Here is a 72,089-nt window from a genome sequence, read left to right as displayed (position 1 = left end):
TATTTTGTTGTAACTTTGATGTTGAAAAAAATTTGCTATACAAAGTGCAATAACAAGTTTGGGCCACACAGAAGTTGCAAGGCAGGAACTCCATCCTGATATCTCATGTGGATTCAGGAGCACAAGCACTTGGGCCATTATCTGCTGCCTTCCAATCTAAATTAACAGGAAGCTTGATGAAAACCAGAGCACCTCAGGCTCAAACTCACTCTGATAGGGATGCAGACATGATAAGTGGTGGTTGAATCCATTGCATCACAACAACAGTCCCTAAACACTTACAAAAAATAATATGTTTATTTATTTAACTATTAGAAAGCACACACAAAATTTAACAATAGTAATCCTTGATTTATGAGATTACAAAATGATTTTTATTGTTTCCTGTATATTCTTTATACACTGATATATCTATAATGCATCTTTACTTAATTGCATTTATAAATATATATTTTAAAATAATTATATCTCTTTGGTAAATAACTACTAAACATGGATTAACTTTTTTAAAATCATGGTATTTATATTTAATTCTTTTAAACATACAAACGTTGATAATCCTCTCTAATTCTTACATCCATGAATATTGAGCAGTCATCAGTAGGGACTTTGTAACTTGAATATCCTCATGCCTGTTCATTTCCTATATTTCATTACATTCTCCTCTTCCAGTTCTAAAGATGTATTATATATGAATAAAAAGTAGTTGCAACAGATTTTTTGACTAAAAGTTTGTTCTCATGACAGATCACATTTACGTTATTTCCAGTAAAAAAAAAGTACAGTTTCTCTTCCACACCATGTGTGAAGTTTCATTACTTCTTTTATTATGTGAATATTTTTATGACAGGACCAACATGTGTTTGAATATCTATTATTTTCTGTTATTGTAATTTTATGATCACTGGGCTGCTGAAAAGGAATTAGTTCAAGTATAGGTCAAATATGTTTCTTTATTATATAAATCCATTCTATCATCAGCTAGTTTTTGATCACCTACTATGTAACAAACATTGTCTCCAATCCCTAATGTCTTAAACTCACACTATATTATAATTTGCTTCATATGCAGATTATGAAAATTCTAGTATTTCTTTTGATATTACTGTTTTGCCTGAAATTTTGCTACCACCTTTTTATTTGTGCTTTCCTCTTCACATCCTGAATACTTTATTATTTATCCTCATTATACTTTGATCTCTAAAACATTCTTCATTTTTATGATGTGGTATACCTGGCCTCATATTTTAATTATTTTTGAGACCTATGACATCTCTATCACCTTGAATTTTAGGGGAACATGATTCGTTCTGTTATTCATTGGGTTCCATGACTTGCTTTACTTTGTTTTCTTTGTATATAATTTTCTTGAAATAACTCCTGGGGCTGGCGCTGTGGCGCAGAGGGTTAAAGCTCTGGCCTGAAGCACCGGCATCCCATATGGGCACCAGTTCTAGTCCCGGCTGCTCCTCTGCTGATCCAGCTCTCTGCTGTGGCCTGGAAAAGCAGTAGAAGGTGGCCCAAGTCCTTGGGCCCCTGCACCTGCATTGGAGAACAGAAGAAGCTCCTGGCTCCTGGCTTTGGATCAGTACAGCTTTGGCCATGGCAGCCATCTGGGGAGTGAACCAGCGGATGGAAGACCTTTCTCTCTTTGTCTCTACCTCTCTCTGTAACTCTTTCAAATTAATAAAATTAAATCTTAAAAAAAAAAAGAGAGAAAAAACTCTGGTAAAACTTTTTTTTTAAAAAAAAGGTATGGGAAAGCTGTTAAACAGCAATTAAAATACTTCTTGGGACACCTGCATTCCATATTTGAGTGCCTAGTTCAAATCCCAGGTCCTCTACCTCAGATTCAGCTTCGAGCTAGTGCATCCTCTGGGAGGGAGGCAGCACTGGATGGCTCAACGAGCTGGTTCCTTTCTACTTATGTGGAAAACAGAGTTTCTGGCTCCAGATTAGCCTGGCACAGTTCAGGCAATAGTGGGTATTTGAAGAGTGAACCAACAGATTTCTCTCTCTCTTTCAAATATAAAGAAAATAGATACAGTTTAAAATTATTAAAAAGGTACATAAGAGGGCTATTTATTTCCCTGAAAGTGTTAATAATTATATTCTTGAGCACAGAATTCAATAATACAATCCAGTCTTAAATGCTACTTTTCCTTAATTGCACCCACTGATTTTAATAATAATGTTAATGGATTGAAATACTTCATATCTCCATGTTTGAATCAAATTTCAGCCCTAATACCTACACATCTTTTTCTATCTTCAAGCTCCCATTATTCCATTCCATGACAAACTCAGATCTTCAGTGCTCTTTGAATGTATTTTCTTTGTTTATTTGAAGATTTATTTGGTTATTTTTTAAAGATTTATTTATTTATTTGAAAGTCAGAGTTACACAGAGAGAGGAAGAGAGAGAGAGAGAGAGAGAGAGTCTTCCATCCGATGGTTCACTGCCCAGGAGCTGCGCCAATCCGAAGCTTCCTGGAGCCAGGAGCTTCTTCCAGGTCTCTACTGCTTTCCCAGGCCACAGCAGAGAGCTAGAACAGAAGAGGAGCAGCTAGAACTAGCGCCCATATGGGATGCCAGCGCTTCAGCCAAGGCGTTACCCAGCTGTACCACAGTGCCTGGCCCCTTATCTGGTTATTTACTTGAAACAAAGAGTATCAGAGGGGCTGGGAGCTGTGGTGCAGTGGGTTAACACCCTGGCATCCCATATGGACACCGGTTCAAGACCCAGCTACTCCACTTCCAGTCCAGCTCTTTGCTGTGGCCTGAGAAAGCAGTAGTAGATGGCTGCACCTGCAGGGGAGACCCGGAAGAAGCTCCTGGCTCCTGGCTTCGGATCTGTGCAGCTCCGGCCATTGCAGCCAGCAGATGCAAGACCTCTCTCTCTGTGTGCCTCTCTTTCTCTCTCTGTGTAACTCTGACTTTCAAATAAATAAATTAATCTAAAAAAAAAAAAGTATTCAAGAGAGGGTGGACAGAGAAAGAGAACAAGATCTTTCTTCCACTGGTTCACTCCCAAAATGTCAACAGCAACCAGGACTAGTCCAAGCTGAAGCCATATGCCAGGAACCCAATCAGAGTCTCCCACATGGGTGGCAGGAACCCAAGCACTTGAGCCATCTGCTGCCTCCCCAGACACATTAGCAGGGAGCTGAAAATTACACAGCCAGGACTTGAACCAGCAATCTGATATGGGATGTGGTTATCCCAAGTGGCATGTTACACTGTGAGCCACAACACCGGCCACTGGATGTATTTTCTGAGAAACAAAAGCACCTTAATCCACTCCACTCCTTCTCAATGCAAACCGGAATTCTTATGTATACTCTCTGGTCATAGTTTAACCTGAGAATACAATGTAAATGGAGGGATATCTTATGGGAACATCAATAGAACTGGTATTCAAGTAACTGCTGAAGGTATACAGTCAAGCTAATGTAGATTTGATGACAATGTAGTACCTAAGAAAGAAAATATTTTATATGAGATTCTAACAGCAAATATATTTTCCTGCATAAAAAAAATAGATATTAAACAGAAAATAGATATATGGCTATCTGCTTTGCAATTAGAAAGATTAAATACTTTTTCAAGGTCACAAGGCCAATTGCCATTAAAATTGGGACTTAAATCCAAAGTTCTCTGCCTTCAAATTTTATTTAGTTTCCAGTATTTTTTTTTTTTTTTTTTGGACAGACAGAGCTAGACAGAGAGAGAGAGAGAGAGAGAGGTCTTCCTTTTCCGTTGGTTCACCCCCCAAATGGCCACTATGGCTGGCGCACTGCACAGATCTGAAGCCAGGAGCCAGGTGCTTCCTCCTGGTCTCCCATGCGGGTGCAGGGCCCAAGCACTTGGGCCATCCTCCACTGCACTCTCAGGCCATAGCAGAGAGCTGGCCTGGAAGAGGGGCAACCGGGACAGAAACCACACCCTAACCGGGACTAGAATCCAGGGTGCTGGCGCTGCAGGCGGAAGATTAGCCAAGTGAGCTGCGGCGCCGGCCTCCAATATTTTATAATTTCCTATGAAACTATGGAAATCCTTAAAGATAACTACCTTTAGAGCCAGCATGTTGGCATAATGGTTTAAGCCACTGGCATCCCAAATCAGAGTGTCAGTTCAAGTCCCGGCTCTGTGCTTCTGAACTACATTGCAATATACCTGGAAATGCAGGGAATGGTGGCTCAAGTACTTGGGCCCCTGCCACCCATGTGGGAGACTAGGATGGTATTCCTGGCTCCTGGCTTTGGCCTGACCCAGCCCAGAGTGTTTGGGGCCATTTGAGAAGTGAACCAGCAGACTGAAGATAACTCTCTCTTTCTCTCCTTTCCCTTCCCTTTCCCTCATAACTCTGCCTTTCAAATAAATAAATAAATCTTAAAAAATAATCACTCTCTAAGAGGCTAAAGTAGGTATATAACTTCCACTGCATCATTCTTTAAAATTTCCTATTAATAACTTGTTTGGGCATTTAAGAGCCATCTGCTACTCTTTAATTTCAATAAATTGGAATTCTCTATACTTAGGTAACTTTTGACTTATAGAGAAACTGTATTCCCTGGTGATTTATTCTTAGCTAATACTTAATGCTACTTAACCATGTAACTATTTTCATATCTTACACTGTATGTACTCCACGTTTTTATCTTTCCAGGTATACAGAATCTATCACAACTAGACATTATTGTAGGAAACTTGTTTCATTTCTTAAATGCTAACAGAAATCCCAATTTCCATGAAATATAAAGGAATAAAATTTTATGTAATGTTCTGAATATCACATATAAATTCATAAGTTCTTAGCATAATTCAACATAGGGACAGGCATTGTACTCAAGATAGCAATCAAAGGAAAGGAAAGGATATGAGAATCAGAAAAATGCCAAAAAGATGTCTAAAAGGAAATTCATTTGCATTTGAGAGAAAGGAAAACACTGAATCAAAGAGAACACACATATTGCACATAGGAAATTTTATTTGGGTGATATATGTGCTAAGCTGTTTACACAGATAAAATTAAAGAGATAGTTTGGGAGCTGCAAGCTCCATTTTGTGCCAGGTATACACTGATGCTTTCAAAGGCTTGTTGTAAAAATAAATGAGAAGGCATAGAAACCATTGCCTGGCTCATAGTAAGCAGTCAATAAATGCTGCTCTTGTGACTTTTTATTGTGATCATTATTTTAGATGTCCTGAATGAACAATTTGGAGGTATATTCATTAATGAATTAATGAAACAGATACATAAATGTTTATATCCTCAAAAATTTTATTGAATCTACATGGTAGTTATCTAGGAAATTCTCTTGAAAATGCTCAGTGGGGACGAGGATTATTTGGTTTCGCTGTCATATACTAAGATAATTAGTTGGATAATTGACAAATTTTCCTATTCTTTCCTAACAGCCAGCAGCTTGGAATAGATCTATAACCGTAGAAGCAGTGCACTTCTTTTAAATGATACTACTGGTTGAAAAAGAAGTTACATATTTTTTCCTAAAAAAAAAACAATTAGAGACTCATAATGTTTTTTAATTACATAGTAAAGAAATAGAAATAGGGGTCAACTCTATTGCATAGAAGATTAAGCCTCCACATAAAGTGCCAGCATCCCTTATGGATCCCAATTCAAGTCCCAGCTGCCCCACTTCTGATCCAGCTCTCTGCTAATGAGCCCTGGGAAAAAATGGAAGATGGGCCAAGCACTTGTTCCCCTGCACCCATGTGGGAGACCTGGAAGAAGGTCCTGACTCCTGGTTTCGGCCTGGCCCAGCCACTGCTGTTGCAGCCATTTGGGGATTGCATAGTGGATAGAAAATCTCAATCTCAATCAATCTCTCTCTCTCTCTCTTTCCTTCTCTTCTCTCTCTCCCTCTCTCTCTCCCTCTCTCTTTTTCTCTCTGTATGTTCTCTGCCTTTCAAATAAATAAATATATCTTCAAAAAAGGAGGGGGAGAACTCTATACATCTTCAGAGGATCCTCCTGAAGTTTTAAAGAAACAGAAATAGTGTAAATTTGGCCACGCATTAAAATTTCAGTTCTATATAACAATATCTTGGAATATCAGGAATACATTGATTTTGTCAGTACACGGAGGGGATTCAGACTTCTAACTGTGTAGATCCTGAACATGCAAGGATATGATGAAAAGCTTACCAATTTTTCCAATGGCTTTTTGAATGTGTTGCTGAGAACAGTATGGCAGCATGGTAATTTTCATCACATAGTTATTTTTCTTAGCTAAAATTATACAATTGTCATTAAAGCTTATAAATTAGCATCATGTGAAATAAATTTGATTATCAGTTCCCCAGGACCTGGTTTTCACTAGGAGTTTGAAAATGTCTCTCTCCTGTGGTTGAGAAGCCGAGATATGGGTTCTGAGTCAGAGGCCTAGTTACAGCCTACCCCCTACCTCCCTCTTGTAAAATGGTGGAAAATAATCCTCTTATTACTGGATATACGTGGCTCCCTTTATGAAAGCTCTATGCTTGCCAATCACCATGAAATTAGAACTGAGTAGGACCATCCGAGGTCAGCAGTAGGTTTGGAATGTTTTCTTTTTGCAGTTATTATGGAGAGAAGAAGTTGGGCAATTGACCAGCTCCCTGCAGAAAAGATGACTCTCCCCCCATGGAGAAAACCAGGAGGGCAGAAGGGCCTGAAGCCAGGTAAATTGCCTGCAAAGTGGCTCCCGTCATTTGAGGATTGAGTGTAATATTCCTGGGGAATAAAACAAGGGCTTTTGGCCCAGTAAGCTACTAAATGTTACAGAAAACAGAAACCTGTTTTCTCCAAGCCTGTGTGGTTTTTTAATGCCCTGTGTGCATTATTCATTCATCTTTGTTCCCCTTATATATTTAGGACAATTCATTTTGAAAATGCTAGCTTATCTCTGATTTGCCAGAGAGACTATGAAAAACAAAGATTGTTCACAGATAGACTGATATTTTGGTATTTTTAAGGAAGATTAATATAGTCCAGGGGGTCACAGAGGATGTTGAGAGAAGCATTCCATTGAGTAAACTTCAAGAGGGTATTATTCAAGGGGATGAGTTAGGAGTGGTGATTATCGTTTTAGCAAACCCACCTCAACCAATGAATAATTTATGGGATCTGATTATAGGAACTGATTTGGATCATATTCAGAGAGACTTGTACAATTGCAAGCTCGTCTGTCTCTTTACCGTAGTTTAACTCCTGTGGTGTGTTGTGTGTATGCACATGTATGTGGGGATGTGTATCATGTTTATGTCAATAGTTTTCAGAAATTGTAAATATGCTCTAATGTGTTATAATTTCAGAATTAAAGCACTGGATTCAAATGCATTTCTACTTCTATTAACCACAGTTTTCATTAGCAGACTGAGAATACTAGCAGTAAAATTATTAAGTCAGGTAATCATCTCAAAGAATGTATTTCTTTGTAAGGAACTTATAATAGTGTATGGGACAATCAAGTACACAGGAAACACTATCTATTGTTATTGCCATTATTTCCCATGAAGCTGTTGAAATATTTTTACTTAATAAGTGTCTGCAATTTTTCATTAATATAGGCCCAGAAAATATCAAGATATCATACAAAATCATGTCTACAAAGTGAACATTGACAGTATTTTAAGTAAATATGAAATGTTCAGTAATGTCAGCTATTGCAGAAAAGAAATTGCAACAAACCCTCAAATCAACAACAATTTAGCATGAGGGTTGGTACACTTCTAGGTATTAGAGAACTAACTAATCAGTGAAAAATTGTTGTCTAAGAACTGAAAAGAAAAATAACCAAAAACACGAGCCTCATATCTGAGGCAGCTTAGCTTTCCTCCCCAGGGGCTTCTGCCAAGTAGAAGAAGTAAGCGGATTTATTGCTACGATGCCAGTTTAGAAAAAAAGAAAAAATAACTTGCATCTCCCCACTTGTGGAGTGGCAGAGGAGTGGGATGGGATGCTCAGAAATCCTTCCTCAGTTTGAAACAGGATTCTAATGGTAGTATCACAGCGTAAGTGTGAGCAACCAGTAGACCAGCTTTTCTAGGGAAAGAATTCCAACTTCAAATCATCTCAGAAGTTAAATTGAATTGGATTTTCAAAAAACTTCTTCCCCATCAAGAATATAGGACTGAAATTTCCTCTGAAGCATATAGCATTTTCGTAGCCATCACATTATCATTCCATGTAACTTCAAATATTATTTTCAACATTCATTTTTTAAAAAGGATAAGAAATGCAATAAGCTATGCAAAACCTAAAACACAAAAGATAGATTTACAAAAAGAGTCAAGAATTGGAGTTATCAGAAATTGATTTTTACCAATATATGCTTAATATCCTCAAGAAAATAGAATATATACTTACAAATTTCAGTGGAAAACAAGTAGAGATGATTGAATTATGTACTTGATGGTTAGATTTCAAATAGATTATATAATGTAAAGAGAGAATTCCTGAACAGAAATATAGATCAAAAAAAAAATCCACAATGTGTCATGAAGTAGAAAAAAAAAAAAAAAAGAAAATCAGAAGAGAGACAACGAAACCTAAAAGCTGGAGTGAGAAGTTCCAGCATGTTTGATACTAGGAATCTTATTTTTTAAAGAGTTATTTATGTTTTTTTTTTTTTTTGAAGGATGAGATATAAAGAGAAGTAGAAACACAGCAGGGGCAGAGATCTGCTTGGTTCAATACCCAAATAGACACAACAGCCAAGTCTGGGCCAGGCTAAAGCCAGGAACCAGGAACTCCGACTGGTCTCTCATGTGGGTAGCAGGGCTCAAGTGCTTGGGCTCTCTTCCACTGCCTGCCTTGGTGCGTTAGCAGGAAACTGCACTGGAAGTGAAGCAGCAGGGACTCACACTGACATCCAGTATTGGATGCTGGCTTCAGACCATACATACACACACACACATACACACACACACACACACACTGAAACACACACACAATTTTTCAGAAATTATCAGCTCTAAAATCAGAGTGAGGGGCCAGTGCGTTAGCGTAGTACGTAAAGTCTCTACTTGCAGCACCAGCATCTCATACAGGTACAGGGTCATGTCCTAGTTGCTCGACTTCCTATCTAGCTCCCTGCAAATGGCCTGGGAAAGCAGCCTAAAATGGCCCAACTTAATAGACCTCCACCACCCAAGTGGGAGACCCAGGAGAGGGTGTCTTCAGCCTGGCCCAGCTGTGGCCATTGTGGTCATCTGGGAAGTGAACCAATGGATGAAAATTCTCTCTCTCCCCCTCTCTCTCCATGTTCTTTTTTATAAAATTAATAAATCTTACAAAATCAGTAAAATAGTTTAACAAACTCTCTCAATTATATAAAAACAAAAATAATGAGAACATAGACCATTTGAAAAATACATTAATAAATTTCAACTAATTGCATCTCCCTCTCTATCCATACACACAAACATAGATACATAGGATGTGGTATTCCTTTAAAGTTCATAAGGAAAACAGAAGTATACCAAATACTAACCATTTCAAAAATAGTAAAAATTTTGAGTGTTTTCTCAGATAGTTTATAGTGCAACTCTACTAGAAATAAAGTATAATTATAGAATCTTCAATTTAGAAAGGGATGGTGATTTTAGTCATCTTTAAATAATATATGGAACACCAGAAAAAAATCAAAAAGCAGTATTTTCTAGAAATTAATCATTAGAATACAGCATATTAAATCTTGCAGAATATATCTTGACATATTAAAATGAAAATGTACTATTTAAATCCATATATTTAAATAGAAAATGCTAAAATATTTAATAATCTAAACTGGCTTCACAGAGAACAAGGAAAATAAAAAAGCAACTTAAGAGAAACCCAGAAAAAGTCCTAAATTATAAAAACAGAAAATAACATATCACAGATAATATAAACATAAAAATAGATTCTGTATAGAGTCTCATGTTAATATAATTAATATATAATGTTAATATAATTAATATATTCTTGGTATGATACATACCAAGAATAAATGGAGGAAGAGGGGTGTTGTGGCATAGCTGGTTAGGCCTCTGCCTGTGATGCCAGCATTCCATATTGGTGTCGGTTTGAGTCTTGGCTGCTCCACTTCCCATTCAGCTCCCTGCTAATAGCGTGAGAAAGAAGCAAAAGTATGGCCCAAGTGATTGGGCCATTGCCACCCTCGTGGGAGACTTGAATGAAGCTCCTGTCTCCTGCCTTCCTCCTGGCCCAGTCCTGGCTGTTGTCAGACATTTGGGAGTGAACCAGCAGATGGAAGATTCATATTCTCTCTCCTCTCCTCTCCTCTCCTCTCCTCTCCTCTCCTCTCCTCTCCTCTCCTCTCCTCTCCTCTCTGTCTCTCTCTCTCTTTCTCTCTCTCTCTCTCACCAGCTCCCCCTCCTCTTTCTCTGTAATTTTGCCCTCAAATACATAAGTAAATCTTTTAAAAAGATGAATGAATAAGTGAAAAATAACCAAATACAGAGATGAAAAGGGGGCTATCCCCACAGATCATCCAAAGAAAACAAAATATCATGACCAACTTCATGCCAATTAGTTAAAAAGAAAATTAGTGAAATTGAGAGCTTCCTAAAACCAAATTAATGTTAAAAGTGAATAACCCACCAGTGCCGTGGCTCACTAGGCTAATCCTCCGCCTGCCGCACTGGTACCCTAGGTTCTAATCCCGGTTGGGGCGTGGATTCTGTCCCAGTTGCTCCTCTTCCAGTCCAGCTCTCTGCTGTGGTCCAGGAAGGCAGTGGAGGATGGCCCAAGTGCTTGGGCCCTGTACCCACGTGGGAGACCAGGAAGAAGTGCCTGGCTCCTGGCTTCGGATTGGTGCACTGCTGACTGTAGAGGCCATTTGGGGGGTGAACCTGCAGAAGGAGGACCTTTCTCTCTGTCTCTCTCTCTCATTGTCCACTCTGCCTGTCAAAAAAAAAAAAATTGACTAACCCTATGAATATTAAATTTAATTCATATTGAAAAATCAATACAAATCTCCAGACTTTCATAGTAAATACTACTAAAAAAGAAGTCAGGATGAAACAAAAGCAATTTTACAGAACTGTTGATGAGAACAGAGTAAAAATTCCATCGGATTTTGTTTAATTTTTTTCTTGCTATGGGCTAGAATAATCTTGATACCAAAAAAAGGGCAAAATTAGAAAGATAAATTACAAAAATATCATACATGAATATAGATAAACATACTAAAACATTAGTAGCACACTAAATTAAAAATCTTTAAAAGAATGTCATTTAAACAAACATAGGTGAGGCAAACATTATGCACTCGGGCAACAGTGTTTAAATTCATCACTAGAGGAGCAATGGCTTTCCTGAAATCTCATCTTATCAATCAGGATACTACAGAAATGTCATACAGAAATGCCCTGTACTAGCCGCATCCTCTCAATAGAGTGTTTGCTTCATGGAAACAGCAAGTCTTCCATGGAATGATGTGTCAACATCTTGTGTTAGAGCTGTGTGATGTGGAAAAGCAGTGTCAGACTTCTTAAAAACATTCATGCTTTTGAAGCACCTGCCTTTGATCAGAGGTGGGATTCCTCACCATGTAAATGATTAAGATGGCATGAAGCACTGGATCACAGAGAGTACTAATGTAGTTCTGCAGGAAGTCAATTCCTGTTAATAAAATTTAAAATGCATTGATAGGAATGCTATTTAATAAATATTAAATTAATAATTATGTTACAAAACAAAATCCAAAGCTGGTGGGAGAAATTAGGAGTTTATATTGTGAAGGTCATAGCAAGGAGTTGGGCAGGTATCTTTATTCTGTGGTTTCCTGTAGGATTAAGGACAGTGACTCATAGATTAAAGCTGATCTTGACCACTATGTGATCAATACATGTGCAGATTTCTGGCTGGTCCGCAATGCTCTTGGTCTTACTCTGATTGTTTAGGGATAGGAGGTCAATGTGTTCGTCTGAGGATGCTTTGATGGTGGGTTCTGGCCTGTCTGAGGTCTACAGGCAGATTGGTTCATACTTTTTTGATGAGGACCACAAGGTCTTATGAAGCATATTAGAGTTTAATCTTAGAATACTAACATAAGGGTGATCATTAAATTCTGAATATTTCATGTGGGGTTGTGTAGTGCTAGCCTAACTCAAGTACCACTCTCAATTTAATGAGTTAATACTTAGTAAGTTGTAATCACCAAAGTGAAGACAGAGGCTCTCCAAGCTAAAGAAAGGAGACTAGGGCCTGATATAGTCTACATCAAAGGATTTAAGGATAGAGGATTAACTTCATGGTCTCAAAAAATATATTAACACCTGAGACAGTTTCAGAAGCAAAAACTCTTTGAGGAATCATTTCGTTTTACTAAAAATATAAAGGTTAAAGAGTGAATAAATAAGTGGATGAACACAATTCAGCCAAGAACCTGTCTTCAGCTAATATTTTTTTAATTTAAAATATAAAAGAAGAAAAAGAATTGGAAAATGGCAAATAGAAAGGTCTGTTAGTCCCAGCAGGAGTTCTTTCAATAGAACCCAACTGAAAGGTAACAAAATAGATGTGGTTTTCTTCAGTTCAATCCAATTTATTTCAATGGAACAGATATTTTTGAGTGACTCTATGTATAAGGCCCTCTGCTAGGTGATATTTTTCTAAGAAACAGTAATGGACTAAAATAATGGAGAAAAAAATGGAGATTTACAACAATTTTGTTTTAGATCTCTGGCCCAGTTTTTAATTTAAGCCCATAGTCTATTTTTTATAGACTACAGAGAAATTCTTATTTTCTTTTTATAGTTGCATTAGGAGTTTATATGAATTTAGAAGAAACAATTTGGCAATTCACAAAACAACCAGAAAATTTGAAGGGACTATATTTGGCACCAACATGAATACTCACGTAGTATTTCTTCTCTTTGTAGTTTTCTTCTCTTTGTAGTATTCTTTTGGGATCTGTGTATAAATTACATTATAGAAAAACATCAGCCAAGAAAAAAATATTCTTAAGTTCATCACATTTACCTGCATATTCACTTGATAAGCTGCCTGTGAATCTTTGTTATCTTCTCATTTCTTATTCTTTTTTTCCTTTTTCCTAAAAAACATCAGATGAAAAGTAGAGTTTTTCATCTTTTTTTGCAAAGATTACACACATAACCAATCACTGTCCATAATTATGAAATAATGAAAATATTTCTATAGATTATGGGTACACTTTTGGATATCAGTCAAACCAAGAATGGAGCAAGCATTTGGCACAGCAGTGAACACACTGCTTGAGACATTTGCATCCCATATCAGTGTCTGGGTTCAACTTCCAGCTGATGTCCACCCAAGGATGCAGCACATGATAGCTCAAGTAACTGCATCCCAGGCAGCCTCGGGAAGTCCTGGATTGAGTTACTGACTGCTGACTTCACCTGGCCCAACCCAAACAATTATGGGCATTTGGGGAGTGAACCAGGAGATAGGAGATCCCTGCCTCTCTGCCTTTCAAATAAATAAAATTAGTTTTGTAAAGTCATAAATTTAAGAAAATTGACCACACACCGTATTTAAAACTGATTCCATTATGGAAATACAATAACTAGTGAAATGTTTATTCATGTATTTCAAAGGAAAATAAGTTCAAAGTAACTTTATATTCACTGATTTGTTAATCTGTGAATTGCTGTTTTTAAGAGTCAATATTTAGGGAAAATTGATCTCTTGCCCTTGCTGACTTTTGTACTATATATCACTTGTTTTAAAGTTGGGCTTGAGGATAGATTTTTTAGTGTTAATAGACCTTGCTTTATCAATAAAGGGAGAAAATTATTTATATTATGTAGTCACTCATTCAAACTCCAGTCTATATACAAGTAGATATTTATCAATACATAAGTTTTATGTAAAGTTCACATTATGAACCTGGAATCTGATCATTATTGGATTTCTCTAATGTTTTCCCTTCTACTCAGGAGAATTCCCTGCTCCTGCTGAGCTTTGTCAGAATCACATCCTATCTTATTTAAAATGGCCTCTACATTTAGTCCAAGGTACAGGGAACAACATGTGCTTTTCTGAATCTCAGAACACTATCCCTATCTCAGATGGAGCCATATTCTGTATAAATTTCTTTGTCATATGAGACATAGTTCTGAACAGGTCCTCAATGCTGGAAATGAGTTATCACTTCTTCCTCATGTTTCCTTCCTTTGCTTTTTCTTTCTATTTTCAGTGAATATTTAGGTCTTTGCTTTTTATCTGTATGCCTACAACCTTATATATTATGCTGATTTCTATTTCTCTTTCACTCACTGAATCTAAGTTCTATCATCATTGATGGTAAATAGATTTATTGTTAGCTTGATATGCTGTAACTAAGTAGCTAGTTTAGGTCTGCATGAGCTTGAAGCTTCTGCAAACCCCCAAATATAATGCCATACCCCATGTGTCCATCAAAACTCCTGCTTTCCTGGGGTGTATCTGCGTCATCTGGGACCTAATGGGCAGTGGGGAGTGCCATGAAAATATTGATATTGTTCCACATGGAAATTGTGGAGATGCCATTAAATTCCCAGGTGGTTTATGCCCATAGAAGCACCACCTCTACCTCAAGAAAAAGGACAAGTGGGGTGAGCTTTCTCTCTTCCCTGTTTTGCAGTTGACTGTAATGAGGCTGCTACTCGAGTGCTCTCTCTCTCTCTCTCTCTTCTCCCACACTACTCTGTTCAGGCAATCCTCTGCCCACTCATGACAGGTATTTCTCCATGTGGGGAAACCCAGATTAATGCATGGCTGCATATTCTCTCTTTAACTATTAAATAAATCCTGTTACTATTTGTATACCTTATAAATGTCTGTACTTCCAATGCTTGACTTTGTGTGAGGCAAGAGACTGGTGGAAAATTAGAACACCCATGCCCGCATCATGCCTAAGTTGCCAGTGGTATGGGCTATGATTGAGAGAGACTAGTCGATGATGCCCTTGAGAGAAACAGAATCAACTGTGTATGTGTGGCAGTTTATGTACAAGTTGGCGACTGCTTTATACCAGCACAGCACTGTAGTGAATTGGTTTACAGGATTGTGAAGATAAGTCCAAAATCTTCAAGGTAGGCAAGCAGGCTGGAGCAGCAGGGAAGAGTTACAGGTCACAGTCCCTGTAATATGCTAGTAAAGTTCCTTCTTGCTTGGGAGAACTTCTTTGTTCTGTTAAGGCCATCACATGATTGAAAGGGACCCACCCACACTGTGAAATGCAATCTGCTTTATTAAAAGTTCACATACTTAGATGTTCATTTCTTTCACAAAACTCCTCCACAGAAATACCCAGAATACAATTTAGTGTACAATTTAGTGATATTTCAAATGTGCAGCCATCACAACCATCCTCATAAATCTTTATCCTGTAAAATTGAAATTCCGTACCCATTAAACAGTAACTACATTTTCCCTCTCTTCCCTTTAGCTCTGTCTCTATTATTTTTACTACTCTAAGTACTACATGTAAGTGGAATCTCATAGTACTTGTCTTTTTTCTTTTTTTGACAGGCAGAGTTAGACAGTGAGAGAGGGAGACAGAGAGAAAGGTCTTCTTTTCCATTGATTCACTCCCCAAATGGCTGCTACAGTCGGCCAGGTGCTTCCTCCTGGTCTCCCATGCAGGTGCAGGGCCCAAGCACTTGGGCCATCTTCCACTGCCTTCCTGGGCCACAGCAGAAAGCTGGACTGGAAGAGGAGCAACCTGGACAGAATCTGGTGCCCCAACCAGGACTAGAACCCGGGTGCCAGTGCCACAGGCGGAGGATTAGCCAAGTGAGTTGCGGCACCGGTTTTAGAAAAATTTTTTAAAGATTTTACTTATTTATTTGAGAGGTAGAGTTACAGACAGAGAGAGGGAGAGACAGAGAGAAGGTCTTCCTTTCGTTGGTTCACTGCCTAAATGGCTGCAACAGCTGGAGCTAGGCCAATCCGAAGCCAGGAGCTGGGAGCTTCTTCCTAGTCTCCCACGCAGGTGCAGGGGACCAAGCACTTGGGCCATCTTCTACTGCTTTCCCAGGCCACAACAGAGAGCTGGATTGGAAGAAGAGCAGCTGGGACTAGAACCAGTGCCCATATATGGGATGCTGGCTCCACTGGCGGAGGATTAACCTACTGTGCCCCAGTACTTGTCTTTTTAACAATTTATTATTTCATAAATCAATATTCTCAGTATTCATTCAAATTGTATTATCTATTATAATTTTTTTTCCTTTTGAGAGAGTGAATAGTATTTTGTTACATGTGTGTTATTGCATTGTGTTTATCCATTTACCCACTGATAGACACTTGGGTTGCTTCCTCATCGTAGGTATGAACAATGCTGTTGATAACAGGGATATACAGATATCTCTTCAAGACCCTGCTTTCAATTCTTTGGGGTAAATACCAAGAAGCAGAACTGGTAAAGCATATAGTGTTAACTATGTTTCATTATGTGAGGAGGTGCCATACTCTTTTCCACAGCAGCTACTCCATTTTACATTCTCATCATCTATACACAATGGTTCAGATCTGACATTATCCATACTAGCACCATGTTTTCTGATTTCTTTGTTTTTGGTTACTAAGCACCCTAAAGAACTAGAAGTACTATCTTATTGTAACTTTGACGTGCTTTTCCTTGATACTTAGTGATATTAAGCACTGTTTCCTGTTCTGTTGGCAATTTATGTATCTTCTTAGAGAAATGTCTAATCAAGTCATTTGTTAGTTTCTTAAAATAAAGTTGTTTATCTTTTTGTTGTAAAGTTGTATGAGTTTTTATGTATCTGAATTTTAATCTCATATCAGATATGTGATTTGCAAATATTTTCTTTGATAATATGGGTTGGCTTTTTAATCTACTGATGTTTTCCTTAAATTCAGAATCTTGTTTTCATTGTCATCAAATCTAATTTGCCTATTTTTTGTTGTTGTTGTTGTTGTTAGCTCTGCCTTTGGGGTCATAGCCAAGAAATTATTACTAAATCCAATGTTGTAATGTTATATCCTTTGTTTTTTTTTCCCTAGAGTTTTATAGTTTTGGGTGTCTGAAACTTATTTTGAGTTAATTTTCATATATGGTGTTATATGAGGGTCCAGTGCTATAATGTTTTCATAGCTCCATCTGTTGAAAATACTTTTTTTCCTCCTTGAATGATTTTTGTACCTTTGTCAAAAGTTACATAACCATATATATGATTGGTTATTCCTGGGCTGTCTATTCTATTAGTGTATTTGTCTGCATAATACTCTATTGATTGCTGTAGCTTTGTATTTAGGTTCAAAAATGAGGAAATGGTAGTCTTCCACTTTTGCTCTTCTTTTTTTCAAGATGACTTTGACTATTGTAGGTTCCTTGAGATTCCACAGGACTTTTACAATAGGTTTTCTTAATTACACAAAAAAAGTCAATGAGGTTATAATAGACATTATATTGAATCAGTAGATCATTTTGAATACAGTAGATATCTTAACAATATTAACACTTAACAATCAAGAAGGTAAAATATTACATAGTGAAAACTAAAAAACATTGCTAAAAATAGTTAAAGATATATGAACAAAATGAGAATATCAATTTACAAAAACAAAATAAAAGGATGTGGGGAGCAACTCGGACTAGACTAAGTTACTGGAATTAAGACTTATTCTGTGCATCTGCTCTCCCACAATATGGCGCTGGGAGAGAAGAAAACAGCTTCTACACAGCTGCCTCCAGTTCAGCCAATAAACAGCAGGACCTGCTCCTGATTGGAGGAGAGCAGCGTGCTCGGCGTGTGGGCAGCCGAGTTGGGATTGGCGGAGGAGGACTATAAAGGAGGAGAGAGAACATGCACCAGGAACATCTAAGGGGAACACCTGTGCAGCCCCCGAGAGAGCCGGCCGGCGGAGTGCCGCTCCCCTGCGGAAGTGGGGAAAGTGGCCAGGGGGAACTGCCCTTCCACGGAGGTGGAAGGGATAGTAGCCAACCCGGGAAGAACCAGCAGCAAACCCGGGGAGGGCCGAGCAGACGAAAGAACAGCGCAGGGTCCTGTGTCGTTCCTCCACGAAGAGGGGGAGCGACATAATGGTGCCGTGACTCGGATATGAAGCCTAGGCAGGGTTTAGTGTCGTTCCTCCACGAAGAGGGGGAGCGACAAAGGATATAAATTTAATGACAGCTAAGATGATCGCTGTGATTCTCATATCCCACACTGCAGTGGCTGGGTTTATACCTTGCTCTGGCTTCTGAGATTGCAGGTTCCCCCTGCAACCCTGGGAGGTATTGCTGGCAGCTCAAGCAATTGGATTCCTATCACTGACTTGGGTTACCTGGATTGAGTTCCTGGCTTTCCTCGGCAGCACCCTCCACTAAAGACATTTGCAGAATGAACCAGCAGATGGGAGTGTGTGATCTCTCTCTCTCTCTCTCTCTCTCTCTCAAATAATAAACTAGTTGAATAAAAATTTTAAAAACATGAATGTTAGTGAAATGGTTCTGTCTTATCTGAGGTGTCATCTTGAGCCCTGGGCACCATCTTAGGCTCTGGCCCAGTCACCATCCTGTACATTAAGCTCAGCCTCTGCAGAATCCAGCCTGGCTTACTAGGAGTCAGGTGACCAAACGACCCAACCACAAGTGTCAACTCCACCCCCACTCTAACAGGATTCAGTGCTCCCACTCCCTCATCCCTGCGAGGCTATAACAAGACCTGCTTTCCCACACAGATCCTCACTTTACTCTGTCCTCCTCTCTTTCCAGCCTGTCGACTCCCCACCCACACATACACAATAAAGTTTTCCTTAACTCCGGTGTTTGGTGTGTTTTGTGGTGGCCTTTCATTGGTGCTATGACTTGGATTCAGGCTCTCCCATCAGCCTTGCTCTCCCCTCAGGGATCTGAGCTGCTTCGGGATCCTGGATTCCTGCCAAACACAAAACACAGCCCTGGACCTCCTTCTTCACCACCAAACACTCGGTGATCTCCATCCACATCCCAGTCCTTCAAAAATTCTGAGGTGATGTGGGGTGGGTGGGGGATTCTCTCATTGTGACTTTCTACGGGTTGTGGGTCTACATGACTTTTTCTGAAGTCCTGGTACCAGACACCTCAACTCCTATGGCCCCATGCCCTTCTACCGACTTTGTGTCACAGGCAAGTGTGGGTGTGGGTGACCACTCAACTGTCTGTTTCATTCTATGGGCTTTACACCCGAGGTGCCAGTGGCTGCAGGCGATGACCCCTACCCTCTGCTCCCTTACACTCCTCATGAGATTGCCGTGATCTCTGGGATGCCTGCGATCTGCCAGTCTGACCGTAGGTTGCTATGGGAGCTTCCTCGTCCCACATTCCATCTGACCCTCCTCTTGGTTGTCTCCTGAGTAATCTCATTTCACTACAATTGGCCCTGGATCTCAAACACCATTTCTTGGTAATCAGCTGTGGCCCATGTATGACCTTGACAACCAGTCCAAATGGCCACTTAATATAAGCATGTTTGACCCCGACATTATTCATGATCTCTAACACTTCTGTGAACATCTGAAAAAGTGGAGAGAGACTCCTGTATGTCTAAAGCCTTCTCCAATCTCTGTTCTAAACCTTCTCTTTACACGTTACGTTCTCTGGCTCAGGTTCTGTTAACTTCCAAAGCTCCCACTAAAAGCCAAAACCCCTTTCTTCTACTTTTTCTCACTGTACATCCCCCTCCAGCCTAGGAGTTCCAAGCTGCTTCTCACCCTTATCTCAGAACCAGCCCCTGGAAATTTCACCCTCCCGCATTCTGCTGACAACTCTCCCATTGGCATAAACTGGGAGAAGTTATTCACTCTGCAGCCAATGGCCCTCATCCTCTAACTCTTCACCCCTCCCCATCCTGTTCCAATTGTACCATAAGAATAGTAAGCAAGGGAGTGGAGATTCCATCCTGCTGAGTTCACAGTTTACTATATATATATATATTTTTTTATTTTTTGACAGGCAGAGTGGACAGTGAAAGAGAGAGACAGAGAGAAAGGTCTTCCTTTTGCCATTGGTTCACCCTCCAATGGCCGCCGTGGCTGGCGCATGGTGCTGATCCGATGGCAGGAGCCAGGTACTTCTCCTGGTCTCCCATGGGGTGCAGGGCCCAAGTACTTGGGCCATCCTCCACTGCACTCCCTGGCCACAGCAGAGAGCTGGCCTGGAAGAGGGGCAACCGGGACAAAATCCGGCGCCCCGACCGGGACTAGAACCTGGTGTGCCAGCGCTGCAAGGCAGAGGATTAGCCTAGCGAGTTGCCGCGCCGGCCCCACAGTTTACTATAAACAAGTCACCCATCCCACCCTTCTGCCAGACAGGATAAAGTATGGCAAATCATGTCTTTTGATTGGTTTTCAGCCCATTAGGTTGTTGGCCAAAAACTGTATTCTGCTCTTCCTTCCTTGGATATTAACTTGTCAGTGAGCCTGGGCATAGCCTGAAGTAAGACCATGAGTTCCGGGCTCCATGCTTTGATGAGTTTTTCCTTTACCCCAGATCCCAAAAAGATCTCCATCTCTCTCTCTGTCTGCTCCTCTAAATGCTTTCCATACCTCGCCAGGTCTCCTCAGTTCTACAAACTCGATCTCCTGGTCCCATTAGCGAGTATTTCCTAGATATTTCATTTTTTAGCCCTGGGTTAACAGCCAAAACTACCTCTCTCCTTCTAAACCTTCCTCTTCTGTTCTGCCACCCTCTTTTTTTTTTTTTAATTAATTTCTTTATTTGGAAGTCAGAGTTATACAGAGAGGAGAGGCAGAAGGAGAGAGGTCTTCCATCCACTGGTTCACACCCCAGTTGGCCGCAACAGCCAGAGCTGTGCCAATCCAAAGCCAGGAGCTAGGAGCCTCTTCTGGGTCTCCCACACAGGTGCAGGAGCCCAAGGACTTGGGCCATCTTCCACTACTTTCCCAGGCCATAGCAGAGAGCTGGATCATGAGCAGAGCAGCCAGGACATGAACCGGCACCAATATGGGACCCAGCACGTAGGTGGCAACTTTACCCACTATGCCACAGCACCAGCCCCTACTCTCTTTTAACCTAGCCACCTTGGCATCTCTCTCGCCCTGCACTGAGAGGGCCATAAAGCACTGAGAGAAATTTTTAAAAATTCCATACCCATAAATCCCTCTACCCAGCAATGTTTCACACAGAGAGTAAAAAGAAAATGAAGGTCCCCCTCCCAAGATCACATTACCCTGAGAGATATCTCTCCTAACCTATGAGAAATAATAATCAAGACTACTGGTCCTTCAAACCAGCAGGCTCACTGGGTTAATTACTGTTTCCAGACTTATCTCCTCTTCCATAATTGCCCCTTATTCTGTCACCTATCAGATTCTCCTTAGGAATCTCTGGAGGGGTGCCCATCTGTTCTGATGGATGCCCTCTCCCATTACACCTAACATAGTGGTGAAAAATAACTTGCCAAATTTGTTTTGCAACACGGTTTAACAGGTTTCTGATAGCAATGGTATCTCTGGTTTAACGTCACTGATTTATAGCTAAGAGGAGTAGAATTCCATATAAATGCAATTTTGACCTTAATTCAAATGGAGGTATGATATAATATCAGCATCTTCAGTCATATAGGTGCAATTGCTAAATGTAAATTGGATAAAGGCAAATGATAAATGTGTCTAAATATAAATGTTGGTACTTTTAGCACCCTATATTCTACAGAAAAACTATTTGGGTTTCTCACATTATCATGGCCAGACCCAAAAAAAGAAAGGAGTAGAAAGTCTGGACTGATAAGCTCTTTGAACTTGTTATCTTGAGAACAATATCCCTGGAGGGGAAAGGATTTGTCCTGTCTTTTGCTCATTTTCTAAGCTGTTCCCAGAGTTCCCAGCTTTGTTCCTCTGCACTCCTCACAGGGCTGCAGTGACCTGATCTGGTCTCAGGCAGTGGTTTTGTTTGTTTGTTTGTTTGTTAGTTTTTTTTTGTTTTGTCATTGAAAACTAGATACTTGAATATGAAGAGATGGTGACTCTCTAAGGCGGATTCTCTTTCTTTCCCAGTTTGCTGGGTATTTTTTTGTATTGTTTTTATTCCTTATTGTTTTCTTTTGTTTTATTGTTATTAAATGCATCAATACCAAGAATCATTTTGAGGTGTAAACGTAAGGTCTTCTCAGATCTTTTCTGAGTCCTTTTCCTGGACATAACACTCTCAGGTTCTCAGTTTCCTTGGATATGCCGTTGCTCTAAAATATACTAGTCTTTAATGTGTGGCACTTTAGAGGAAGATAAAAACTAAGTGGTAAAAGATGTCAGCCATTAAAATTCCCTGGATGTCACTTTAGCCAGAAATGCAGGGGCTTACAACAATGAGGAAAGGTTGTTGTTGGCTAAATTGTGTCTAAATTCTTATTCCAGGCTCTTGGATCTTACTTAAAGGAGCATTCTCAGTATAGGCACAAATAAATGTACAAAGTGATAAAGTTTATTAAAAGGTGAGGAAAACACACACACACACACACACACACACAGGCATTATTCAGGATGAGTAGGCCAGGAAGGGAAAGGAATTAGAGATTGGGGAAAAAGAGTGTTTTAGTACCACGCCTCCTTGATATGTAGAAAAAGAGAGTGCCCTCCTCTATGCCAGGCTTATTATGAGCTTGGAAAGGGGAGTGGTTATATTGTACTGCCCCCAGGTCAGAGGAGGTACATCCTGGGAAAAGGGTCATTTGACTGACAGGTGGTTGGACAGGGTTACATAAGGCAGGGGTGGTATGGCTTCCAGCTGATGACCCTAATGTAGCTATGTGCTTTATATCATGTCAAGATGAAATAATAATGTTTACCTTGTCTTTTGTTCTGTAACCAAAAGCAGCAACCTGCAAACATGGTTCAGATTCCTGATATTGGAAGACAGATTCCTTTCTAGAATTTTTATTTATTTTTATTTGAGAGACAGAGATCTCATCCACTGGTTCACTCCTTAAATGCTTACACAACCATTGCAGATAGTATGGGGCCAAAGCTGGGAGCCAAGTATCTCATCTAGGCTTCTCAATGGCTTTCAGGAACCAAACTATCTGAGTCATTACTCTTTCTTCCCAGGGTCCAGTTTAGCAAGAATCTGAAATCAGGAGCCATAGTCAGATATCAAACCACAGTATTCTGATGGATGTGGGTGTCTTGAGTAACTGTTTAAACACTCAATCAACCATGTGCCCTAAAAGCACCCGTTTCTCTCATACTGGCTTGTGTAGCTCATATGTAAGTTGCTCCAGGAACGCATGCACAGCTGCTTCATATGAGACTAGGGGTTGAAGGTAGTTATCTGTGCAAAGATCTGAAATTAGCCCAAACTAAAACTAACCATAAGGAAAAAGAGGCGGAACAGAGAGGACACAAGATATAAATTCACAGTCAAAACAAATTTATTCAAGGGAAAATAAGTTCACAGAGGTGGCAAACCAACCCCATGCACACAGAGCAAGCATGTGGCAGGGAGCAATAATTTAGTTATGGGCTGGGTTTATATAACATAAGCCAAGAAAGGGCCATGAGAGGGGCTGAGCTCAGCTAGTTTTTCACAGGATTTTCTTTTTCATTTTTTTGAAGTTTTTATTCAGTGAATGCATTTTATCATAGATACAACTTTAGGAAAGTAGTGGTTCTTTGTCCCATATCCACCCCCACTCCCATTCCACCTCCCTCTCCCTCTCCCATCTCCTTCTTCATTATGGTTCATTTTTAGTTGGATTTTATATATAGAGGACCAACTCCATGTTTAGCATAGATTTCAACAGTTTGCACCCACACAACACACACAACATATAAAGTACAGTTTGGGAACAGTTTGCAGTCAATTCTCATAGTACAACTTGCAAGGTGTCCGGCACTTAACAAATCTTTCTTCAAGGTGTCCTGCGTGTGACAAATCTTCCCAGCCAGATGAAACAATTAATTTACAAGCTTTTATTGGGATTCCACTCCCAGGCAAGGTTCACTGGTCCTAACAGAGCCGGGGCTGGGGAAGTCCCACATCAGAGCTTGGGAGGGCTCCTTTTGTAGATACAGTGCATGGGGATTAAAGGTTGAGGCATGTCTGATGCTCATTGGTTAACCTTCAGGTGCCCGAGAGGAACTTGGCAAGGACTTCTCATTCCTGGAAATGTGGGTAGGGACTCTCCATTCCAGGAAGTGTGGGCCTTCCCTCCTGCAGATCCCAAAGCTACCATCCTGACCTTTTGATGCTGGGAAAAGGGGTTACAATGAGTCTCTCTGGCTACTTCCTGCTGATTGGGGATATCGTCTACAGGGGCCCGCTGGGGATACCTTGGGGCTCCGCCGGGATAGGCATGTATGGATGGAGAAGCATCTGGTTGACCGCTACTCTGGAGGCTTCCTGGATTCGATCTTTTATGAGCCTGAGAGAACAAGGAGTCATCATTACGATTATCCCTACAGTTATTATGGGTCCCAGGGTTGGGAGTAGCCAAGAGAGAAAAGAGGAAAATAGATTCCATCCTTGTTGTCCCTGATACTCTGGTTGTCATTTGGCAATGTGTTCCTTAGTTGTTGTGCCATGTTTCTGACCACTCCAGATTTGTTAGTAAAAAAGCACTGTTCCCCCAGAAATACACATATTCTCCCTTTTTCTGCTAAGAAGTGGTCTAATGCCCTTCTGTTTAGAAGGGCCACATCAGCCAGGGAGTCAATCTGGTCTTGCAGTTTTATAATGGAGGCTGCAACATTTTATAGCTCCGTATTCAAGGTGTTTTCCTGTTGCTGTATCTGGGTAGCACCATATGCCAGGCTAGGTACTCCCGTTTCCACTCCTGTAAGAACACCTAGTGCCACTAGAAATGGAGAGATAATGAAGTCCCTTTTAGCATTGGCATTTTGCAGCACCAGTATTGGGAGAGACTGATTTTGGGGCACCACAGAGGCTTCTGGGAGGACAATTACAGGAATACAGATGTCAGTTGCATTAGGCAGTAGACAGCAGAATAGGGAGCTCCCGCACTGGAGGAAGTGACCTCCAGTTAAGCAATCTCCGGCTTTATAGGGGTTGTGGACTGCTTTGTTGGTCATGAAAAATTCTTTGCAGGAAGGTCAAATTCAAATTTGCATTACAGAGAGTGGAGTTGAAAAAAGGGTTCGGGAATAGTGGGTTAGGAGATAATGATGAGGTTAGATTGAAGCACTGGTGCAGGTTTTTTGGGTGAGGGAGATCAGTAAGTGAGGGAAAAGTTGTCTCATCAGTGGGTTTAGGAGTTGAATTTGTCAGGACTTCGATAGTTGTAAAGGAAGGTAACAGGGTGGAACAAATCCAGCAACCATCAGCCAGAGATTTATCAGAAGAGTTGAGGAGCTGGTAGACAGAAGAGAAAGCCAGTAGCTGAGTGGTTATTGGTGATAAGTTTTCTCCCAGGTCCTTGAGCACCTCCTTAACCTTAGCAACCTTCTGTCATTGATTAAAGTCCTGGTGCCCTCACCCGTCACTATAGCCCAAGTGAGTGGTCGGTGTCACAGACCTTTGTTCTGGGGGCTTTGCCAAAGCAGTCACATCTGCAAACTCTACCACGATGGATAGTTACCTGTATTGCCGATAATCCAGCAAAGGAACATCAGAGTTGTGGTGATGTTCTCTAATAACAAGTGACTGGAAAGTAAGCTAGGTGGGAGGAGCATGACCATGTGGGCAGGGACTGAGCTGAGACCAGTGTCTTAGAAATCAGGGGTAGGATCAGGAGGACTAAGATTACAGACAAATTTAAGCTTGGTAGGCCCCAGAGCAGTGGCTGTCCAGGATGATGGTGGCCCTGGGGGAGGGGAAGGTGCCCTCTTGAGGCGAGATATATGATACCAGTTTTCATGACCCAGTAGTTTGGCTGCAGTTGGAGTGGTGAGAATTGCAACGTGGGGTCCCGTCCAATGGGGATGGAGTGGCTGGCGCTGGGAGGATCGGAGTAGGACAGAGTCCCCAGGCTGGAGAGGTAGGACTTCCAGACCAGTTGGGTGATGAGCAGATAGGTATGGGAGATGTCAGTCAGCGTGTTCCCTGAGAAGTGAATGAAGTAAGGTGAAGCAGGGGAAGTAAGAGGCCAATGGCGGGGTGTGGACAGGCAGGTTATTGTTGAGAAGGAACGGTCTTCCACACACGAGCTTAAGTGGGCTGAGTCCCAGGGGCTCGTGTGGGGCTGCACGGAGCCTGGTGAGGGCCAGCGGGAGTAGTTGTGGCCATCCCATCCGAAGCTGGAGGAGAGTTTAGTAAGCTGGTCTTTTAGCATGCTGTTCACCTTTTCAACTTTACCTGAGGATCAGGGACGGTATGGGATGTGTTACTTCCAGGTGGTGCCAAGCACTTGTGTAACTTGTACCACCCGTGATACAAAGGCTGGCGCATTGTCCGATTGGATAGAGGTAGGCAGCCCGAATGATGGGATGATGTGTTGTAATAAGATTTTGGCCACCATGGATGCTGTTTCTGAAGTCATTGCAAAGGCCTCTATCCAACTGGAAAATGTGTCCACCAAGGTTAGAATATACCGTAAGTGTTTATGAGGGGGCATATGAATAAAGTCTATTTGCCAGTCTTCACCAGGAAGGTGTCCTCTCATCTGGTGAGTAGGTATCTGGGGCTTTAGCTTTCCCTGAGGGGATGTCAAGGAACAGATATGGATGGATGTTGACCCTTTTGTTCTTAGCAAGTATAAGAGCTCGGGTCAGGGCACGAAGTTCTGCCTTCTGGGAGGTGGTTCCTGGGGGAAGGTATTGAGCCTCTATGGTCTTATTGAGGGTAACCACAGCATATGCTGCTCTCCACACCCCATCTACCCCACTCACTGAGCTGCCGTCCACAAACAGTGTTAGGTCAGGGGAGTCTATTGGGTAATCTAGAACATGATCTGTCAGGGTCTGGAAGAAATTTAGTACTTCAGAACAGGAATGAGAGTCAGGAAGAGGGTCCATGGAGGAGGACAAGAGCGGAAGGAGGGTGGCTGGGTTTAAGTGTAGGGAGCAGGCTATAGTAATATAGGGATTTTCGATGAACAGGAGCTGTAGCTCCTGGACCCAGGATGGGCTGAGGAGGGGGAGGAACCCCTGTCCCAAGAGTTCAGCTAAGTTGTGGGATGACAGGACTGTGATAAGTTGCTGCAGAGTGAGCTTGGTGGTATCTTTGGTAGGTGTGGCCACTGCCACCAGAGCTCAAATGCAATGGGGCCAGCCCAAGGCTGTAAGGTCAAGCTTTTTTGAGAGGAAGGCCACCGGTTGGTGTGTAGGGCCAGATGGTTGGGCTAGGAGGCCAGTAGCAATTCCGTTGCATTCATCTGTGAACAGATGGAAAGGCTTTGTAGGATTAGGCAAGGCCACGGGGGGAGGGGGAGGGAATCGAGCAGGGCATCGCAAATGGTCCTCCAGGTGCAAGTCATGGTGGTTGGTGATGATAAAGGGCCCTTTAGGTCTCACAAGCTGCCTGGACAGTGAAGTTAGGGATCCAATGTCAGAAAAACCCCACCAATCCAAGAAAGGAGAGTATGGCCTCATCGTCAGTTGGTGGATGGAGAACTTTTAGAGCCTGATGCTGATCAGTCATTAGTGACCGGGTAGAGGATGTCAGAAGAATGCCTAGATAGGTCACTGATGGAGAGGACAGTTGGGCCTTAGTGAGTGATACCCTGTACCGCTTATCTCCTAGGAAATTTAGGAGAGCCGCTGTCTTGGACTTGGAGTCCTCTTTGGAGGGGCTGCATAAGAGGAGGTCATCCACATATTGTAGTAGGGTGGAGCTGTGGGCCTTGAATAGTCTATACTCACCTGATGGTTTTAGTACTGGGAATATGGGCATGTTATAAGGGGAGTTCGTGAATATTAGGAGATTTTGTTGGAGGAGCCTGTCAATGATGGGTTTAAGGCTGCGTCTGTAAGTTTCAGAGATTAGGAATTGGGGATGGTTAGGGTACAGAGTGCCCTCTTCTTGGAGTTTAATAAGGGCTGTCTGGTGGTGGGTCACCACCACTGGTGTTGACAAATCCCATACCCGAGGGTTGACCTTCATGGGAGAGATTGGCCACTGGGGATTTGATGAATCACGGGAAGCAGTGGGAGAGGTTAGAGAAGCACTCAGAGGGAGTAGGAGAGCAGCTGAAGGTTGTCACAGTAGAATCTGGAGACTGGAGCCCAGCTGGAATAGGATGTCCCATCCCATTAGGAGGACCAGGCAGGAAGGGATTACCAGGAAGGAGTGGAAGAACTGATGGTCTTCCAATTGACAAGGCAAGTCTGGTGTGCGTCTAGGGTGAGAGGGAGTCCCATCGATCCCCATTACAAAAAGTGAAGAGGGCAGGAGTGGGCCCATATAGGCCAGCAGGACAGAATAGGTAGCCCCCATATCCACCAGGAATTCTGTGGACTTACCTGCTACCTAGAGCATTACCCTGGGCTTTGCAAGAGTGATAGAGGTCCCCAAGTCTGTGCTCTGTCAGTCTTCAGCCATCCCTAGCAGTTGTAGTGTGGAGTCTTCTTGGGGAGTCAGGCTTCCACATCGAGGTGCAGGAGTCAGGCCTCCCCTGGAGCAGTCACTGTTTCAGTAGCCCGGTTGGACACATGTGGGGCATGGTTGGGTGGGTGTGCGAGGATTTGGGCATGCTTGAACCCAATGTCCCTCTCGTCTTGAAGCATGCCCCAGGGGTTGGTTGCCCTTGACCCCTCTTTCCTCTGCCGGCTGCAGGGCTGCCACCAGGGCCTGAGTCATAAAGGTAACCTTTTTCTGCATCCTGGCCTGTTGTGCCTGCTCAGCTGCCACTTCCTGAGTATTATAGACCTTGAAAGCTATCTTTACGAGGTCTCTAATGGGGGTCTCTGGACCATCCTCCACCCTTTTTAGGTTTTTTTCTGATTTTGGGGGTGGACTGGGAAATGAGTGAGAGGCCAGAATCGCTGCCCCCAAGGAGGAATGAGGATATGGTTTGGTGAACTTAGGCAGGGCCTCACTGAGCCTGTTTAAAAAAAGAGCCAGGGTTTTTCCTGGGTCCTGGGTGACCTCTCGAAGTCTATCAAAATTGACCACCTTGTGGGAGACTGTGTGCATGCCAGCTAGTAAGTATCTTACCATATTGGCCACGTTTTGTCTTCCCAGCAGTCCTTCCTGGTAACCCCATCCTGGATCCACCTCTGGTACCTTCTGGGCTCCTGGTGGGAGAGTGGGATCAGTTAATAGGGCCTTCCTTGTCAGCCTCATCTCAGGCAGCCTATCGGACCTGTACCCATTCCTCAGAAGCAAGAAGGGAAGAAAGGATAATATCAAAGTCTTTCCAGGTGAGGTCGTACGTTTGAGAAAGACATCTTAACTCTTTGATGAACCTAGTTGAATTTTCCGAAAAGGACCTTAGTCTTTCCTTGATCTGTGCTAGGTCTTGTAGTGCAGATGGAACATGGACACACAAAATACCATCAGCCTCAGCCACCTCTCAAAGTGGGAGGAGGTATTGGGGCTTCTGGTCATGTGACCGCATGCACGCGCTTATGGGCGACAGTGATATCACCTGGGTGCTAGTCATAGGTAACGGGGAAAGGGGTTCATTGTGGGTTATGGTGAAAGTGGGGTTAGTTGAAGGACTGGTTTCAGGGGGTGGCTGGATAGAAGATGGAGAAGATGGCAGCGGGATGGGAGATGGCAGCAGGGTGGCAGAGGGAGGGATGGAAAATGGTGGTGGGTGGCAGAGGGAAGGACGGAAGATGGCGGGATGGAACATGGCAGCGGGGCGGCAGAGGGTGGGACAGCAGATAGCAGGATAGAACATGGTGGTGGGGCGGCTGAGGGAGGGATGGATGATGGCGGTGGGGTGGCAGGGGGAAGGATGGCAGAAGGCGGGATGGCAGAAGGCAGGATGGCAGAGGGTGGCGGGGCAGCAGGGCAGCAGAGGGAGGGGTGCAAGATGGTGGTGGGGCAGAAGAATGTGCGTATGGGGGCTGGAGGTTCCTGGCTAGCAGTGAGGTCCCCAGGAACTCAGGAGGGTCTGAAAAGGTGGAAGGTAGAGAGTTTGGCAGTAACACAGAAGAGGCGTCCTTAGAAGGTGGGGGCCTGGTCCTGGCCAGCAAGATCTGGGCTGTGGAACAGGAGAAGAGAATAGGGAGGGAGCGGAAGTCCCAGAAAGCCAAGACATATGGGATCTCTGAGCATTTTCTCTCCTTGTGGCAGAAATTCTCAAGGTCGTTGAGGACATTGGGATCAAATGTTCCCTCAAGGAGCCTCTTAGATCCATTGTCAAGTATAATCAGGCCAAGCCTGGGTGGAGTAGCAGATTAGGCATTTATATCATGTCCTGGGCCAGTCCCAGTTGCTTCAAGTTCTTTAGGAGGCAGGCCAGGGGGCATTTTGAGTCCCACCCTCGGGATTGGCCAGATCCCATGGTCTCCCTGGCAGCCTGGGATCTACTGGAATTCAGTCAAGGCATCCCTTGTCTCAAGCTTCAGTAGACAGATATGAGGTCAGTCCTCAACAGGGCCAAGCCAGCAACCAGGACATCTCCACAGCTGCTGAAAGGCTAAACGGGGAACAGAGCCTGCCTGCACACAACTTGGAAAAACAGGTCCCTATCTGGACGATGAGGCTGGCTGGAGATCCATGAGACTGGGCTAACCCAGAGGAGGGAGGGAGAGCAGGGGAGGAGTTACTTACAGTTGGTTGAGCATGGTCCGTAGTCAGCCTGGGGCACCGGACAGGTTCAGGAAGCGAGGGGCTTCAAACCCGGAGAGGGGAGGCGTGCACCCTCAGCTCCCGGGTTTCAGCACCATCTGCAAGGTGTCCAGCATGTAACAAATCTTTCTGCAAGGTGGTGTCCGGTGCATAACAAATCTTCCCAGCCAGATGAATCAATTAATTTACAAGCTTTTATTGGGATTCCGCTCCCAGGCGAGGTTCACTAGTCCCAACAGAGGGGGGGCCCGAGAAATTGTGTGTGAGAGGCTGGGAGGGCTCCTTTTGTAGATACAGGGCATGGAGTTGAAGGTTGAGGCATGTCTGATCCTCATTGGTTGACCTTTAGGCACCCACAGGGACCTTGGCAAGGACTTCATTCCCAGAAGTGCGGGTAGGGGCACTTCATTTCCGAAAGTGTGGGCTTTCTCTCCTGTAGATCCCAAAGCTACCAGAACTCATTAAAGATGAAGGTCCTACATGGGGAGTAAGTGCACAGTGGCTTCTGTTGTTCTTTTAACAATTAACACTCCTATTTATGACATCAACAGATTTTTCAAACTGTGAGCTTTCCGGTCTGTAGGCTGGTTATTTGGAAAAGAATGCAGATGGTGGGGTGGAAAAGAATACAGGGTTTGGGACCCAGCTGGTCTAAGAGGCAGAGGCTAGGGAGTCCCCTGGAGAGGGGATCTGCTCTGAGGCAAGGAGCCAAAACGGCTCTGAGACCTATGTCCTTGCTTTGTCACTGACTGCAGTTTCCTGCCCTAGCCTTTGGCTGGAATTTGCATGACTGCGACAGATTCCCAACTTCCAGCTAGTTATATCAGACAGATGCTGCCTGTTCAACTATTGTCTGAGTGGAGAAATAAGCTTCTGGCGCTTCCCGTTCTACCATCTTCCCATGTTCCTGCCTCAAAACTGAAAGGCCACCACAAAACACAGCCAACACCAGAGTTATAGGAAATGTTTACATCCTAGGCTCTAGCCCCCACCACCATTGCTAGAAGCCGGATAGCCACATGGCCCACCACTGGTGTCAGCCCCACCTCCATCCTAATGGTATTCTCTGCTCCTATTTCCCTTCCCACCCTGTGGCACAGTTTTAAAAGGACCTGTTACTGCCGGCGCCGCGGCTCACTTGGCTAATCCTCCACCTGCGGTGCCAGCACCCCAGGTTCTCAGTTAGGGCATCAGATTCTGTCTCGGTTGCTCCTCTTCCAGGCCAGCTCTCTGCTGTGGCCCAGGAGGGCAGTGGAGGATGGCCCAAGTGCTTGGGCCCTACACCTGCATGGGAGATCAGGAAGAAGTGCCTGGTTCCTGGCTTTGGAACGGCGCAGCGCACCGGCCATAGTGGCCATTTGTGGGGTGAACCAACTGAAGAGAAGACCTTGGCCAGGACCGCGGCTCAGTAGGCTAATCTTCCACCTGCAGCACCTGCACACCGGGGTTCTAGTCCTGGCTGGGGCACGGGATTCTGTCCCGGTTTCCCCTCTTCCAGGCCAGCTCTCTGCTGTGCCCCAGGAGTGCAGTGGAGGATGGCCCAAGTGCTTGGGCTCTGCACCCCATGGGAGAGCAGGAGAAGCACCTGGCTCCTGGTTCAGTGCTCCAGCCGCAGCAGTCATTGAGGGGTGAACCAACGGAAAAGAAGACTTTTCTCTCTGTCTCTCTCTCTCACTGTCCACTCTGCCTGTCAGAAAAAAAAAAAAAAAAGGACTTGTTCATGAACACAGGGCTCTTTCTCTCTCTCTCCTGATCTCTCTGTCTCTGTCTCAGTCTCTGGATCTCTGTCTTACACTCTCCTTCTCCATCATTTTCCTTCTTCACTTCTTCCCTCCAGTATGTTGGGTTTCCCCCGATAAACCCTTTCCCTTTAAAAAAAAAAAGTAAATGTTTATTTTTGGGTGCAGGGAATGTGACAGGCTGGAAGAAGTCTAGAGAGGCTGTAAGAGAGAGGGATCAAGAGAGTGCATGTGTTGGGAGGCAGGTCCTGTTATAGCCTTGCAGGGGGGTAGGGAAGTGGGAGCAATGAATCCCATACGGTGGGGGTGGAGCTGATGCTTGTGGTTAGGTCAATTGGTCACCTGACTTCTAGCAAGCCAGGCCGGCTCCTGGAGAGGCCGAACTTAGTATATAAGGTGGTGACTGGCCCAGAGCCTAAGATGGTTCCCTGGGCTTAACATGGTACCTCAGATAAGACAGCACCATTTCACTAACAAAAACATTCTTGTATTTAATTGATTTTTACCCAAATTAAAAGTAGCAAATATCTTGATGCTTATTTATTGGATTCTTGCATTAGAACAATAGAATTAACCCTTGGAAAATCACATATGTATGAAGATTTTTTTTAATAGATTGTGGAAAAATGAATTGAAAGATGAGCTTCTTTTGATAAAAAATTTTTGAAATCCATGTATGGCTTTTTTCACAATAAGGCATTTTTCATGAACTCTGTGAAGACCCCCTCATACATGTGTGTTATTATTTATCTTATAGAAGCATAAATTATATAAACTTAATTAAGAAATTAAAATAATCCAGTGATATTACCTAGCAATATATCCCAATTGTTATTTTTAAGGCGTTATTTATACAATCCTAAAACAAATGCCATAGAAACCTTGGTTTACTGAATTATTCCCTTCTTAGTTGAATTGGAATCACATAGGAAGTCACAGGTTCTTGATATTCATCAATTCTGAAAGGACCAGGGGTGCTGCTATTGGAGTGTCTTGTACAGTCTGTGGAAGCATCCTGTAATACTCAGGGAACATTAACTGTGACATCTGACTTCAGGTGCAAGATACAGATATGGGTGCCTATTCATTAACATCCTGAAAATGCCTGAAGTTCCTCTGACAGTCACATCCAGAGATTTTGTGAGTGACAGAATTTTTTGCACACACATTTTACTACTTGACAAAAAAAGACAGTCCTTTTTTTTTTTTTTTTTTATAAGAAAAAACATCGAAACCTCTCCTTGTCAGAGTCAAACATGGATGGCTGGCCCAAAATGCTAATTATAACTGAGGACTTAGCTGGAATTTGCTGAAGGCACTGGTCTGACTCATCTATCCACCATCTACTTCATGCTACTGAATGACAGTCAACTTCTCAATTGGCTCAACTTTGCATTCCCTAGGAAAGCATACAAGGGCTTTCAGTTCATGTAACAGCACACTGATGAATTTTGTAAGATAATGTCACTGGGAAAATAGCCCTCTTGCTTGCATAGCGCACTTTGGCAGCTTGTTTTGCAGAACAAAGTGGACACTTACTGTGTTCAGTCCATCACATTGTGAACTGTGTAGTTTACATTCCTTAGGGTATGCTTGCTAATGATTCTCTTGATTCCATTGGATGACCCAATTATGCATCTTGACTTTCTGCTCTCCAGTAGATGTTATTTCAGATTTCTAAATTATTGTTTACTTGGAGAATGCTTAATTTTTTATTCTTCTCTTGAAAAAATGATTTAACAAATTCCTTAACATGCTTATAAATAGTTGCAGTAAACACTCTGGGCTCCAATGACAGGATTAAACAGCTTAGATGCTATCAATCACGCACAATGGTTTTGTTCTGGTTTGTTTTTGGCTTTATTTATTATGATTGATCTAGTTGTATTTATAAATTTCAGCAGGGCCCATTTTTCCATGTATGCAGCTTTTTGGTTTGCTCATAATGGGCCTAAATTTATTGTGCTCCAATTTAAATCTGTTCCCCTTTGTAATCTCCATAGTGAAAATAAAGAAACATAATTTAGCACTCTCAAAACAAATATTGCTCCAAAGAATTGAATATCATTACTAAGTTATTTTCTGAAGGTTAAAATCTGTAAGCTAGAAGCTTCCTTATGTTTTTTCTTGTAAGTCCAATTTGTTTAAACTATTGGTTTTTCAAAGTATGTTAAACATATCCAAAGAGTTTCAACAAGATTATAGTACAGCTGTAACCTAAGATTTCATTTAAACAATGAATTTATAGGAATTTAAAAAAGAAGAAAGATTTGCCCAACAAATTGTCTTAATTCCAATACCCCTAAGTCATTCTTTTATCTAATTATTTACTTATTGCTTTTGAAACCAAGGAAAAACAAAATATCCTCCCACCTCTTATTTAACAGCAAGCTTCCTATGGCCGCCTAATATACTCATGGCCAGTAATTGTTCTTTGCCCATCTGTTGCACAGTTGTTTTCCCAAACAGATCTACTGATCTGTTTTTTCAGAGTACCTGATTAAATTGGACAAAACTGGCTGCAGCCAACTTTGTAACTAGAGCCTGCAAGATCAATCAGACTGATCAGAGTTACTTGTGGTTCCTTATAATGTTAAGTGAAACATCCAGTGATGTTTCAGCAGCCATCTTTGAATGTATGATGCATGTGAAAATATTATTTCTCAGGGCTCATGCTTAAAATACTTTCTCCACTCCTTTCCTGTGCACTTACGATGTTCTGACCTTTGTTTTTTTCCAGTTCCACTCCAACTACTCTAACGCTATAAATTCCCAAATCTCTCTGTATATGGGGAGATTGATGTGGGCTTTGACATGACTTTCTCTTTTTTTCTCCTCCAAATCTGTGGTAAATAATATTCTCTTTCTCAGAAGGTAAATCCAGTGATTTTATTACAATAGTGTACACACGAGCAGGGGTATCAGTCTAATAACACTTTGTCATTTATAAATATCTTAACATTTTTAGCAATTTATTAAACTTGCTATTATTTTATCTCTATATATTCTTCTTCTGAGGTTAATTCATCCACTTATATCTTTACGAATCTATATACTATTTGGTTTTATCTCTTCTCCAGAAAGATAATCATGTGCCTAGAATATATCTTTATCTAGATCAGCTGTAAGTGTGTTATATATGAAATTATACTCATTATCATTCACATTTACTCTTATAGAAGATTTTTTCTTGAAACACAGAATTACAGAGAGCAAAGACTAGATGAGAGAGAAAAAGGGAGAGAGAGAGAGAGAGAGAGAGAGAAAGAAAGAGTGAATGAGAATTTTTCCTCTGCTTGTTCACTCCACAGATGACCACAACAACCAGTTGGAAGCCAGGAGCCAGGAGCTTCCTTCGGGTTTTCTTATGTCGGTGCAGGAGCACAAGAACTTGGACCACCTTCTGCTGCTTTCTCAGGTATATTGGCAGGGAGCTGGATCACAAGTAGAGCAGCTGTGACTAACCAGAGGCCATAGGGGATGCTGGCATCCTAGGCTGTAGCTTTACTAGCTATGTTGCTATACTACAATGCTGGCTCTTCCTACTCCCTCTTCAAACACAAAGCTTTACTTCTTGTCCTATATCAATTACTTTAGTAGTTAGATACTCATCACTCAAATATTCAAGGCTAAGCTTCACATTATCTGTTAATTCTTCCTTTTCCATTCTTCCTGGCATATAGTTTATCACTAGGTACTGGCATGAATACATCCTTAATTTCTTTTAAACCCATCTACTTGTCTGTATCCCAACTCTTCTAAATCAAGCTATCAACTCATACCTGAATTATGGAGAGAAAACCTAATGATAATGTTTCCATACTGCAGGCCCTTTGTCATTTCAGTATTTTCCTCTCTGAACCAGGAAATTTATAATTCTCTGAAGAAGAAATTTCCATGATTGCAATAATTTACTGACTCCTTATTGCCTTGTAAACACAGTTCAATACAGTTCATGCTCCAGAATATAATACTTAAATCTACTTATGATCAGATCTTTCCTTTCCTCTATGGCCTGCTGTCTAACCATTTGCATTCCACTTCAACTTTGCTTCTGAGTTCACTATATATCTAGGATAGTAAGCATTTTCTCTAGGTGTGGCATTGTGTTCATACCCAGCCTTGGTCTTTTAATGGCTTATATTCTACTTCTGAATTAGGAGGCTATTTTCTCATGTTAGAAAACTTTCATAACTTTATTTATTTTAAAGATGGAGAAGCAGAGATAGAGAAAGAAACAGAGAAACAGAAAGATCTTCCATTCACTTTTTCACTCCCCAAATGTCTGCACCTGCTGGGGCTGGGCCTGATCAAAGCCTAGAACCCAATTCATGTCTGCCATGTAGATACTAGGGACCTGATCCATAATCTGGCAGCTTCCAGGATACACATTAGTAGGAAACTGGAATGGTAAGCAGAGAGGAGCACTCTTAATATGAGATATAGGCGTCACATGTGCCATTTTAACCACTGTGCTAAATGTCTGCCCATTAAATACATTTAATAGAAAATAATTTCTTCAAAATCATGTGTGGTGGAATGAGGTGAAAAGGTCATGCCAAGATGGCCGCAGACAACAGAAACTGTCTGGCAACAGGCCATGATTTGATGGCTTCGGAAACCACATGACAACAGAGGAAATCACATGACAACAGAACCTGACTGACAGCAGGCTGTGATTCGATGGTTTCAGAAACTGCCTGGCGACAAGAGCCTGACTGGCAACAGGCTGTGATTGGATGGCTTTGGAAACTGCCTGGCAACAGGCTGATTGGTTGGGGTATAGACCGGCCCTTGACCAGATTGGCTGGTCTTGGCTATATAAGCTGTTGTACTAACTCAAATAAACAAGTCTGTGGGCCGCTTGCCTCAGGCCTGCTTTCACCCGACTCCCAGGGTCTGTGTGGTGACTCCACGCCTCTTGCCCCCACCATGCTCCTCCTCTCAGAAATGAATCCACTGCAACATTGTTGAGAAATCAACTGCAACAATCATGCTACTTAGTTTAGCAACATTTTACATAGGAAGATTTCAGTGAAGAGAAGAATTATGAAAGAGTTGCTTGGAAAACTAACAAACTCTTTAATCACTAGCTTCAAATCTGTAGATTTAGGCCACTTTTTCATCTTCCATCATGACATCTGGAAAAACACCATCATTTGTCACCTGGACTCTGTATAAATCAGTTCATTTGTTACAAAATTTCTATATTTGACCCCTACAGTTTATATTTAACAGGACACCAAATAATTTGTCTAAACCATAAGTTAGGTTTTGTCACTGCTCTACTTGAAGCCCTCCAATGACTACAGTTCTCAACCTGGATCAAAAACAAATGTCTGTCTCTCATTATCTTTCTGACATCATTGTCTACTATGCTGCAGTTTCCTGATACGACCTCAAGCTACAACCTTCTTTACTCATCTTAAGATACACGGTAAACACTCTAGCTTCATTGCTTTATCATTCACTGTTCTTTCACCCACACGGATCTTTTCTCGGATCTCTAGGATTGTCTAAGTGAGAGATTGGGAGTCAAAAAAAATTATAAAGAATTCAGTTTTGAACATTTGACAGTAAAAACTTCTATTAAATTTTCAGGGGAAATGATATTTAGGACTAAACATGTAGTATTCAGATCAGAGACACAAGATAGAGAAAAACAATTGAGAATGATCATAAAATGTATATGAGATAACTGAGAGAGGGTATGATTGAGCCTTGGTCTATTTCACAGTTTAGAGGTTTAGGAGCTGAGGAAATTCTCACCAAAAGATATGAAGACAACAGGGAAGAGAAAAGAAAAAAAACAAGAGAGGCTGATATCCTATGAGGTAAGTGAATACTAATGTAAGGAATGAGGGAGAGGCTGGCATTGTCGAACAGTGGGTCAAGCTGCTGCTTACAATGCTGACATCACATATCAGAGCTCCTGTTAAAGTCCAAACTGTTCCACTTCCCATACAACTCTATGATGATGTCTTGGAAGGCAACAGAAGATGGTCCAAGTATACAGGCCCCATGGACCACTGCCACCTGTGTGGGAGACCTGGATGGAGATCTGGGCTCTTGACTGCAGCCTGGTCTACCTGGCCATTCAGTCATTTGTGGAGTGAACCCACAATTGGATGACCTATGTCTTTAAACAAACAAACAAAAAAGAATAAAAGGAGCTGGCATTTAGCCTAGTTGTTAACATGCTGGTAGACCATGTCAAATGCTTGAGTTTGTCTCCTGGCTCCTGGCTCCAGTTTCCTGCTAATACAGACCCTGGGAGGCAGCAGGTGATGGTTCAAGTAACTAGGTTCCTGATTCGGGGCCCTGCCCATTGTAGGCAGTTGGGGAATGAACCAACAGATGTGAGACCTCTCATTCTCTATCTCTCCCCCCCCTTCTATCACTCTCTCCTTCCTTCCCTCTTTCCCTCCCTCCCTCCCTCTCTCTTTCTCTATTCCTCCCTCCCCCTACCTCTACCTCTCTCTCTGCCTCTCAAATAATTTTAAAAATATTTAAAAGAATGAAGAAATAAATTATCACAAGTTTTCTGAAGGTCAAATAAAAATAAGAAGAATTAACTATTAGAGAATAACATTTATTACTGGCAACATATATGAAAGAAGAAATTTTATTAGCACAGAATCTAAGTTGAGGTTGATGAGGGCAAGTAAAAATGAATCAATAAATCATATGTCCTGCTTATGTCAAAGAATTATCAAAGTGTAGCATCAAAGGTTGTGTACCAAATGTCAAATTCAGATAATAGTTTGCAGTCATTCAAAATGACAGTGTCAAAGTATGATATGTGATTGAGAGTGAAGGAATGAAGAACTTTGAAGGAGATAAGATCAAGCACTAAGAAACTAAAGATTTGGAAGAACTGCCCACAGATATTCAACCTCAATGCTTATGACAGGAGAAATACTGCAGCAAGTGATACTGAGCCGAGAGCTATCATCTTATAAAAACAATGTCAAGCAGTCTCGAATCTACAATGAATGTATAAGGAGAAAGTAAGTACCAATAGGCAGAGACCATTTTATTCAAAGTTGAAGAGTTTAGAGGAGATGGCCAAAAACAAGTCTGGAATTGGCAATGAGAACCAAAAAGAAAGAAAAAAAATGAATCCAGTGCTAGAGATTTGGAAGAGAAAACAGCCCTTTCTCTAGAGCCAGCACTATGATGTGAACATATTACATGATGTCAAAAAATCATAGTATTCTAAAGGGAATGCTTGGCTGGGGTTAGAGCAAATAATCAAAGAAATGTTGAGAGAAGAAGTAAAACTATAGAGGATTTTCCAGATGACAGCCATAAGACACAGAGACACGTGGAATGTTTCATGAATCAGGGAATGTTGTAAAATGGGGTCCAATCAAAACAATTACAGAGGCATAAGTGTCCAGGGGTCTTGAACTTCTAGTGTTACTAATAAGTGTAGAGGGCCAAGGTATGACTGGAGTAGTCAGTAGATTCTAAGGCATATTAAGGTAAGCAACTGTGGTCTGAGGAAAGTTTCTAAGTCTTAGCAAAAATTTTAAGAGCATGTGATCTCCTGCTTCTGCCCCCCCCCCTTTTTTTAAAGATTTATTTATTTCTCTGAAAGTCAGAGTTACACAGAGAGAGAAGGAGAGGCAGAGAGAGAGAGAGAGAGAGAGAGAGAGGTCTTCCATCTGCTGGTTCCCTCCCCAGCTGGCCACAGTGGCAGGAACTGCACTGATTCAAAGCAAAGAGACAGGAGTTTCTTCCGGGTCTCCCACATGGGTGCAGGGGCCCAAGGACTTGGGACATCTTCTACTGCTTTTTCAGGCCATAGCACAGAGCTGGATCAGAAGAGGAGCAGCCAGGACTCCAACCAGCGCCCATATGGGATGTCAGCACTGCAGGCAGCGGCTTTACCTGCTGTGCCACAACACGGGCCCCTGCTTCCCCTTTCTTTTTTTCTTTCTTTTTTTTTTTTTTTTTGGTTTTTTTAGTTTGTTTGTTTGTTTTTTGTTTGTTTTTGTTTTTTTCTTTTTTTGACAGGCAGAGTGGACAGTGAGAGAGAGAGACAGAGAGAAAGGTCTTCCTTTTGCCGTTGGTTCACCCTCCAATGGCCGCTGCGGCCGGCGCACTGCGCTGATCCGATGGCAGGAGCCAGGTATTTATCCTGGTCTCCCATGGGGTGTAGGGCCCAAGTACTTGGGCCGTCCTCCACTGCGCTCCCTGGCCATAGCAGAGAGCTGGCCTGGAAGAGGAGCAACCAGGACAGAATCTAGAGCCCCGACCGGGACTAGAACCCGGTGTGCCGGCGCCGCAAGGTGGAGGATTAGCCTAGTGAGCCGCGGCGCCGGCACTTGCCCTTTCTTAATGATTCTGCTAATTATATAGTGCATACAGGTTTGCCACTCCCCTCCTCTCAGCTTCTGCATAGGAGACCTGGAGGATGGTGGAGTGTAGGTTGGATCTCAGCCAACCTGCTTGACTCTCAGACCTTTGGAGTTCTACTAAGGATACTTGGATAAAGGGGGAAAATTGGTCTTATCCCAAAAAATGGAAGGAGTATGGATACACATCTACACACTCACCAGCACGACCCCAATACGTGCTCCTGCACACACACACACACACACACACACTTCTAGTCATCATGTTATTCACTAGCACTATCATTGTCCTTATTTATTTTCTACTTAATTTGTCAGTGGGAAGCAGATTAAAATTTCTCCCTTCAATCCTAATTTATTATATTTTAGCTGTCAAATATACATTCATAGTAAATATATTAATTTTTTAAAAAATATATATATACAACAAATATAATGGAATTAAATTACCTTTTGTCCTGCTGCACCATATTATTTTAAATCTATCTTAAGATTTGTGGGACTGGCATTGTGGCATAGCAAGTAAAGCCAGCACCTGCAACACCAGCGTCCCATATGTGTGCCAGTTCATATCCTGGCTGCTCTTCTTCTCATCCAGCTTCCTTCTGATGGCCTGGGGAAGATGACCAAAGTGTTTGGGCCACAGGAACTGACATGGGAGATCTGCATGAAGCTCTTGGCTCCTGGCTTCTGCCTGGCTCACCCTTGACCATTGAGGCCAGCTGGGGAGTAAACCAGTAGATGGAAGATCTCTCTCTCTTTCTCCCTCTCTCTCTCTCTCCCTCTCTAAATCTGGCTTTCAAACCAATCAATCTTTATAAATAAGTAAATCTATCCAAAGACTTGTATTTAACTTCTGCAAAACACTGTTTTCTTCTTTATTTTTATTTTTATTTATGTAACAGGGAAGGAAGGAGAGTGAAAGGGACAGAGAAAGAGAAAGAGCGAGAGAGAGCACACTTTCTTTTGCTAGATACCTCCAGATACCCCCATATACCCCCAGCATCTATGCCCCATCCAAAGAAAAGCTGGGAATCTAAAACTTAATTAAGTTTTTACATGGGTGGCAGGTCCCTAAGTACTTGGACAATTACCTGAACCTTGGCAGTAAGACTGAATTGAGATTAGAGCCAGGACTGAAACCCAGGCACTCAACATGGGATCTGGGATTCCAGACATTGCTTCAAGGACTAGGCCGAATACTCGCCCTAAATCATTGTTTGTTATAGTGATTCATTTAATATATTGTGCCTTTATTATAAAAACCTCCAACATAGTAATATATGACCATCATTCTACGTAAATGTAAGAAAAAGAGGCGGAGATTGGCGCCAACTCACATGGGGCACCAAAATGTTAGGAAGAGAGTGCAGACTGGTGATGCCTCACACAGGGCAACAAATGTAAGAAAAGTGGTGCAGAGCAGAGGAGACAGAATACAAGCTTGCAGCCAGACAGAATTTATTCAAAGAAAAGAAATCCACGGAGGCCGACCAACCGCCATCATGTTGACAGCCCGAACATGTGGCAGAGGCCTGGATCTCAGCAGCCTGGGCCCTTTTATATCTTAGGTGAGCTAGGGGTGGGGGTGGGGGGCAGTAGGTGGAGATGAGCTGCTCCACACTAGTTCTTCAGGTTTGGCCCACTGGCTTCCATCCCTGGGGAACAATGCAGGGGGTGAGACTGAACTGATCTCTTGAAAGAAGGCAAGAGTAACAAGAAACCTAAAATGATTGAGGCTTATGTCCTGGTTCCATCAGTAAATGCTAAGGAAACACTGCTGTGGAGATCATTAAAGTGCTTTCTAAATAAAAAGGAGGAAATGCTCTAGTAATATTAAACAAATTATTTTATCATTCCTCACAAGAAATAAGTCACCTGTGTTGCTGTTGCAATCATTGCCATTTATTATTATTATTATTATTATTATTACTGAGCACCCGAACCATGCCTCAACCTACTGTACATCTAGTAAACTTACAGTCTTTATTAAACTACATTTGAGAGTGTCAACCTACTTTAGTTGAGCCAGTGTGTAAATAGTTGCCTTTGGAAGTAAAACATCAGGACCAGTATTGTAGCACTGTGAATTAAGCCACTGCATGTGATGCCAGCATCCCATATGAATGCTAATATATTTGGTAAAGTAGCAGAACATGTCTCAGGCCCCTGACACCAATGTGGGAGACTCTGATGGAGTACCAGCCTCCTGACTGAGGCCTGGCTCAGCCCCAGCTGTTTGGGTCATTTCGGGAGGGAACCAACAGATGGGAGATTCCCCCCACCGTGTGTGTGTGTGTGTGTGTGTGTGTGTGTGTACACACGCATGTTCGCATGTGTGTGTCCCCCTGACTGTGTCACTTTGTGTTTCAAATAAATGAGTCTATAAAAAAAGTATGAAATCAATTCATCTCTGAGCTTACTGTCAAAAACAGTGTCTCTTTTACCATTCAGTTCATGTACAAGAAAGTTATGTTGCACACATAATTTTAGATGTTTTTATGACTGAGTCAGATAAGATACTCAGCATGTGAGTCACTGTGATGCAATTTTTAAAATTATTTTCCCAAATTCTTCCATTACATGGAACAAAACAAATAAAAGTTAACGGGACACGATCCAAAGCTGAGAAAAATAGCGAAAAGTAACAAATCTGCTTAAAGTTCATTCTTTTTAATAAGAAAATATGATAAGAATGTAAGTGATTTTCTTCAGTATGTCATCAAAAATATATACCAATCAGTTCAACTAAAAGTGAGACAATTTAAAACTCACCATGTAGTATCTTATTAATAGATGCATAGCTTAGCAGTGGGTCTTAAATTAGGGATGGAGCCATATTTTTTTCATATTTCTGGAAGTTATCTTGCTAAGTTCACAAAATCCATAGATACAAAGTCAGAGAACAGATAATTATATAAGCAAGCTCATATAGTAAACAGCAGAACTTCTACATACAAAACTAAATATTTTTCTATAATATGTCTCTGAATACAATTCAGAAACGTTTGTATGTGAATTACTAAATCATTTTTTGTTTGTTGTTTGTTTAACAGGCAGTTAGAGAGAAAGAGAGAGAGAGAGAAAGGTCTCCTTTTTCCGTTTCCATTGGTTCACCCCCAAGTGGCCGCTATGGCCGGCGCATTACAGCCGGGGCGCTGCGCCGATCTGAAGCCAGGAGCCCGGTGCTTTCTCCTGGTCCCCCATGTGGGTGCAGGGCCCAAGTACTTGGGCCATCCTCCACTGCCCTCCCAGGCTACAGCAGAGAGCTGGACTGGAAGAGGGGCAACCGGGACAGAATCCGGCGCCCCAACCAGGACTAGAACCCAGGGTGCCGGCGCCGCAGGCAGAGGATTAGCCTAGTGAGCCGCAGCACCTGGCCACTTAATCATTCTTAAACACGTAACCTTTGAAGCAGTCCTTTGATGCAACCAACTGGAAGAACGTCCTGACTCAATGTCACTTCCCCACAATTTCCTTCTTCTTTCTTCCTCTCAGAGAGTGCTACCTCAGTTTTACCCTCCTATACCCATTTGTCAGTCTTGGCTTATTCATCATCTGGCACTCTCTTCTAATATCTTCTCCCTTTGAAACCATTCTTTCCCAGTTGCTTTCTTCTCAGTGGCAATCGTTTGGAGACACCCTCACCTTCCTCGACCTTGAATTATGATAGAGTCTAGGCTCTCGTGAAATTTCTTAAACTGAAATAGACGCCTAATCTGTCTTCCCTAATTTCAGTCTTGCATACATGAGATACTCTCCATACACACATATTTTAAAAACTGAAGTCAAATTAGTTCAGCTCTCTTGACAACCTTTGGTGACTCCCATTTTCTACAGCATATTTTTCAGATTTTATCGTGAACACAAAGCCTTTCTTATCTCTACCTCTTTAGCGTTCTCCCTATGCAAGCCTTTCCTGGCGATTTGTTATTTATAGGCTAATGGGACTGGTTCAAGTCAAAATCACCATTCAGAACATGTCTCTTGAAAAAATACATCAATTCTCTGAAAATCATCTTTACTAAACTTTAGTTTTAAGACTTTTCTTAACTGCAAGTTGTATGTTTTGGAATTCTAAGACTATTTCAGTCTCCATGTACCTGATCAGAATTTTCCCTATTCATGAAACATAACTTGAAAATATCCTAATATTATGTATTAATGTGATAAAAATTAAAATTACACCCATGAAAATGTATAGTGCAGCAATTTAAAATTTTAAAAACTTAATTTTTCCTTGTCATGTTTGCTGTATGCGTAATATTTTCAACATGGAAATATGTAATTCCACAACCTTCTTAACACCATAGGCAAAACAAAAATGCTAAAGATTTCCAGGATTTTTAACATGGAAATGAGAAATAATCACAATGTGTTTATTATCACAAAGAATAAAATATTCTATACAAAATTTTAAAAGCAAATTGAATCATCAGACAGATTTAGATGAAAAGGCAGGACAGGAGCAGATATTTGACTCAGTGTTCTAGACACAAGTTGGATATTCAAATCTCAGATCAGAATGCCTGGATCTGAATCACGGCTCCACTTGGATGTTAGTTGCTGGCTAATGTGCACCCTTGGAGGCAGCAACTGATGGCTCAAGTAGTTGGGTTCCCGTCAGCCACGTGGGAGACCCGGGTTGAGTTCCTGGCTTCCAGGCATTTGGGAGTGAACCAACAGATAAAAGCACTCTCTCTCTCATTTTCTCTCTCTCAAATAAATAAAATATAAAATGAATGGAAAAGTATTAAAAAAGACAATCCAGGTCAGTATTTAAGTTCTTAGACTCTAATTCATACTGTGAGCTTTAAAATTACATTGAAATCTACTTGAGAATTTAGCTCGTTCAATTTTAAAATGCAATAATATAAACTTTCTATTTAGAATAAAAACTGGGAAAGGGTTTAAATCAACAAAAGTCCTACATTAAATGAATAAATGAAGCGCAATACAAAGTTATATAAACATTCTTTTATAGTTGTGAGACACATTTGGAGAAGTTTGCTCAGATCATATTCAAAATGCGATGAAGTGTGGGTTAAGCCAAGAGGATAAAGGGAAATTCCTCCAAATTTCTGTATGTTAGATAACAGCTTGGACTGTCTCCTTATTTGTTACAGATCTCCTCAGACCTCACCAAATAAATCTCTTTAAAAGCACAGTTTGATAACAGTTCTGACAAAGAAAACTGCCATCAGCAACTACTAGCTGCCAAAGAATACTGACTTGTTATGAGGTATCAGCCAAATATATGGACTCATTAAAAAAAAAAAAAAACAATTAATTGGTCTCAAATGTCTATTTCTATTTTAATTCTAGAATTAACCATTTAATTAATCTAGTCTGTTAAAAAGAGAAAATCCACATAATAGCTTTAAGCCTTGGGGTTTTCTTGCATGAGTGCTGCCTTTTTAGTAAGTAGGCCCAAAATTATCCCATTATATCTGAATTCATTCAAGCATCAGCCAACAGAGATCTCTCTGAGTTCCAATCTTAAGTATTCATTTATTCAGCAAATATCCATAGACAGCTGCTGTATGCCAAGCATTATGCTACACTAGGCACCAGGCAGACAATCATGCTATGAACCAATTCCCAGGAAAATTCATTTTTATAAGCTGTCCCATGGTAAAATGTTTTCATAATCAATTTGTTTTGAAAAATATTGTACACACTATAATATTCCCAAATAGTCAAGCCGATTTCAAAATTTTTGGAAGCATTGCAAATTCTTATGGTTAAAAATAAAAACACATCTTGTAGAATTGTGGAAATCCAAAACAGTGGCAACAATATATGCTGGCAATAATGCAGAGCAACAGGAACTCCTATTCATTGCTGGCGGGAATCCAAAGTAGTACAACCATTTTGGAAGACGGTTTATCACTTTCTTACAAAACTATAGACGCTTACCATATGTCTTAGTCTGTTTTGTGCTGGCTAATTACTTACACCTGCGTAATTTATAAAGAAATGAAACTTATTTCCCATAGTTTTAGAGGATTGGAAGTTCAAGATCAAGGTACTAGAAATTGGTTAGGGAATTTGTATTGCATCTTCCCATTGCAGAAGGTGGAAGAACAAGGGAGCATTCATGAGAAAGCAGAGGTTGAATTCACAGCCTCAAGCTCTTTTTTTGTTGTCATTAATCCATGTATGATTCTGGAGCCTTCATGATCTAAATATTTCCAACTTGACTCTACCGCCCAACATTTTCACATTGGGGATTAACTTATCTAAAAGCATGCTTTTTGCATGGAACACCTTCAAGTCATGACACTATATAACCAGCGATCACATTCCTCGGTATTTAAATAAATTATACGAACACTTATGTTCACATAAAAACATGCACAGCATTGCCAATAGCAGCTTATTCATAATTGCCAAAACTGAAGATACCAGGATGTCTTCTGAATTGGTAGTATATATAAATACTGAATTGGTGAATGTATAAATAAACTACAATAAGTCCAGACAATGGAATATTATACATGAGCTATTAATCCATGAAAAGACATGGAGAAAACTTGAAAGAATATCACTAAGTGAAATAAGTGCTATGGTTTGTATATGGATGAGTGTGTCCTTTCATGTGCTGAAAGCTTGGTCTCCAAAATAACAGTATTTAGACAGCAGAATGTTTAGGAAGTGGGACCTAGTGCAAGGTAGTTATGTCATGGGAGTACAGTAAGAGGTTAATGCTGGTCTCGTGGAGTGAGTGAATTCCTGTGAGAGCAGGTGGTTGCATATGAGGTGATCCTATGAGTTCAGGCCCTTCTGCAGACACCTAGCTTCCCTTCTGCTTCTCTGCCAAATTAAGCCAGCAGCCCGTGCAAAGGCACAGATGCCATGCTCTTGCACATCCAGAACTTTGAGCCAAATAAACTTCCTTTCTTTATAAAGTGTTCAGTCTTAAGTTTAGTTAATAGTAACACAAAATGTATTAATTCAAGAAACCGATTTGAAACATCTACATACTGTGTAATTCTAAGGCATTCTAAACAAAGGAAAAACTATGGAGACAGCCAACAATATGAATAATCTTCAGGAGCTATAAGGGAGGGAGGAATTAATAGGTGAAGCACAGAGGATTTGTAGGGCAGTGAATCTGTTCTGTAGGATACAATAATGGTAGATACTTGTTATTATACACTTGTCAAAACCCATAAAATGTACTGTGCCAGGAGTGAACTCTAATGTGATCTATGGATTTTGAGTGATAATGATGTGTCAATGTAGGTCATCGATTGTAATAAATGTACCACTCTGATGGGGAATGTTCATAGTGGGTACACATGGGAAAGGGGATAGTAGAGAGTACAAAAGGACACTGTAATTTCTGCTGAATTTCACTTTGAATTTAAAACTGCTCTAAAATTTAGACTGTTTTCAAAATCTCTATCTTTCTTGGTTATGAGAATTTTATGTCAATAAATTGCTATCTTTTCATGATACTAGAAACCTAAGTAATACATCTCTATGTGATGGAACACTAACTCCAGTTGATAAAAAAAGAATCAGTAATTGTTAAGAAAATTAAAGTACTCAAAAATCCAATTTCCAAAACAACTACAAATGAAAGCTTCTATGGGCAGTTGTTCTACTAAGCTAATGTATTGTCATTTAGTAAATCATTAACTGATTCTTAACTCATATTTTAAGTAAGAATATAATTTTAGCAAATAGCCTTTTTGTATAGAGCCAGACATCAATAGGTGATGCTGTCAATTCTTTTACTTAGCAAATGTTTCTTAAACAGTGAATCTGCATTGGTAAACATTTTCTGTAAAGAGCTAAAAAAAAAAAATAAGCTTTGCAGCCCACTTCTGTCATGGTAGTACAAAAAGCATTCACAGGCAATACATGATGAAATGGGCAGGGCTGCATCCCACTAAAACTTTCTTTACAAAAACAGATAGCAGGACAAAATATGCAGTGTATTTAATTTATCAAATCTTGGTCTAGATGACAGGGATATAAATTTTAAAGTCCTGGCCTTTGTAAATTCAGAGCCTCATGGAGAAAACTTGTGCTTATGTATCTCATTGTTTTAATGGCAGAAAATGCATGAGTAAGGCATTCTTTTTCAAACTTCTTAGGTGAAAAGTGAATTATCTTAGTGCACAATTTTTGTGAAGTATTTGGATTCTCAAAAGAAGATCTGTCTTTTTCTTGCTTATTATTCTGGATCGTAGGGAGGCTTTATGATATTATTAACTCACCCATATACCTACAACTTTCTCTAATAACTTAAGGTAGAGATATATCAGACGATATGAAGAAAGCATGTGTCACAGCAACCATAATTATTTCACTCAGCTATTTCACTCAAGAGAGCAAAGCAAAAATGCACTATTGAAAATGAAAAACAGCAGAGTGGAGAAACTAACAATGAAGCCTGGAGGTTAAACAACAGTAAGAGAGAAAAGTACCTGGTATTTTCTAGGGGAAAAATCAACAGACTATATCAGATTATGCACCAAGGATCTACAATGAGGAGATAATGAAATCTTTGCTCCCAAAATTTGATCTTGCTGATTTTCTTACAGGCACCTGTCTGTAGATCTGGAAAAATTTAGTTGAAAGGCTTTAGGATGAGATGATCTGTTAAATACAGATTATATACTTGACAGAAGCTTCAAACAGGATTCAAACCATGTCTTTCAACAGGCATTTATGAAGTACTGTCTATGTGTGCCTGACAACAACAGGTCTCTGAGATAATAGTTTCTGAAACCTTTAAGCTGAGAATATAATATATGGGGGAACTTCAGAAAGTTTTTGAAAAATTTGTACTATGAAAAAGCTATGCATGGATTTCAATTATTTTTGCACCAAATTGAATTTTCTAGTTGTACTTTTCCACAAATTTTTGTAGAACTCTCATGACATATGTAGTTTTTTTCATAACATGCATTTACATGAATTTATTTTAGTAGGATTTTTTTATTTATTTCAGAAATAGAGGGCCAGAAAGACCTCGAGATCTCCCATCTGCTGGTTCATTCCCCAGTGCCCTCAGCAGTCAGGGCCAAAGCTAGGAACCAGGAGCTCAACCCAGATCTCTATGTCGGTGGCAGGGAACAATTCTGCTGCCTTCCAGAGTGTGCATTCGTGAGCAGCTAGGGTCAGGGTTGGAGCCACGATCTGAACCCAGTAGTCTGTTACGGGGAGCAATGTCCCATGTGATACCAACTGCTGGGCCATATTTATATCCCTCCAAGAACTTTCTGAAGATGTCTCATATGCTTCAATTTCAATTCTTTAGAACCCCCAGATTACCAACTAAATAACATAGCTCCCAAATCTCATCTTCTCGGAGATGTGTTTCAAATTTAATGAGACAGCTATAAAACTAAAACAGAAGAAAAGACCAAATAAGTTTATATATTTTTGGTAGCTCAACTGGCAATTAAGTTTGAAAGTAAGAATATTTATGAGGAAAGTACATAGTTCAGTTGAGCAACTCCAAAAATAATTTAAAAAAGTACCTAATTGTTTGGGGGCCAGGACCTTCTTCTTGTTTTGTGTTTTATTAAGTATTGGATTGTGTCCAATGAACCCCTAAACTTCACTTCCTGTGCTGCTTCTGTGATTTCCCACCCAGGCGTACATTGAATGCCTTTCTATTTTTACCACCATCTAGTGGTTAGATAATGTGATTGCAAGTGAACTCACTTAATGTAAGTAGCACATGAAGGGATGCAGACACATCCATTTAATGCCTGGTAATACGCCTTTCAAGAACGGAACACATTATAAAATCCAGACATAGTGATAAACTTACAAAGAAGATTAACATAAAGATTTAGGAGTGATGTTGAGTTTGTTTACTACTGATCATATATATCCTCAAGCTCCTTTAGAAATAAGAGAACTTGTAAAATTGCCCTGTGTTCTTTTATTTTAAACACAGGAGGTCTCTTTCCTTTGAAGGAAAGGAAGGGAGAATCTCACTCAACTGTGGCCATGTTGTGAGGGCACAGAACATGGATTGATGATAAATAAGCAGAACAAACCGAAAGTAGAGCTGGAGATCAGAATTGTCTTGCAAAACATCGCTTTGGGGCTTTTTAAAAATATTTATTTAGTTATTTGAAAGTCAGAGTTACAAAGAGAGAAGAGAAGAAAGAGAGATATCTTCCATCCCCTTCTTCACTCACCAGATGGCCACAAGCCAGGAGCCAGCTGGTCCCCCTTGTCGGAGACACAGCCCCAAACATTTGGGCATCTTCCACTGCTTTTCCCAGGCCATTATCAGGGAGCTGGATTGGAAGTGGAGCAGACTGGACACAAACTGGCACCCATATCGGATGCCTGCATTGTAGTCAACAGCTTGACCCTGTATGCCACAACACCAGTCACTGCTTTGGGGCTGTGAAGAGCTATGTTTATGGGCCAGCACTGTGGCTCATTGGGTTAACGCCCTGAACTAAAGCACTGGGCACCGGTTCGAGACTCAGCTGCTCCACTTCCAATCCATCTCTCTGCTATTGTCTGGGAAAATAACAGAGGACAGCCCAAGTCCTTGGGCCCCTGCACTCATGTGGGAGACATGGAGGAAGCTCCTGGCTCTAAGATCTGCACAGTTCCAGCCATTGCAGCCAATTGGGGTGTAACCATCGGATGGAAGACCTCTCTCTATCTGCCTGTGTAACTCTGACTTTCAAACAAATAAATAAATCTTTAAAAAAAAAAAGAGCTATGTTTAGCCAGCATAATTGGGTAGAGTGGCATAGGATGCTTTTTACTTACATGATTATGGCTACTATTCATTTTAAAAGAATATTCAGAGGCCGGCATTGTGACTTAGCAGATAAAGCCACTGCCTACAATGCTGGCATCCTATGTGAGCCCCAATTCATGTCCCAGCTGCTCTTCTTCCAATACACCTCCCTGTTAATGGCCTAAGAAAAGCAGAGGAAGATAACCCAATGCGTGGGCCCCTGCCACTCATGTGGGAGACCTGGATGAAGCTCCTGGCTGTGGCCTGATCCAATCCAGGCAGCTGCAGCCATCTGGGGAATGAACCAGCAGATGGAGGATCTGTCTGTTGTTCTTTCTCTATAACTTTTACTTTCAAATAAAATAAAATAAATCTTAAAAAATAACCAAAAATAAATGTTGAGAGTGAATACTACCATATAATGCAAATGATGGAGAAGAAATAGTCTTAAGAAAAAACGTTTAATATTCCACTGACATGGTAGCACTTCAAGATGACATGTACATTAGTAATAATAATAATAAAATAACATAAAACACTATAGGAACAAGATTACCTTACATTAGTTTCACTCTTTTGGTAACACAGTCAAAATAAAAGGTACTGGGAGTTTATTGGGCAACCTGATACCATGCACACATTCACTGATAGAACTATATTATTTATGGAGAAAGAAGAAAGATGGAAAACCAGAGCCTTGTGAATGAATTAATCTATGGGCAAAACATAAAAGTCTGAAAGGGAAGCTCTGAAAATCCCTTTAGAAATAATTTAATTCAGTCCCTTTTTTAAATATAAAGCTGAGACAGCAAAAAATTCTACTGAAATTTCTCAGTTGTCAATATTTGAACCAGATCGAATGTATGAGTGTTCACTGACTTAATAAGAGAAGATTGTTCTACCCTCCTCATCGTTATTAGACTGTGGTCCTCGTCTGCTTTATTGTAGTTTTAGCTTTGGACATACTCCAGATGTCAGTTGTTTTCACATCTCTACACTCATTTACTTGTTCCATCTGTTTTGGCACCCACTTCCACCCAGACAGAGCATTCAGTAACACTTTGAGCTGTCTTCAGCGAATTTACTCACATGTGAAAATATTACTGTGCAATATTCACTGCATCCATTCAGTTAACAAATATTTACTGCAATCCACTGAATGCCAAGAACTGTGTTAGATGCTGAAGCTACGCAATGGTTTGGGGATTGCCCACATGGAGAGTCTAATACAATGGACAAAAAAGACTAATAGAATAATCAGAAAATCAAGTCCATAAAATAACATTGTTTGAATGGAGAAGTACACATTTCCAGTGTTGGTAAATAATTCCAGTCAAAGAGAACACAGAATCTTTCCCTGAGACATGCAAATTTAACTGCAATTCGAGGAAAGAATCCACAGTAACAATTTTAAGAAAGAGCTGGTATGTCTGGATAATGTATAGTTTGATTAAAGAACTGGAAGAAGACTTAGAAATAATGAACAGGAATGGGTAAGTAAAGTGTAGTATATTTTTGATAAAATATAGCATTCAAAATTAACGATCTATTGCTATGTGCAGGAATATGGGTGGGCTTTTATTGCTCTGTAAAAATTATTTCCATATGGAAATTTCTCCTTTCTTTTTACAGCAGCTTAAAAATGTGAAAATCGTGATAAGCTCTCTTGAGCTAAATAGGCAGGCCTCAGGGCCAGATTTGTTCAGCAAGCAACACACATACACACACACACACACACACATACTTATACACACACATTAAGTTTCATGGTAATAGTTACCTCAGGTTGGGAGAGTTCTAAGAATGTAAGATAGAAAGAGAATATGTAGCCAGATGTAAAATGGGTTCCTATTTGAATACTTATTTGGATGATGGTTTATTAGAAATTAAGATCAAAAATTAAAAAAGAGAGCAACACATGGACAAATAAATGATGATATATTAAAAACTAGAAGTCAAGAATAACTCAATTGTGTACATTTTAGGCCAACATCCAACAAATAAGGAAGAGAGGGAGACAGGTAAAAAGAATGCCAAACTAAAACATGGGAAAAATAAAGGTATTATTTCAGATTAGAGATTCCTTACAGGTGAGACCATCAATGATTATGATAGGCATTATTGACTTAAAAATTAAGATTCACTTTGAATTCTCTTCATTAAAGGGTAGAAATGGGGTGTAGCAGGAATGACCTGAGCTAGTTTGCTTTTCCTTATCAATTTGATTGTAGGATGGTAAGTCCTTTGGAGGGAGCCAAGAGAGAACTGTACCCTGTATGAAACTTCAGAGCAGTCCAAGGAACAATTGATAATACCTGAGCCAGTGTAATTGTTATAGAAATATATATAATCAGACTGATTTTAAAAATACAATAAATGTAATAGATAAACTTTAAAAAGTGAATGTGGATGTCTGGGCCTGGATGTTGGGGCTGAAAGATTTCATGAAGGATTACTACATTTATGGCACTTACAAATTTAGGTATATGGTAGTGCCACTCTCTGAAGAAGAAAATGATGCAAGAAAACCAAGTAGGGAGTAGATAGCTCATGAATGCATTGAACATTGACTAAACCTTGATTTGTGAGCCACTGCTTTTGTGGGTTCTAAGACACAAAGAAATTTTATAGAGGACATACAACACCGTAATGACATAGGGAATGGTGGAGAAAATGAAGTTATTTTAAGTGAGAATTTGTAGAGAATTTCTCAAGAATGACACTGCAGCAGAGACTAATATTTTTGAAGTATCCAAATAGAGATGAGAATAAACTGGTGAAGGAGACAGAAAAAATAAATCAGAGAAGAGGAGTTCTGTAGCCTTCTAGAGGAGAGAGAAGAGAGGTTAGCTTCTCACACTGATACTATAGATGTCTCATTCATACACGTGATTTTCCTTTCTGTCTGTACGCTAAGGTAGGATTGCAAGATTTACCACATAGTGGTAAATTTGGATTTTGAATAAACATGGAGTTTATTTATTTATCCACTGACATGAATGCACTCTTTGGAATATACATGTGTAAAATATCCATCTTTTATCTGAAACTTTAAGCTGGCAACCTGTAGACCATATCCCCCCAAGTCATTCAGTGTTGCCTTCTCTCCCTTCCCTCACTCCTCCTTCCTCCTTTCACCTTCATCCTTCTCTTCATCTTCCCTTTATCTTTCCTGCTTCATGCTCTTTTGTTCTCTCTTAGGTCCGTGTTTTCAACAGGGGACTTCAACATCACTCCTTGTTGTACAAAGCAGTTCAGTTTACCACTTCATGCCTTTTCTAGTACATACACTAGTGTATACACATCCCTCCTAAGGAGAACATTATGTGTATAACACAGTGTGTGTGTGTGTGTGTGTGTGTGTGTGTGAATGTAAATATAAATCAAAGATGAGTCTAGCAAAGGACTGATGCACCTGAGACGAGAAGTGGGAATCTATAACACGTTTACTCAGGGACAGGTACTGATCTCAATAAATTGTTGGCTGCTGGACAGCAAGAACTGTGTCTGTGCCATCCATAATCACTACATATGAATATACACTGCATGTCTCAATGTTTTTTAAATGACAAAAGGTGAGAAGCAATGGAGTCATGCAATACATGACTGGTAATAATTGTGTAAAGGTTTCAATGTCTTCATTTTTGAGATTTGATGATTGTTTACAGCCCTTGTGTCTTCTGTTGAGGAACAGTGGTTTTTTTTCTTCATACTACTTGTTGAACTCTTAGTGTAGGGTTAACTTTATGATCATTAAATAAACTTAAAGTAAATCTTTGTAAAAACTAAGAGTGGGAATGGGAGAGGAAAGAGGAAGAAGGATTGAGGCATGGCCATGAGGGAGGGTTGGGTGGGAAGTATCACTATGTTCCTAAATCTCTATATATGAAATACATGAAACTTGCATAAATTAAATAAAATTTTAAAAATGAATTAAAAAATTTTAAATGTAGGTTTAATAGTAATAATACTAATAATAGCTAATGCTTATTGGATAATTATGAGTATTAAAGCATCATTGTTAAACATTCCATATGTATTAAATAACTTAAAGGTTTCTTTTAGCTTTATGTAACTCATTGCTACAGCATGGTCTCAGATATGACAGAGTCCCACTGAGGAGGGCTGAAACATGCATTAAGGTTAACACAGGTCACTGAAGATGTAATGCAGTTAAATAATGTCTAAATAATAATAGCATAAAAATGTTTTAAGCTACACTGGTCGTCATAAAGACGAGCAATATTATTGGAGACATTTCAGTAATTAGTGTTATTTTTTCTGTTAATTCCTAAACTGATTAAGAACAGCTTCAACCATGTGTCATACCTTGAAAATGTGTCTGTGTGAGAATCATCCACAGCCCTCACACTTCATCTGGTGTGACTACAAGGTGTGTGATTGGTTGAGTGAAACCAAAAGCTACAGAAATGTGAGAAAAACATGTTATTAATGGTGTTAGCAAAAAACATAATTTAAAATTTAAAAGCATATTTCTTCTGTGCAGTTCACTGGGCTTTATAAATATTTCATTAAACTGTATTACCCGACTGTCAGAGGGAGGTGACTCTGTGGCAAAAAGTATAATAAACAGCTATTGAGGGGCTATTCAGATCAGCAAAGAACACTTCAACACACAGTATGTGCAGTTAAATGAGAATGAGAAAATAAATATATCAGCTTACATTCACAGGAAACTTCAAAGCCATATGAGGAAATTTCTTTTTGGTTGTCCTTTAAGACAATTAAATACACAGTGGAATCATAAGCACCTCTGTTGCAGTGTGCCTCGGGTGGTCATGAGGAGGTGTACAAGTTGATTGTAGTGATCTAAAAAGTTCCCCTTACTCAAACCTACCTTCCAAAAGAATTTCAAATATGTGAAGCACATTCTGTACAGTAATACCTTCTGGAAAGGACTTTTTCGTAAATCTATCTGGTGGCTTTTGCTGCATACAACCACTGCATATTTTTGTAGCTTACAAAATTAAACATAGGACCGTGTGTTGTGATGTAGCAAGTTAAGCTGCCATCTGGGACATTTGCATCCCATATGGGCATCAGTTATGGGCCCAGCTGCTCCACTCCCAATCCAGCTCCCTGCTGATGCACCTGGGAAAGCAGTGGATGATGGCCCAAGTGTTTGGACTCCTGCAACCCATGTGGGAAATGCAGGTAGAGTTCCTAACTTCAGCATGGCCCAGCCCTGGCCAATGCAACAATTTGGAAAATGACCCAGATAAGTAAAGCTGTATTTATTTATTTTGAAAGTCAGAGTTACAGAGAGAGAGGGAGAGATAGAGAAAGAGCTTCTATCTGCCAATTCACTCCCCAAGTAGAAAAAATTGGCCAACGTTGAACCAAGCTGAAGCCAGGAGCCAAGAACTTCATCCAGATCTCCCACATGGGTTTCGGGGCCCAAACACTTGGATCACCTTCTGCTGCTTTTCCTAGGCCATTAGCAAGGAACTGGTTTGGAAATGGAGCAACCAGGACTTGAACCAGCACCCATATAGGATGCAGGCATCACAGGTAGCTACTTTATCCACTACACCACAACGCAGCTCCTGTGTGTCTGCCTTTCAAAAAATAAATAAATCTTGAAAAAAATCTAAGCACAGATGAACTCATGGTTTTCCAGTTGGCTTGGAGAACCTCTGGTACAGCTCATACTGGGTGTTCAAAGGAGAACATTCATGCATCTGTGGTGAACTGCAAATTACCTGGAAACTCTTGCTTGGCTATCTTGCATCAACTTTGGCTGTAGCAATGCAATCTACTTTATACAGATTCCATTCTTTAGTACAATAGCCTGGAATTATTGCCATTTGGGCAGCAGAGATCTAAGAGAGAGAGCAAAAGTGCTGAAGGCTCCTTAAGGCCTAAGCTGGAAACCAACACAATACCACTTGTACCTCAGTGCATTGCTCCAGCAGGTTACAAGGCCAGATTCAAGGTTTGGGGAAAGACTATGTTTTCACAGGAAGAGCTATAATACTCCTGTGAAGACCTGAATGTGTGAAAGGAAGAATTTGGGGCTATGTTTGAAATCTGCTAAAGTGGGATAGTGAGCACATATCCTTTTCACACTTATAGCACTCAACCATTTTTTTAAACATTTATTTAAAAGAGAGAGAGGCCTTCCATCCACTGTTTCACAACCCAGTTGGCCGCAATGGCCAGAGCTGCGCTGATCTGAAGCTAGGAGCCAAGAGCTTCTTCCAGGTCTCCCACGCGGGTGCAGGAGCCCAAGGACTTGGGACATCTTCTACTGCTTTCCCAGGCCATAGCAGAGAGCTGGATCAGAAGTGGAGCAGCCGGGTTTCGAACCGGTGCCCATATGGGATGCCGGCACTGCAGGCAGCAGTTTTACCCACTATGCCACAGCGGCGGCCCCTCAACCATTTTTAATCACATATCTTTTATTTAGACCATTAACAACCTATAAATATTTCTTTAATAACAACAAAAATCTCAGTTTTCTTTCAACTCACTCATGTGACTGAGAGATAGGACTGTGTTATGTGATCTAGACTTAATAAATAAATCAGATGCACTTTTGTGAATTTTTGACTTGCAGAAAAGAAGGCTCTATGAATAATTCACTTTCTGGTGAAGATGGCAGAGCTTTGCAACTAGACAGATGGCAGTAGTTCCATGGGTGGCATCTCAGGTGAACTGTGTTGCCTCTGCCTAAATTATCAACTAACAGGTCTCTGAAATGGATGGACTTAGGTGATGACACAGGTCCTGGTTGCTTGGCATCTGAGCTAGTTTCCCTGGCTCTCCCAGAGTGTTGGAAGTTGTTAGTATATCAGTGGCTTCCATGGATTGCACCTGAGTTCTAATTAATGAAGTAGAAATACTGAGTATATTTCCTCAATTTTAAAATGGAAATAATATCTACCAATAAATTCTCTGATAAATATTTGGCACATAATGAATGATAGCTTCCATTGTTTTAAGTTTTCTAAAGATTTGCACCAAGGAAAAATTTTATCTTTTCTCAAACAACACAGTACCAAATGATGCTGGTATTTCACTTTATATTTAAGAATAAGGCTTGCACTTACTTTCTCTTCATTGACCAAACAATTCAACTTACTTTTCACTTATTTTTCTAGAAAGAAGATATTATCAAAGCTGCATGGCATAACAGAAAGGTGTTTATAGAAGAGAATTGAAGGTAAGAGTCTAGCCTCACTCCATTCACAAGATAGGCACAAACCTCTTCTCTATTTGACTTCTATTTCACTCATACAATTGAAGTGGCTGCCTTGTTTGCCTCAAAATATTATCGGAAACTACGTGAAACATTTCAAGAATCAAATCTTTTAGAATATAAAGAGCTATGCAGACATGAGGTATTACTTTTTGAAAAAGGAATTTCTCAATCTTCCTATCAATAGTAGAGCAAAATACAAATTTCTAAATATTAAAATTCCTGAGCCCTTCTAAGATCTATTTGTCTGTGTCCTCCAATTTAATCTAGATTGCTCCTTTCATATTTTGCATCAAAAAAACTTGATAGTAAACTCATGCAAAATAAATGCTGTTTATACCATCACAGGAGAGTTATTTCAAGGGAAATAAACTTTCCTTTCCAGTGCCTGGCACACTGACCTATGAATTTTGCCAAAATTAATGTAAGGTGATGTTGACTTTTAACAATAATGAAACAGATTTTCAGTAAATTCACAGTGGAATACAAAGTCATAAAATAATTGCTTCACAATTGTATCACTTTGAATATTCTTCAATGTTTATGTGTGGCTTCGAGAATTTTTTCTTTAAACTCTTAACTTAATCATTCTTATATGCAATATGATTCCTTTTTACTTTCTCAGAGGATTTGCACAAACCACCTTATAGTTGATAGTGTTTTTCTGACACTTAAAACTTTTTACTTTCTTTTATATTCTATATGGAACAAAGTTTAAGCAATAAACAAAGGCATTAATAATTACACAAAAGTTGACAACCAAAAGAACAATGAAAGTAGGTGGTAAAATGAAAATTGAATTTAAAAACCTTTCCTTGAAAGAGTATAGTCAATTTAAAAAAAGTACGCCTACATAATATAATGTTTAAAGCCACAAAAACACCACAAAACAATAGTAAGTAATTAATCAAAAGTGACATCTTAAATTAATTAAAGGACAAGTGATGATTTAGTTAAACTGCATCTCCTTCCACTTATTTTATAAAAGTTTAGTTACATTCTCAAAAAAGGAAACTTTGTTTCTTTTAAAATCTGCTGATAATGGTTTTATATTTCTTCCTAACATTTTTGTCCATAAAATCTGCCAAATTTTTGTTTTCATCCCAGCAATTGGCCTTTCCAAATTTTAAACGGATGTCCAATGAGGTAGAAATCAATTTCTACACCAGTATTTAAACTCCTTCAATGGGGGCCGGAGTTGTGGTTAAGCTGTTACCTGCAGCACAGGCACCCCACATGGGTGCCTGTTTGAGTCTGAGTCCTCGCTGATCCACTTCTGATCCAGCTCCCTGCTAATGCACCTGGTAAAGCAGCAGAGGATGGCCCAAGAGCTTGGACCCCTGCACCTGTGTGGGAGAACCTGATGAAGTGCCTGGCTCCTGGCTTCAGATCATGGCCCAGTTCTGGCTATTGTTGCCATTTGGAAAGTGAACCAGTGGATGGAAGATCTCTCTCTCTCTCTCTCTCTCTCTGGCTGCTCCTCTTCCAATTCAGCTCTCTGCTTATTGCCTAGGAAAGCAGAAGATGGCCCAAGTCTTTGGGCCCCTGCTCCCATGTGGGAGACCTGAAACAAGTTCTTGGCACCTGGCTTCAGATCAGCCCAGTTTCAGCTGTTGGGGCCATTTGAGGTGTGAACCTGCAGATGGAAGATCTCTCTCACTCTTACTCTCACTCTAGCTCTCGCTCTTGCTCTCTCTCTGTAACTCTGCCTTTTCAAATAAATAATAAGTATTACAAAATAAGATCCTCCAATGACTTCTCATATTTCCTTTAAAACATTCCTGAAGTCCTTTGGGTGCTTATCTGAGGTCATCATGGCCTACCATCATCCTCATAGTCTATCTCTTTTCTTCACCATCCAACTTCCATAACCACAATGACCTTTCTTCTGTACTGTGTATGCCAAGACCTTACATGATCTCATTCTTGTCTTCCTCTCCAACATTTTGTTCTGCACTCTATCTTGCTATTTCCTAGCTACAATGACTTTCAGTCTCTATCTTGAAAACATGAGGTTTTTCTCGCCTCTCAGAGCCTGTTGCTTATTATTTTCTCTGTCTGTAACCATGTTTCTCCTTTTCTCAGTGTATGACCTATTTTTTGTCCCAAACCCCAGCTGTTAGTTCACATGTCACATCCCCAGAGAGCCTGTTCTTTACCAATTTATCTAAATCACATTTCTCAATTTCTATCCTGTAACACCAATAATTTACTTATAACTTATAAGTAAGATTATTCCATTTGTTTATTATTTAAAGTTTTATTTATTTATTTGAAAGGCAGAGATATTGAGAGAGGAGAGAGAGAGAGAGGGAGAGAAAGAAAAAGAGAGAATCTTCCATCCACGGTTTCACTCCTCAAATGACCACAACAGCCAGGGCTGGGCCAGGCCAGGACAAGTCCAGGAGCCAGGAGCTTCCTCCAGATCTCCCTCTTGGGTGCAGGGGCCCAAGTACTTGTACCATCTTCCACTGCATTCCCAGGTGCATTAGCAAGGACCTGGGTTGGAAGTAGAGCAGTTAGGACTCAAACCAGAGCCTAAATGGGATGCCTGCACGGCAGGTGGAAGCTTAACTTACCATGCCATAGTGCCATCTCCTATTTATTTCTTGACTTACTTGATGTCTGTCTCCTAATAGTAGGTGGGTTAATCAGAGCGGAGAGTGTCTTGTGATTACAAGTTTTGCTCCCAACAGTACCACCCCAAACAGTTTTTCTTAAACTGACTAATCTGTTGCTATTCTTTTCAGGAGTTTATATTTTGTGCTTTTGTTCCTTAGTATTCTCTCTCTCATTAAAATCGTGTATTTTCTCTAAGGCATTGGATTTTATAATTTGTCTAGTCATTCTGATTACAGAAGTTTCAATAGAAATAGAGTTCCTTTTCTATGTTTAGATATTAATCATACAGAAAGTATCTTGGCATATTTACTATCTTGAAATGCTGTGTGTTATTTTGATTTTTATAAACCAATCTCTCCTCCAAATTCTTCTGTGCACTTAACCAAATAATGTGGATACTTGAAAACTGCATTTCCTAGAATCACTTTCCTGTAGAGTTATGAATTAAATTCCAAAAGAAGTTACATGATATTTATAATACCAAAGAAAAACAAAAACTAATATCATCCCAATGGCAGCAATAAGAGGAGATACAGCTTTTCTTGTAGCCCAAGAACCTTGCCTAAAAAATTCCTGCTTGTTGCTGCAGACAACCACGCTCATCTGCAGCAGTTTCTGGTATGTCTTGCCCTTCTTGATGGCCTAAATATTTGGGAAAGTAGATTGATCTTTGTGCCTCAACCCTTTCAATGTCTCTGCGCATATATTATATATTTGCTTCTAATTCCTTTGATAAATCCTTTTTCATTTAAATACTCACAAAATATTATTTTTATGCCTGAACTAAGTACTGATTGGTGAAACTGATCCCTCAAAAAGAGATTTTAAAATACTCAGATCTTATAAACAAACATAAAAAACAATTAACTTGACCATTATGTCAGACATTCCCAAATTCACCAATACTATAAGGAGAGAGATGCTATTTAAATCTTTGAAATGAAAATTAGAGGCAGACAAGTGGTGCTAAAACCAAAAATTAAATTAGGATGTAGATCAGTGAGAAAAACATAAAATAAAATATAAAACAGAGCAAAACTGAGCTACTTAGCTCATAACAAATGAAAGTTCATGTACTTCCTTCAGCTTGAAAGAAATCAGTTTGGTTGTGATCCAGATAGATTGTGATTAAAGAACCCCATGACATACTATAACTTAACTCTCAAGAAACAGGATATGTGATAACATGGCCAAGTTCAGAACACTCATGAAACCAAATCAGCTGACTCAATACCCAAATGGGCCATATGGAATAGATTTCACAGAGTTTAAATGACATTTTTTGCAACATTTTGGCCAACGAAAGTTCTCTTTGGCATCCACAAGTTTACATAAAAATGGGCCAAGATGACTGATTCAAATTAGAAGCCAACTAGTCACATAGAGTTGATGAAATCTACTGTCATGCTTTATGGCTTAAAATTCAAGTAATGGGTAAAATAATTACTCTGAAACTCAAGATCTTTATGATAGAACTGGAAAATATGTATATAATACTGATATAAATTATTTTACATAGTTGCTAATTTATATATTCAAGTTAGTCCTATTACTACACATACTCTGTACAAGCAGGATTTTTTTTTGCTTTGTTGATTATTTTATTATTTTCCTGTGGTATATGGTATCACTTAGAATAGTGACAGTATTTGTTAGCTGAATGAAGAAATGAATTAGAGACTATCTCTGTGTTTTAGTAGTTATATTAGTCTGTTTTTCACTTACAGAAAAAAACACCTGAGGAGGGCTAATGAAGAAATTAGGTTTATTTAACACACAGTCTATGATCAGTTGGCCCTATTAGCTTGTTCTCTGGTGAGACTCTTCTTGACTGTGTCACTTCATGGAAGTCATGCAGGAATAAGCAATCACATTGCCACTCAGAAAGCCAAAGAGGTCAGTTTCCCACAAAAACTACCTTCATTCCTTCTGAGGGCATGACCCTAATGAGTTAAGGACCTCCCACTATCCCTATCACTTAACATCACCACACTGGTAACCAACCAAACTTTAGACAAATGACCCCTTGGGGGAGCAATTCAAACGATACTCAAACTGTGGCACAGTACAAATTCAACTCTAAATGGGAACACACATAGGAATATTGAAAGCACTGAGATACCTAACTGAGAGACTATCAAATGTTTCTTTAGAATGTCTTCCCATGCAAACATTACTTTCAGCGATTCTCAAACTTTTTGGTATCAGCACTCCTTTGATCTCATGAAAAATATCAAAAAATGCAAAGGCTAACATTAATCAATATTATATTTTTATGGAGAATAAATATTTTCCGAAAGAAAAATAAGTGAGAAGAGTGATATTGTTTTATACTTTTGCAAATCTCTCTGACATTGATGTTAATGAAACACCAAAATTTACATGTTTGCATCTGTTTTTGATCTGCTGCAATATGTTGTACTGGTTGATGTATATAAAAAAATTCAGCCTCACACATATATGTAGTTGAGAAAAATGTGTTTAAACTGCCTTTAAGAAACTTGTAGGGGCAGGCATTTGGTCTAATAGTCAAGATGCAATTTAAGGCACCTGCATCTCATATTGGAGCCCTCCGTTTGAAGCCCCACTTTGGCTCCCAGTGCCAGCTTCCTATAAATGCAGACTTCAGTAGACAACAGGTTATGACTTCAGTATTTGGGTGCCTGATACCCATAGGAGACCTGAATTAAATTCCCAGGCATTGTGGACATTTGGGGAGTAAACCAGTGAAAGGGTTTTCTCTCTTCTATCTTTCTGCCTCTCAAATGTATATTTTTTCAAAAAAGAAATTTGTAGATTTTCTTTTCTATATTAAAACTTGTCAAATTGCATCTTTAAGGTTAGTTGCAATGTAGAATCTGAAACCCTATCAATGGACTATTTATACTGAGTTGCATTAAGATCCCAGACACTGAGAATTTATACTTTACCACCCCATGATTTTATAACATGATCCTTTGGTCATTTAGAATGTATTGCTCAAAGTTGTTAAAGCACTATAATTATTTAGGTATTTAATTATATGGTATATAAAATATATTCCATTCTTTAATATCACATTCAGTCTCATTAGAAATGTCCTAAAGTATGGAGAAGCTGTGACATTCACATAAGAGACACATTTTTCCAAAACTAATTTTGAATTGAGCACTCAAAATATATTGTTGATGTAAACCATTGTTACTTGTTTTTCATGAGTTGACTGGCTTATATCATTTAATCTTGAGAAAAATTTATGAAATACCTAATATAAGTAAAGATAGTCTATCAGCCATTTTTCCAAGTATGTTACTAGGTGACAACAAGCAACTATTTCATCTTGCAATTCAAAAATCACCAGTGATTTTCCTGGGAACAAGCATCATATTTAGTATGCAATAGAAATGTATTATATGTATTTCCTATTCTGTCAAACTATTCAAAGAAATATACTTAGAGTTATATTTAATAAAATTAATAATCGTTGCTGTTTCATTATTCTGAGATGAAAACACAGATTGCTTTTCTGTATTATTTCACTCAACAGAATATTTCTGCTTCCACATTATAGCAACATCCACTTTCTGATACCAATTATGTCCTAATCCATTCGTGCTGCTCTAATGGAATACCTGAGACTGAGCCATTCACAGAAAACAGGTATTTGTTTTTCAAAGTTCTGGAGGATGGGAAGTCCAAGACCAAGGTACCAACAGATAGCAAAGGCTTTCATACAATGTGATTAAATTACAGATAATTCCATCAGAGGAAGTGAACCCACTCCTCTGAACCCTTTTAATAGCTGCATTAATCCATTCTTGGTCATGGATCTTTCATATCTAAACACCTCCCTAAGGTTCTACCTCTCAACACTGTTGTGCTGGAGGTTGTGTTTGCAACACAAAATTTTGGGGGGACACCGTCAGACCACAGCAGATATCAACTGCACATCCTGTAATTCAATTCTGTTACTAACTACCCAGAGCTAGTGTCAGATCCCAGAGGCTGAGTGTTTAGTTTCTCAAGACTACTCTTACTTCCAGTGCCAAACACAAGTGAAAAATGGCCATGTAGCCTTCTAAACAACTGCCTACAAACTGGAGTTCATTTCACCCCTTCCTTAGGTTTTACTAACTTCCTGGGATGGTTCACAAAAAATCAGAGAAATGAGTTTACCATTTTATTATACAGGATATTATGGAGGATGTAGATGGTCAGGTGAAGAGATGAATAGGGCAAGATATGGGGTGGGTGTCAAATTTCCATGCCCCTCTCCAAAGCATGTCTATATGTTCAGCAACACAGAAGCTCATTGAATCTCACTGTTCAAGAGGCTTCACAGACTTTAATCTCAAGCCCCCTTTTTTTCTGGAGGTTGGTGAGTGAGCACAAAAGTTCCAATCCTTGCGTATTCTAATCACTTGGTCTTTCTGGTGACTGGCCCCATCCTGGAGATCTTTGAGGGGCCTTGGCTAAATTACCTCATTATCATAAACACAGATGTGATCAAAAGAGGGCTCATTACAAATGACTATATCACTGAAGAAATATCAAAGGTTTTAGGTGCTCTGTGATAGGAATCAGCAGCCAAAACCCAATTATATTCCATGTTTTACCCTGATAATGTATTCTTTCTTTCTGTGAGAATATGGAGCTGAAGAATACAATAGCTACTAATACAATTAGTTCCACTAACTTAATTCATGCTGAAGCACCTGGAGTTGTACTCATACTGTTTTTTTTAACCATTACAGTAAATATCGATAGAGGAAAAAAAACAGTAAGATTTTAGTATCGTTATGATCATCCCATAGGCTTCCTGAAAGGGTGAAAGGAATCCCCCAGGAGTTTATAAAGCATACCTGAAGAATTGCCACCTTAACTTATAAAGGTAAATTTTTAGGCAGCTAAGACTAATATCCTGACCCTTGTTAGCACTGAAAGAAGACTCATTTGCATGGAGCAAATTTGCACAAGTTTCCTGGAGTAGTATATATGCCTAAATTTTTATATTTTAGTCTCAGAAGGAAATATTACCACCACACAATCTAATTTTATTTTTTTGGAGTAGGTTCTCTCTGTTCAGGAACATAGTAGGCTTACATTTCTCTGCCCTTATTTCAAGTTACGTGTGGCTATATAAGTTGCTTTGGTCAAACTGGGTGGCAGTACTGAGTTAAAGTCCTGGGTGGGTTTCCAAACTCAGTAAATAACCTTGTTTCCGCTAGGGGGATGGAAGAGTAAACCAAGCATCTCCCTAACAACAAGATTTGTTGTCCCATTCCATGAAAGACCCCCCTAAGGATTGCAACCTCCATTCCCAGATATATTTGGTACCCAAGTGTGGGTGTATAAGAAGCTCAGATCCATAAAATATACCAAATTGGAAGCAGAGGGTGGTCTGTTTCAGTCCCTATCCAGAGACATTACCCATTGCTGTGCAACTAAGGGTAACTCTCCCCCAGGTGAACCTAATGCACCCTCCCACCAAGGGTGGATGGTACCACGGGTTGAAGGATAACTGAGCTAGAGAAGGGAAGGCTATGTGGGGAAAAGAGCTCCAGGATATACAGGATCCTGTGTCAGGGAGGACTTCTTGAAAAGTGGTGGGGACAGACATGAGTGAGCCAGGTTCCAAGTCTGGGGTCCATGTTCCATTGTACCAAGAACTTCACTTCGAAACACAATTGGACACATAAAATTAACAAGAATATGAAGATAGTTGATTTGATTTTTCCAGTGGCCTCTCTCCTTGGCTTTCAGATGGCTTCCTCTTGCTGTGTCCTCACATGTCTGTGCATCCAAAGTCTAAAGAGAGTGATGGGCACTCAAAAGGAAGCAAGTTCTACACACACCCCAAAGTCAGATGCACACACTTCTATTAAGTGCATTTATGGGAGGCCACTGCTTTAGGCTGAGCCCCTGCACTAAGCCCAATAAGGCAGAACAAGCCAGAAAGGAGTCACCTGTGCTAGGTGCCAAGAAATCAAATGGAACTTAGAAATGAGCCACACAGGAGATTCACAGCAGCAATCAGAAGTGGCTCAGGTTACCTGAGCCAGCTAAGTAAAGCCCCTCCACTTTAACCCTGTAAGGCAAGTCACTTTGAAATAATGTCCACTTTTTGTTCTTTTTCTGCTTCTTCAGCAGAAAAGTGCCTATAAAACCTACCTCCTCTGCTCAGCTCATTAGAACACTTTGTCCAGATCTTTAGATGGCCATTCCATCATTCATGAATTCCTAATAAAAGTCAGTTCAAGCTTTAAGCTAAAAAAAAAATCAACCTAGGATACATTGATGGATGAATGGATAAAGAAAATATGATACAATACACAATGGAATATTATTCAGCCATAAAAAAGAGTGAATTCTTGTCATTTGTGGCAAAATGGATGGACCTGAGGAACATTAAATGAAATAAGGCATAAGAAGACAAATGTCACCTGTTTTCTGAAATATCTGAAAGATATTAAAGTTGATCTAGAAGCAGAAGAGAATAGAATAGTGATCACTAGAAGCTAGGAAAGGTGAGGAGAGTGACAAAAAAGGTCGTATGACAAGTACGAAAACACAAGAGGAATATATTACATGTCCTATCCCGGTGAGGTGACAACAGTTCACAATGACCACTTATATATTTCGTGAAGACTTAGAAGAAAGATATCTGAAGGTAATAAGCATAAAGAAATGATAAGGAGATAGGAATGCTTATTATCCTAATTTGAACATTATACATGTATATTGAATTATCACACTGGATTCCATAGATATATGCAATCATAATATGTTGATTAAAAACAGAAATGAGGTATAACTTCACTTTTTTCTTGATGTATAATCGCTTCATTAGTTAGTTTCACCCCTCTTCTTTTCCAATAACTCTCCAAATTTTATCACCAGCTTTATTAACAGTGCATATTTTTTCATCAAAAAGCAAAACTATTGACATGTATCCTTTCGTAATACTACCGCTACATGGTTGACTAGTAGAGTAAATCATAAACATTTAGATTTAAACAGGCCCGAGTGAGTGTTCCTTCATTTTTTTTTCCCAACATGATGAATTAACACACTTTCTCAAGTTCTGATATAAATTAATATTTTATTCACTTAATTTCTTTATAACCTAAATATTGATACACTAGTATTGTTCACACCAATATCTGTAGCTAAGTAACATCATCACACACAAGACATACAAACCAGAAATACATATTACATAAGAGTGTTATCTACTCTGCATCTTTGCTTTCAATTACAATTCAAGCTATTTTGGCACAGTTTTATACTTAGGAGACTGGTTCTCTCTATATATAAATGGAAAACATTTAACCCAAACAGCAGTTCCCATATCATAGCTGGCATTCTTCATTTCCATAGATTCAAATATTCTTTCTTCAAAGCACTGGAACTAGGTTTGATTACTCTGACTGTAGTATGACGATGCTCAGGAACAGATGTTTCAGTTTATGAAAAAATCATAAATCTATAAACATCTTAAATCAAAAATATTTACTTTTTAAAAAGTTATGCAAATGTTCCATATAGTAAAGCCATTGCAAATGCTATACTTACAGTACATGTAAATGTTAGTCTCTTTTCTAACTGTGGAGATGCAACTAACAGTGAAAACTTAAGTTTTCAGTTTGGTAATTTGGCCTTTAGTAATTTCAATCTATGATATCCCAGTGCAGCTTTTTCTCCTCAATTGCTTTGTTAGGCCACCATAATGAAACACATAGCCCAGGTTTCATAAAAATCAGCAGCCTTGCTTTCTCACCATTCTGGAGGCTTTAGTACAAAATCAAGAGTCTAGGCAGGTTGGTTTCTCCTGAGATCTGTCGCTTTGACTTGTGCATACATTAGGAAGACACTTCACCTCAGTTACCCATTTAAAGACCCTCTCTCCTAGTTGAGTCATATTGGGTGTTAGGTCTTCCCCATGTGACTTTCGGGGTGATACAATTCAGTACACATGTGGCATTTGTTCTTCTTTCTTCTGCAAATTGCTGACACCATGTAGGAAGTTGACCAGACTCATCTCTTTAATAACTTAGGCTACAGAAACACAAATAACAGCAACAAAATGCTATGCTTATCAGAGCTGATACTAAGGGGTCTCTACCACCAATGATTGAGTGTTAGTACTTTAAGCTCTAAAGTAATTTGCTACAAAGGGCTTGGCATTCAGTTTAAGATTATTAATTTGATTTTTATAGACAAAGTATGCCACTATTTCAAGGACAGGCTCATTTTAATCACATTATTGAAACTAATGTACAATGGAGGAATGCCAATAGATTAATTTCCAATAAAAACATAATAATCCAACAAGCTAAAATACTATTATACTGAGACAGGGAGTTAGAGGGAGTAGTTGAGCCACCAGGATGTAGTTCATGTAATCTCAAGGCCAAAAAGATGAGTTGGATTGCTCTTGTCAGAATATAAACAGATTCCCAGTATGGACTAAGTTTATACAAGTTTAGGTAGCCACGGCTGACCTAGATTGGCCTACAGCTCATTACTCACTCATTATAACACATTACCATGGTACATGACACATCTATCAGATATCATGACAAAAAACATCGGCTCACAAAAGGACCGAACAGAAATGCTAGATCTTGGGAGCTCTCCACCTGCTTCCCCGAAAAACCATGGGTGTTTCCCCCCTTTAGTAGAATGTACTTTTCCTTCACAAATAATGCATGCAGTATTACACAGTTCAGAGACCTCTTGAGTGAGCTAGTATTCGGAGCTTGGAATGTGTACTTTCACTTTCTCATTAAGATGCTTGCTGTTCACTATTCTTTGATTGGCTCCTGAATCTATTCTTGAGATGAAATCAAAAACCTGAATATTGGGCAGTGTTCTCTGTAAGGCAAGAGATAAAGGCATATTCTTGACATTTTTGGAAAATCAACAAATAATCTTTGAAAGCTTTGGAGGCTTTCCTACAAAACAATATAGATATCAACATAGTACTGTATATACAATTTTGGGGATGTAAATAGTTAACTACATCTCTATAATTGTCTTTATTTCATGGCTCTTGCTTCTGCAATAAGAGAAATTTGATTTATCAAGATAGATTATGTAACTTCATAGATAAGAAAAGTATAATTTAAGAGGCCTAAATAAAGTATCTTTCTGATAGAGAGTGCTATAAGCCCAGTATTTATTTAGGCCACAAGAGACTAAGGGAAGACTTGAGAAATTCAGTCCAAGATATAGGTTTTGCCACAATCAGTAAACCTGGCAAATAGATGTAAATGCAGTTTTTATTTTTGTCTTTAAGGAATTCTTGATGGTCTAGAACAAAGTGTCCATGGATGGAAGGATTTTATGGATGTTTCAATGTGTTATATATTATTTCTCTATATTATACTGACAATGTTGAATGCTACCTAAGTCTGGTGCTCCTGCAGTGATGGTTACTGCAAACATTGCTTCCTCATAACACTTACATGAAACTCAAAGATATACCCCCTTTTTACTTGTGACAAGACTAGACAGAGAATTTCCAAATTTCCATTCTGTCTCAAAGTTGGCTGTGATGCTTTTCCCCATTATTTACTTGGAATTAATGGTTGTTAGCCAAATTTTGGTTAAATTTATTTTCTTCCTCCACTCCCTTGAACTTTGAGGAACCTTAAAGCTTAGCCTACTTACAAGCCCTCTTTAACAGCCAGTTGACAATGGACGGGCATCAGGGTAAAAGCATTCTCTATGCTCCGCTTACTTTATCCTTGCTTCCCATACCCAGTTCTTTCAACCCTCCACTACTCCTCCCTATAAACTTCTGTTGTATAACTCTTTCTTAATTAATTAATTTAGGAATACAGTTATTTTTCCCACCATACTTGCCCTCCCACCCACAATTCCACCCCTCCTCCTCTTCCCTCTCACTTTCCCAGTCTCATTCTCCATGAAGATTCATTTTCAATTAACTTTGTACACAAGACCAACTCTATACTAAGTAAAGATTTCAACAATTTGCACACACATGCACACACACACAAAAACTGGGTGAGAACTAGTTTTATAGTTAACTCTCATAATACAACTCATTGAGGACAGAGGTCCTGCATGGGGGAGTTAGTGCACAGTGACTCCTGTTGTTAATTTAACAATTAACACACTTATGTATGATGTCAGTAACCACCCAAGACTCTTGATATGAGCTGCCTAGGCTACGGAAGCCTTTTGAGTCTACAAACTCCATCAGTGTTTGGACAAGGCCATAATTAAAGTAGAAGTTCTCTCCTCTCTTTAGAGAAAAGTACATCCTTCTTTGATAGCCACTTCTTTCTGCTGGGTCTCACTCACAGAGATCCTTCATGTAGAAAATATTTTGTCACAGTGTCTTGGCTTTCTATTCCCGAAATGCTCTCATGAGCTTTTCAGCCAGACCAGGAAGCCTTAAGGGCTGATTCCATGTATAAAGTCAATTGAAGATGTCTAACTCTTGAGACCTGGTACTTCAAAAAGTTTGTGGAAATGGAATTAAAAGATACATTTATTTTGGTGCCAAATTTTTTAAGTCCATATACAATTTTTTTTATTTTTTAAAGATTTATTTTATTTATTTGAGAGAGTTACAGAGAAGTAGAACCAGAAAAAGAGAGAGAGAGAGAGAAAGAGAGGTCTTCCTTCCACTGGTTCACTCCCCAGATGGATGCAATGACCAGAGCTGAGCTGACATATTACATATTAGATATATTATTTGCACTCTTTTTTTAAAAAAAGATTTATTTATTTATTTGAAAGTCAGAGTTAACA

At 40.1% G+C, this 72,089-nt stretch overlaps 1 long non-coding RNA gene across 1 annotated transcript; it reads left to right on the top strand.

Moving 5' to 3' along the window:
* The first annotated feature begins 35,693 nt into the window (after window positions 1–35,693).
* LOC138848784 (uncharacterized) lies at window positions 35,694–65,005 on the top strand. Its single transcript, XR_011386852.1, has 3 exons — window positions 35,694–35,801; window positions 58,606–58,667; window positions 64,876–65,005. It is a non-coding gene; the product is annotated as an uncharacterized lncRNA (long non-coding RNA).
* Window positions 65,006–72,089: the final 7,084 nt, after the last annotated feature.

Source organism: Oryctolagus cuniculus, chromosome 2 (genome assembly GCF_964237555.1).
Source record: "Oryctolagus cuniculus chromosome 2, mOryCun1.1, whole genome shotgun sequence".
Lineage (NCBI taxonomy): Eukaryota > Metazoa > Chordata > Mammalia > Lagomorpha > Leporidae > Oryctolagus > Oryctolagus cuniculus.
This window is presented reverse-complemented; position numbering and strand designations above follow the sequence as displayed.